Source organism: Lipotes vexillifer, unplaced genomic scaffold (assembly GCF_000442215.2).
Source record: "Lipotes vexillifer unplaced genomic scaffold, Lipotes_vexillifer_v1.1 scaffold182, whole genome shotgun sequence".
Taxonomy (NCBI): domain Eukaryota; kingdom Metazoa; phylum Chordata; class Mammalia; order Artiodactyla; family Lipotidae; genus Lipotes; species Lipotes vexillifer.
Window position 1 is genome coordinate 3,174,205 of NW_006798798.1, and position 61,339 is coordinate 3,235,543.

At 39.9% G+C, this 61,339-nt stretch overlaps 1 protein-coding gene across 2 annotated transcripts; it reads left to right on the plus strand.

The window, feature by feature from the left end:
- The first annotated feature begins 14,279 nt into the window (after positions 1 to 14,279).
- On the plus strand, positions 14,280 to 58,902 carry ZNF507 (zinc finger protein 507). 2 transcript variants are annotated; one of them, XM_007470934.1, is made up of 7 exons: positions 14,382 to 14,447; positions 15,896 to 15,989; positions 21,831 to 23,965; positions 25,594 to 25,711; positions 29,334 to 29,448; positions 58,040 to 58,174; positions 58,311 to 58,858. In XM_007470934.1, exons 3-7 carry the CDS (start codon positions 21,833 to 21,835, stop codon positions 58,675 to 58,677), a joined length of 2,868 nt encoding a protein of 955 aa, XP_007470996.1. In that variant the 5' UTR covers positions 14,382 to 14,447; positions 15,896 to 15,989; positions 21,831 to 21,832; the 3' UTR covers positions 58,678 to 58,858. The 2 variants fall into 2 exon arrangements, with proteins under 2 accessions (XP_007470995.1, XP_007470996.1); XM_007470933.1 differs by lacking the exon at positions 15,896 to 15,989 and having other exon boundaries at positions 14,280 to 14,447; positions 58,311 to 58,902.
- The last annotated feature ends 2,437 nt before the right edge of the window (positions 58,903 to 61,339 follow it).

The following is a 61,339-nucleotide window of genomic DNA, read 5'->3' on the forward strand; positions in this document are numbered from 1 at the left end:
TTACAGTAAGTGCATAAAATGGAATACTGTGCAGCCTTTGAAATCAACAAGGCAGCTTTCTCCGAACCAATATGGCACAATCTCCAAGATCATGTGGGGAAGTAGGGGAAAAAAAGCAATGTGCAAAACAGTGTATATAGTATGCTTCGTATGTATGTATTTGCATAGAATCTCTTTGCAAAAATTACAATAAACCATTAACAATGGTTCCTTTGTAGAAGAACTGGGGGACTAGCAACCTAGGTGGGGGAGAGTTTTCCCTGTATACCCACTTTTGTCTTGAATTTTATACTGTATGTATGTGTTAACTACTTGAAATGTGTAAATAAAAATAAAACATTAGACTGTAATTCAAGGGGAAAGCCAAAATTATGAAGAAGAGATAAAGAAGCTCCTGAGGGGGGAAGGGAGGAGGGACAGAGGAGGAAGGGTAGTCAAGGGAAGGTGCTAGAGGCACACCTCCCTCTGGATGCTTCCTCTGCTCTGATCCAGCCTGAGCTTGTATTTCTTTTCTGGTCTCCACATTCCTTTCATTCTCCTCTGACTCTTTCGCTCGCTGTCAATTCTCATTTCAATTCCTCTGCAACACCTTGTGTTCTGTCTCTCTAGGGATCCTCAGTCCCCACAGTCCCCAGTGTGAGGAGGACGAGAGCCAGCCCTCCTGTTCCTGGTGCCAGCACGTGGCCAGGCTAGCCAGGGACACGCCGAGTGCACTCTGGACATACACAGCATGGCGGTGGACGGCCCCATCGGCCATTGGCCATCTGCCCTCGACTGGAACTCAAAGTTCAGCAGAGATGGTGTGCATTTCGCTTCTTCCCTAAGCCTAGATACCACAAGGATGACCACTAGATCTGCCCGCTGAACAGCACTAGCCAGGATGCAGAAAAATGCATTTGGAACAGAATCTAGAAACCTGGAGCTATTCACAGTTTGGGAGAAGGTGATGGGTGAGCAGTCCTCCCACCATTTCTCAGAAATGGACCAGGGTCACCGGGCACTCATTGGCTGTCTGTGTGGAATACCTCAGTAGGGGTGGTGAGGGGCACCCAGCAGAGAGAAAAGGGAGGTGAAGAAAGGAAATGGATGCTTCCAGCTGCCCATCTTCATTGGTTTACTGGATTTCATTTGACTTTCCGTGTTCCCTTTTATTAAAACAAATCTCTTGCTATTTTTATAGCTCCTTTCAATGACACATCATTAACAGTGAAGCCAAAATTCTGTTTGACATTGCTTAATAGTTCAAATTCCATCAAACATCCACCAAAATACTAAGCCACGGATAGGCAGCATTTTAAAAGCACATGCATTTTGAAACTTTTGAAAACTGTAAAGCACTACAGAATTTAAAGAATCTTTCATTCAATAAAAAAAAATTAATAAAAAAAATTAAAAATGGGAAATAAAAGCACATGCATTTCCCACTGAACCCACACTTGGGCTGGTTAGTTTCCTCTTGGCTATTAATTTGAAATGTTACGGCTGAAAAGATTGACTGTTCCTACACTGACCCGGGGAATTTTACAAACTTTGTCCATTTGGAAAACAGACACCATCATTTTTATTATATTTGGAGGTCATGGAAAAAGTCAGAGGCAAAACAATAAACTGGGACTATTTAGTCTTAGAGGGATACCTTTGTAGATTTCGGACGTATGTAAACTCCTCTCCCCTTTTCTCATAGAAAGGCACCAAGGGAAGGTAATGTGCTAAGCCCTGCCTCACCATGTGAGGGGGACCCCCCAGAAAGGAGGGTGGTGCAGAAACTGGGCACACGGCAGGACTGCTGAGTCCCTGCCTCTGCTCTCCGGGCCCCTCGGTCGCACAACCTCACTGATCTTCCCGTTCCCTAAGATCCTTCCAGCCTTAAAATCCTATGACATTCATTCTGCGATAAACAGTGAAGGAAGAGAAAGAAGGTAAAAATGGGGAGCAACGAAAATGGAGTTTGGAAAACTTAAATCAAGCCTTGCACCTAGCCAGAGTCAGGAAATAAGCTTCCATTGTCTTTCCTCCCCCCACCCAGGGTTTTACACAGATATAAGTTAAGACAGACTATTTTACTGAGTACTTCAGGTCCCTTCTTCTACCTTCTGTGTAATTACCTGCAACCATCCCAAACATATAAATAGACACATTTAAAAATACCCCCACCTCGTTAGGTGTTCCCAACGTGGTTTTGATATGGCACCCTAGAAATCCAAGATCTCCTGAAACACTAGGCCTGCCATGAGTTGAGGAGGAAAAGGGCCAGATCGGGTCTCTGAAGCAGTGGCTGGAGCCTCAGAAATCCAAGCCCTTAACCAAACAAGCCAACATGGTGGCTGCAGAATAATGGCCCACAGGAGAAGGGAAAGGCCCCTAAAGACAGAACTTGGGGCTGGGGGAAGGAATTCTCTAGAAGAGAGGCACTGAAGACAAGGACTCCATGGTGAGGTTCTGACCTAGTCAGCAGGGATGCTGAGGTGAGGCTTGCCGTGAATAATACCCGTGATCACAGATCTGATGGGTGGTCTCCCGCTAACTACATCCCAGCATTGTACAAAAGTGGGTTGGGCAGGATTAATTACTACAACTGTTGACATTATAGAGTTTCAAACATTTTTATTTTGCATTTAAAAGATTTACAGGAAATCTCCAAGCAGTTAAGGCAAGGGGCTGAGCTTGTCTCTCAGCTGGCTTAAAGCCAATCATTCGGAGGGTAACTTTAATTCCTGGGATAGGAGTCATACAGTCAGGAAGCAGCCCTGACCCCTGTAAGGTCAGTGTCGTGGCCAACTACCCCGGGCTCAATTTAGAGACATAACTATGGCAACAACTGTGCCCAATCGGTTATTAGAGGAGATTTATTGACGGATATGCTTGAATAGCAGAGCCATTAATTGCAATTACCAGACAAGACACTTTGTTCATCTCGGGGAACTAGATGCCAAAATGCCCTAACAACTTTAAAATCCCATTTGCTCTTGAGCTCCCGGCTGGCCTCACTGCACCTGCCTCAGCTTCCCAGTACTGGGAGGGAGAGGAGAAGGGGTTTAGCTTGACCTGGCACCAGCCGCAGAAAATGGCAAGTGCTGGGCTATGGGGCACAAGCTATAGGAACCTCACAGAGTCCCAACACCCTTCACAACAGTGAGGGAGGAATAAGCAGCACTCCTGCTGGTGCCCCTTCTCTGGGTCCCACCAACAGAATAGAGAAATGCCTTCCTCCGTCACTCCCCTGGTCCATGCCCATCATTTTCTTCAAGACTCTCTGGGTCGCCTCTTGGCCTTCCTGTGCCTGGTGTAGCTCAGCCCAGGCTCTGTCCACCTTGTGGTCCCCCGAGCCTGAAACAATCAATTCCCAGATTTCATCCTTCTGGTCTACCTCCGGGCAGCCTCTCCTGAACACTCTATTTCTCTACAACAGTGACTGACTCTTACCTCCTCCTGTACTTTCTAACCTCTCATTTGCTCTTGTTTCTTCATAGATTACAGTCATGCTATTTATTGGTCTGCCTGTTTACCTGTTTATTTCTATCTTCCCTCACTAGATTCTAAGGTCTACGAAGGCAGAGATTTGGTCTGTTCTTTCCACCGCAGTATTCCTCGTGCCTAGAATAACACCTGGCATACAGTAGGTGCTCAAGAAATATTTGTTGACTGAATAAATGGATTCAGTACATTCTGCAATTGTGCTTAAAGGACTCTTCTCTCTCCAACTAGGTCATAACTTTCCTGAAAGCAGGGATGCTCCCTATAGCATCTTATTTAGCACCACACATACCTTAGGTGCTTTAAAACAAAGCAAGTGGATGAGAGAGGTTGCAAACCACAAATTCTATCCGTGCATTGAAATAGGCAAAAGCACATCTCCCTCCACTTCTCATGGAAGAATAATAGCTAAGGCTGAAATATGCTTTCTACAGGGGCATGCTCGAAGCACTCTCTAGAGTATTCAGTCATAAAACCCACATGATACGACTGACTGTTGAGATCTGGAATGTTATTCTCTGCATGTTAAAGGCAAGGAATTAGGATACAATGAAGCAAAGTGATGTGCCCAAGATTATACAGCTAGTGAGTGATGGAGCCAGGAAATAAACCCAGGCATGGCTCAGAATCTGTGCCCTTAACCTCTGTGCTTGCCATTTTTCTTGACTTAGAAATCTAGGATAAATACAAAAACAATTAGAAAATGCCCCAAGAAAAGCCTTTGGGCGCTAACACTACGTCCCCTTGAGTTTACTCCTATTTTTTTCAAAGTAGATTATAAGCAACAAATCTCTGCTCCAAATTAAGATGTTGCCTGATCATCTTTCCCTTATAAATAAAACATCAAGACTATATCTACCTGAGCTTAGTGACGCAAAGGATTTTTAGAAAATTCTTTCCAAGAGAGAGTGGAATGTATTATAGTTCTTCCCTAGAGCTGTGAGAATGCAACTCCCATTCTTGGACTCTGCCTGGGTTTGGATCACAAGAATTCTCAGCTAACATAGATGAACTTCATCAATGCAATGCACCATACCAGGTGCATCTTTATTCTACACCATCTCAGTGTTAATAAGCAGGAGGACCTTTGATCAATGAGGCTACTCAAGTAATTGGAATTTTCTATACTCAACACTGAGACCCCATGATGTGAAGTATTCATTTAAATCAAATTTTCCTCAGTGGGTCTTAGAACTCACACAAATTTAACCCATATTGTCTATCATCTAGTTCTCTATTTTGCACAACCAAATGGAGTGCTATAGACTGAATATAATGTTTGGTTGTGCAAAATATAATATAATGTTCCCCCAACATTCATATGCTGAAACCTATCCCCAGTGTGATGGTATTTGGAGGTGGGATTCTTGGGAGGTACTTAGATTATGTGGGTGGAACCCTCGTGAATGGAATTAGCACTCTTATAAAAGAGACCCCAGAGAGCTCCCTCGACCCTTCTGCAGTGTGAGGACACAGCAAGAAGATGGCTGTCTATGAACCAGGAAGCGGGTGCTCACTAGATACCGAATCTGCTGGCACCTTGATCTTTGACCTCCCAGCGTCTAGAACTGTGAGAAATCAATCTCTATTGTTTATAAGTCCCCAGTCTATGGTTTTCTGTGATAACAGCCCGGATGGACTAAATCAGAGCGATTTGATATTGGACTGATGAATCTGAAGCACTACAAGAATCTCAGTCACTCAAGACAAACTCCACCATATTTATCATTCATTCATTCATTCAATGTTTATTTCTTCATCAGCATCTACTAGTGCCACGCACTACACTAACACAACATGTTGGCTGACATCACAATATCCGCCGTTTATGAAGGGCGGTTGACATGGATGCAATAACCATACAGATAAACTACAGCGATGGCAAGAGCTGTGACTAAAGGGCACAAGGCTCTAAGAAAGGGTAAAGGGATTTAACCTGGTCGTGAAAGTCAGGGAAGGACTCCCTGAGAAGACAGTACTTTGCTGAGACCTAAGGAAGGGTAAGAGATAATCACGTGGAGAGGAGTGGGAGGAGGTAGGAGGACACCAGGCTCAGTGCAGCTGGGAAACAAAAAAAAAACACACCTAAGGGTGGGCGGTTGTGATGGGGCCGATGCTGGGGCAGTGGTCAGGGACATCAGGCCAGACATTGAAGGCTGGGTAAAGGTATGGATCTTTATCAGAAGCGTTGGAGATTTTTAAGCACCACCAGAAAGGGAAAGATTTGAGGATTATTTGGAAGGTGAAACTGACAGCCTGGTGATGCATCAGTTCTATACACTCAGCTTGCTATGGCAGAAAACTGGACAAAGAGAGAAAAGGAAAGGTCAAGAGCAAGGGTTGGAACAAAAGGATTTCCAGGACCATCTTAAGATAATCAAAAAGTTAAACGATCAGGGTGTGCATTTCCAGAGTGGTACACTTGGGCCAGGTCTCCCAACACTCAGCTCATTCTGTACAGTTCTGCAAACCAGAAATGAGCCTCACAGCTTGATAACGCTGAGGGTCAACTCATACTCACCAATGGAGATGAGTCCTATTTTGCATTGCTCTCACTAGAACATAAAAAAAAAAGAAAAATTCTATAATTCTTGTGCTGCTACCAACATCATTATGCATCAGTATAACAGAGTACTAATTTTAATCGGCACAAAAATCAGAGAATTTTCATGCTGCGAGGAACCTTAAACATTATCTGAATATTTGTGAATTTTTTCAGTATGTTCATAGATGTTTTCATGTATAATTTATTTCCTATTAACATGTATGTTTGGTGTCCTCTAAATAAACTATGTTTTTCATGGACTTAACCCAGGTGTATTGCCTTTGGGGCCCCTATCAATCCCACCTGAACCCCATGGGACACACACACACACACACACACACACACACACACACACACACACACACACAAAATGCGCACATGCACATAGATAAGACTGTACCCAGAAGATGCTCAGTCACCACTGTTAGTTGACTATCTGACAACAGACCAAAAGCTCCCTCTGAGTCTGACAGTCAAAGCCGCAAAGTCAAGAGAATGGTCCATTTAAAAGAATCTGGTAAAATCATGGGGTAGAGAAGAGGTGAACAGTCAGACTCCCTCCACTGGCTCATCAAAGAATGGAAAAACCTGGAAGGAGCTAGAACCTTGGTCCCAGCCCTTCTCCATGCAGGGAAGACAGTTCTGTCACCCACAGGAAGAGTGGTTGAGGCTCAAACAGGAGAGCTGAGAAGGATGCCATATCACTGGTTAAAAAGTCAGGGGGGAAATGAGTATATTCAGCAAACTGAGAAATGCTGCAATTTTAGAAGGAAAGTCGTTTTCTTAGATGACAGCAGAAGTTATTTCCAGCTTTTTCCTTACTTTGATCCATCAGTGTTGCCCTGGCTACCGACCAAGTTCACATGGTCCAGACATTTTAAGTGGAATCAATGTGTTAGCACCCCTATTTTTCGAAACGTAGAGGACATATATCTAAGATTAAACCTGTACAAACCAACCCCTAGATGTCATTGTTGCTGCTAAAATATCAAATCTTGAGTCTTTGAAATTCTAAATCTGAAGAGATAGCAGTGTTAATCTGAATAAACCACTTAAATAATGCAAATTCAATTCACTTTCAATTTTTCAAAGCCAAGTCCAAAGTCTTCTGGACTTCTTAACCAAAATGTAACTAAATCTTAGGGTGTTAGCACGCATTCTGATGCCAAAAAAATCCACCTTTAGGAAAAATAGGCTGGAAACGCACATAGTCATATGTAACGTGACTAACTGGGCTCACATCAAAATCCACGACTGATGAGCTGATTGTAGCGTAGCTGGGTGATCTCGGCCTCTTCTTTTCCGTGTGTCCTCTGACTTCTGTGCTTGCCTCTGCCATTGGTATTGGAGCCCAGAGCTGTCTGTCCTTCCCACCCAGGGCATACTGAAATAACAGAGGTGCTCATTGGCTCTCCACTGCACACCCTAGTTCCAATTAGCCTCAAATGCTACTTGTTGTCTGATCACAGTCTCACCTCCATCTCTTCCTTCCATTTCATATCATTCCAGTCTGAACCTTTGCAATAATAATACTTGTTGTTTATCGATCGGGCATATCAGTGCTTCCTATACGTTATGTCCTTTAAATTTTTCAGTAGCCCTGCAAGATAGGTATCACTATCCCCATTTTACAGATAAAGTAGCAGAGGCACAGAGAGGTTAAGTACCTTGCCCCAGATCACATAGCCAGTGAGTGCTAATAGGTTTTGAAGCTCAGGGTGAGACCCAGTCCACAGCCTGGATTCTTAGAGCCTCTCTGAAGTCAACTCCCAGGTCCCTAACCAGACACCATCTTTATTCTCTCCCAAGCCCCCAGCTCTCAATCAAATTGCTGCAATTCCCCAAAATGGCTTTCAAGTAGCTCCTCAAATAAAGCCCAGATCTGGGAGCATGTCTGCTGAATGAAATCACTTCTTCATTCAATCAACGAGTGTTTACTGAGTGTAACTGCATTCGGGGTCCTATTCTAGGCCAGGGGGAATATTGATGCACAAAACTGCCAAGCTCCCTGGGCTCTTGGAGCTCATTCTCTGCCAGGGTAGACAGTTGCTGAGGCAGGGATTACACACATAATTAATGACTGCAGAGCCGAGTCCACAAAGATGTGTGAAACAGGATAAGCAGAGCCCCTAACACAGGGCCCTACACCACGAGGGCCCCCAGTAGATGCTTGCTGCCTGTCTCTGCTCGGCCAGCCTCAGCCCCAGTGTGCCTTTCAGGGCAAAGCTCTCCCTACTCCCCACTCCAAGCCCTCCACGCCAGGCAGAAGCATCTTCACAATCCAGACAAATGCCTTGTGTTCACTCTCGCCGCACACTTCCATTCATGTTGGTCCATATTCTTCCACGTAGCAAGCTGATTTATTCAAGACCTTAGCTCAGGCTTCTCCCCTCCCATCAGCTGGGCACAGGGTTCTCCCTCCATGGGGCCCAGAGGTGTGAGCTGAGGGAGAGGTGCTAGTGCTAGAGGGGTAGATGACATGGGAGCCTGGCCACCTGCTCATGAAGCTCACATGTGCCCTGCAGCAGCCCCACGCATGCCTGATTCTGGATATACCACTTCCATCTCACAACAGACCTCAGCTGGATCCTCCCAATCTTACGTCTTGCTGGAGCCACTGAAGACTAGTTTCGGCCTCATGACCAGAAAAGGCATGACAATTACAGCACGAACCGTCTCTGGGTGTCATATGCACTTTCCCTTCCTCTCTCACTCATGTCTCTTTCTCAATGAAAGAAACACCCCAGAAGATCAAACAATGTTCCTCATGCCCGGTCTTCCATAGTATATGAAGAGCTCAGACTGGAGGACCTTAGAAGGTAGTCTACTTACTGTCTGTGGTTATCCATTTACTGATGTCTTAAGGAAGCAAGAGGTGGAACTCCCAGCCGGCTGATGATGATGCTAGCAGCTTCTCCTAGTCCATCACCTCAAGAGGAGCTGTCAAAATAACAAACGACACATTTGGGGGTCACGGGATTACCCTTTAGCCAGGCCCTGTTGGGTTGATTCGCAGTTACTTTTCCTCTTAGTGTTTTTCTTCATCTTCTTCTTGTTTTCATTTTCTTCCTCTGCCCCTCTCATCAATAAAGGTCACTGCGTTAAGGAAACCGTTTCTGTGAGAAGAATTTAACAGTGCCCTATTAGAATCACACTGTCTTGCTCAGAAGCAGGTGGTATTACCTGTCAGCAGGATTTTGGACATAGCAAATAGCTGACACCCAACTCAGCTGAGGCTCCTGGGCAGATAAAGTGGCCCAAGGAGACAGCCCTCTGGCGGCCTCAAAATCCCATTTGCATTGCCCTAGTAGAAAAGAGACTGACTTTATTGACAAAGACGACTGAAAATTGCTTGAGTGCTCCAATAACCAGTCTGCGTTGAAGCAGAGAGACAGTCTGGCGGAGACCAGCTCCCTGCTCCCCCGTGCAGCTCTGCCCAGCCCTGAGTCTGTGGCACATGCAGACCAGACTGAAGGGAGCCGGCTGACACCCTCACGGGCAGCCCCACTCCACCTCCACACCCAGCCTGCTGGTGCCTTTCCTGGACCCCAACCATAAATCAACATGAATTCAGGACAGCTCTGCCAGAAAGCGAACTCTTAGACGGATTCAGGGATCCGGGGTTCAGGCCTGAGTTAGCTGGAGAAGGCAAATGTCCTGCTTCCCACTGGAGTGTTCTGTGGCTTGACTGCACACCCCAGGTAGGCCACTAGATGTCACCACCATTGATTCTTGTCCTTACTCCCAGGTGCTGGTATAAGACAGAGTCCAGAGACCAAGGGAACTCTACAGAATTGCATCACCGCCAGGACTGCAGGGCTGCTTTAGGTCCTCTGACAGTCTGAGCTCCTCGTGGGCCTCTCCTAAACCAGTTAACAGCTCAGACCCAAAACAGCTGAGCTGAAAGTTAAGCAAACCCCAACTGTGAGAATAGACGCCCCCTGCTCTTTCTCCAATTCTTCCTGGTCACTATCAGTTATGTATCCTTCTAGTTTATTCTGGCCCTCAATAAGAAACAAATTAGTATGTGTGCCTCGTAGTACCAGAGATTTTAGATGTCAATGTGCTGCTGAAATGATGTAGGTCTGTGGCTTTTAGCAGAGAATGAATGACAGATGGATAATTTATAATGATTCTTGAGACCTGAACTATAATTATGAACTATTTCTAGGTGTACATTCAGATGCAAAGTGTAAGGAACCTAGTGCTAATATTAATTTATTACTGACAGCAGTATATATAATAATATATCATGTCTTTTAATCTTACATTCCTTCTAACTTACATCAAGCAATCTTTTCATTCATTAATAAAATCAAGCCTTGCCATTATTCTTAATGATGAAGTCCCCTTTTGAACCCAGAGGACTCCTATAATTAAACTCTATGCTTCCATGTACCAGACATTTGAAGCTAAAAAAAGAGGATAAATTGAACTTCTTGTCTAACAGGCAGGATGAAAACGTCAGAAAGATGCAGCCTACCTGCCCACAGTCCCACAGAAGCTAAATAGAAAGTCAGGAAAAATTTTTGTGTTTATCTTCTCCACTCATACCACCACATCCTTTTCTTTTCCTCTTTTAGTCCCCTGCCTTCTCTGACCCTTCCACAATCTTTCCTTTCTTGTGTTTTTTTTTTATTTGAAGTATAGTTGATTTACAACATCATGTTAGTCTCAGGTGTACAGCACAGTGATTCAGTTATACATATATACATACATATATTCTTTTTCAGATTCTTTTCCCTTATAAGTTATTACAAAATATTGAGCATAGTTTGCTGTGCTATACAGTAGGTCCTTGATGGTTATCTACTTTATATATAGTAGTGAGTATATGTTAATCCCATCCTCCTGATTTATCTCTCCCCTCCCCCCTTCTTCTTTGGGAACTATAAGTTTGTTTTCTATGTCTGTGGGTATATTAATCTTTCCTTTTTTGAGGCAGTATATCCAAAGAATATTTTTTAAAGGTCACAATAAAAATTACAACTAAAAGAAATGCAGGCTAACATGTCTCCTCCAATTCTCTGTGCTGTGCCAAAAACTTACATGATTAATCCCTTCAAAAGAAATCTAACCTAATCCTATTCCACCAAAGACGAGGTGTCCTTCATGAGTATCATGTCTGGGAACAAGTTGGTCTTCTCCGCAAGTTTCAACTGGTTAATGTCTCATTCAGTTTATAACCAGTCATTGCCTTGGCAACTTATTCACTGCACTGTACTGAATGTTCCCCAAATTTAAACAGTGCCATGGTTTAAGTTGTCAAGCACACAACATGTATGATCAGGCAACCTGGTCACTTTAGAAGATACAGACCTGTGACACTTGTAGAAGTGAAACCTTTAAGCTCATCAGCTAATTACTGATCCCAAAATAGAATAATGAGATGTGTGGAGATAAGCATTCAGTTATCTGGGTCATCTCTCATCTGGAGACAAAATCTGATTCCACTGAGTAGGTACTAGATAACTGAGTAAGCAAGTTTCCTATCTATAAAGCTAAATCTTAATATGATTGGTTAACTGAATCATGACAAATGACATTCTGTGGCAAGCGGAAGGTGCTTAAAAGAGATTCGGTGAGATATCCACAAGTTCAGTGGAACTATACCTGAATGTCTTTGTATTCCCCTGACCTAAAAACGTTTACTGCAATTTTCTGGAGATCTTCTGTGTAGGAAAGAGAAATACTGAAGTTTTGCTCCACTGGCTTTTTGAAGTTGCCTAGGTTTTTCTATTGGATTCTGTGTCTTATACCTTCTCTGTCTTCAGGTTTTTGTATTGGATTCTGTGTCTTATACCTTCTCTGTCTTCAGGAATGAAGGTCTTAATTCTTTTATTAACATTCCTATCTGCCTGTAATGGTTTCTTCTTATTGATTCTGTCTCTTCCAGTTACTTCAGTATAGGGAAGAGGAGTGTCAGTCAGCAGCGGTTATGTCGTGGTGCGGTAACAAACAGCTCCAAAATGTCAATGAGGTTTATATATTCATTGTGGGTCAGCTAGGGGCTCAGCTCATCACCACCACTCTAAAATGTGGGCTGACAGGGTGGCCACCATTTCAAACACTGCTGGTTATCAAGCCAGCAGGGAAAGGGCACTCTGGAGGGCACTGCCCTGGCAAATAACCATTCCAGGATGGAAGTGGCACCCCTCACTTCTTCACATAATTCATTAGCCAACACCAGTCAGAGGCCACACCTCTGATCCAGGAAGAGGGCCAGGAAGTTTTGTCTAACCTTGTGCTGGAAGAGGTACATTGCAAAATAGCTGGTGAATATTAGAAAAGACAACCACAGGAAGTTCAGACAGAGATATACTTAACCTCTCACTTGTTTTAGAATTCCCTTATTTTCCCTAGATTATAGTTTCTCCACTTTGTTTTTGCACTCTGCTCTGGTAAAATAATTCTCTGATTCCTGTTCTGTCAACTTTTATATACATGGACATTACAGTTAAGATAGTACTAAAGAAAAGCGTCTCTTCAGGTAGTTATAAACAAGGATTGTTTGTGTCAGTAGCTCAAGAAGAAAAAAGAAATTTGCACATTAATTGTTTGTTCTCACATTCTTGCTTTTATGTATTTCTGGTTTTCCTCAATTTTTTCCTTCCACCCTTCCATGCTAGTCTCCTGCTCAGTCTCTTTTATTGAAAAAAATTACTCAACCCTTTATTTTTCCTTCTTCTTAGCTATTTGGTCCAATTGGCAAAGAATTCTGTGGAATAGCAGAATTCTAAATTTGCTGGTTTCACAACCCCCCAAATTCAGGTGAATTTGTATCCTGAGATATTTACTGTATCTCAGGAATTACTGACCTCTCTGAACAATGACAAGGTTTTGTTGGATCTTTCTCCCACTTGATAATTGAGAGTCCAGCCTGCTGCAAAGGTCTCTAAGTACATCTGGAAGTCCCCAAGAGATACAGGCATAACTCATTTTATTGTGCTTCATTTTTTCTTTTTAATGAGCTTTGCAGATATTGCATTTTTTGCAAATTGAAGGTTTGTGACAACCCTTCATCAAGCCAGTCTAACAGGGCCATTTTTTTCAACAGCATTTGCTCATTTCATGTCTCTCCATCCCATTTTGGTAGTTCTCAAAATATTTCAAACCTTTCCGTTATTATTATGTTTGTTATAGTGACCTATGACCTTTGATGTTATTATTGCAAAAAGATTATGAATGTGAAGGCTCAGATGATGGTTAGTATGTTTTAGCAATGAAGTATTTTTTAATTAAGGCATGTATGCTGTTTTTTAGACATAATGCTATTACACACTTAAGAGATTACAGTAGGGTGTAAACAAAACTTTTATATGCACTGGGTAACCAATTGATGTCAAATTCATGTGACTCCCTTTATGGCAGTGGTTGAGAACCAAATCCACAATCTCTCCCAGGTATGCCCATATCTCAATGAACAAGTCCATTACTATGACTGGAATCTTCAGTTTTACTCCCTTCCTACTGTTCACGGCCCACATGCTCAGTCCGGATCCAAGCACCCTGCTGTGTAGTTCCCAATACACCAAACCTGTCCAGCATTCCTGAAGTTGGGTGGAACGCTTAACTAACATTGCATTTTACTCTGTCAGCAGGGGGATGGAAACAGGACTGCTTATAAAGCTGGCATGTATGTCATAAAACAGATCCAAATGACCAACACCATGGTGCCCTCAGAGGACTGAGGTTGTGCTACCAGGTGAAGCAAGCTACCAAGTCTGGTCCTACAACTCTCAGGATGAGTTCTTTCCCTCAAAATCCTCAATCTCTCCAGCAAATAGATTTCCCAGGGCCAGCTCTGCCCCTCACCAGGCACACTTGAAGTCCAGCCATCAACCTAGGTAGCACCTCTACATTTTAGCCAAGAACACCACAAAAAAGTATAGCCCAACCAAAAGCTGTAACAAATTCAGAAGCACAGGGCTGTAAAGAATGTCAATGCCCACTGCTGAGAGCCAATGAGGGAAAGGAAACCTAGCCCACAGCAGGTTTGGGCGACGTGGGGAGACTCCAAAGTGAGCACTCACTGACTTCTAGACCCAACGACCACGCAGAAGGCCACGCTTGGGCCGTGGGAGCCCGACAACCCGCGCCTTAACCTCACCCAGGAGCCGGGGATTGCAGTGAGCTGGCAGGGTATCCTCTTTGCGCCCGCTCAGCCGGCGTCCCGGGATGCCCATGGGCGGGGCCTGAGCATCGCCCCGCCCCCGCCGCCCGCCACTCGGGTCACCTGACCTGCCCGCGGCTCACGTGATCCGTCCCAAGCGCCGCCATTTTGGGGCTCCGGGTGAGGAGGGAAAAGCGGGGGGAGAGAGGGAAAAGAGCAGGGAGAGAGGTGGGCGAGGACGAGTGCGAGGGCACGGCCGGGCTCCTGGCCGGCCAAAGGAGGCTCGCGGAAGCAGCAGCCGCCGCCCGACCGCAGGTACCGCGCCCCGGGGCCGCCCCTCCGCCCGCTGTTAGCGCCGCCGCCGGCCATGTGCGTCCTCCCCCCAGGCCTCTGCCGGCGCCGGCTTCCTCTTCAGCCGGCAGACACCCGCCCGATGCTGGCCACATGCCCCAAGTTCCTTGTCCCTTTTCAGTCCTCTGTGCCGCCCACAGCAAGGCCTGTGGAGACCCTGGGCTTGCCCTGCACCTTGGGGGTGGGGGGGGAACCTGCCGCTGCCCGCGTACTCTCACCAGCCTGGCCCGCAGGCAGGCCCGTCGGGTGTCGCTTCCCTCCCCTTTGCACGTGTGCAACCGCTTAGGCCTGTTGGGATGGAGCGAACAACGGTGCCCTCACCGCGTCTGTTGATTACTTTTCTCAACTCGCATCTCCCAAGCCACTGCTTGGTGTAGGAAAAGCTAGTACATAGACGCCGTTCTGGTGTTCTGCACCTATTTCGGACCTCCTCCATGAAGTGGTCTCCCCAGAGATGATTGGGAAAAGCTCCCACCGTGTAAGGCCTGGGGGCATCCGTAGTGAATGGTTTGTGTGTGGAAGGCCTGGATGATTAATTAGGCAGAGGCCACCATCCCACCCCGTAGGCGATCTTTTTAGTACTGCAGTGGGCTGTAATTTGCTGTCAGTCTGCATCTCTCCTATCCGGCAATTACTGGATTTATCAGTAATTGAATTTGTTCTTTGAGTTTGTACTTTCTTCAGTACTCTGCTCTGATTCAGTGTATGGGTTGCATTACTGATTAAAAGAGAAAGCCTGGCCCTTCATTTCTTTAGTTCACTAACTCGTTTAAAATTAATTGCAGGGGAAAGCCAAATACGTGCTTTCTGCCCTGGCAGTAAACTATTTACTTAACCATAATCGATAAAGTTGCGTTCTAGGTGAAATGAATACCATTCTTTGATCTTTTAGATTCATTCTAGGTAGTATACGAAACAGTAGCAAAGAAATGTAGGACCAGGGCAGGAAAGTGCCTTAGAAGATACATAGGTCAGTCCACTGTGTTTTATCTTTCATGATGCCATTCAGTTGTAGAACTGCTGGAAGTTTGCAGTCACCCTTTAGATTGTAGTTTTGGTTAAGATTAAAATTTCAATATACAATTTATTGTTTCTTATTTATTAGAAAGTGTTATCAGTAAAACCAATAGTAGTTTGAGTTAATTAGATAAATTCTGAGCTAAAACATAAAATACACAATTATTGGAGAAGTTTCCAGAGCTATTTTTTCTAACTGGTGCAAAATCCTGAAATCTGCTTGTTAGGTAAATTATGTAAATTTGAGTCATGTAATGGGTTGCATGGACATTCCTCTGAATTTCTTTTTGACATGCAATATTGGGCAATTTTTCACTGCCAGAAAAAAAATCATTACTTTGTTTCACCAAGAAAGAGAAATGTTTGATACTATGTACTTTCGTTCTTGGCCACAGCTGGATTTTGAAGATCGATCCAGGGGACTGTATTAATTTCAGGAATTGATTTGAAAGACACAGGCTCTGCCACTTAACAGCCATGTAACCTTGGGTAAGTCACTTAAACTGCACTGAGTGTTTCCTTGTTTGTAGAATTGTGTAACACCCACCTAGCCTGTCCCAAAGACTTAATGAAGCTCAAACATACATGTATGATACTGCCTAGCTGTAAGGGGCTGTTGCTCTTTTCATTATTTATACTTTATACATTTTTTTGTTCACACTGAGAATTAAGAGGAAAATTGGTGTATTGAGAAAGGATGGATTTAGAATCAGATAGGCTTGGATTCCATTTCTTAAACTAGCTATTACTTTGCATCTGTGAACCTCAGATTCCTTATCTGCAAATAAAGAGGCCAGTATTACCAGGAATTTCATGAGTAATACACAGAATCTACACTGGCACTACTCTCTGGTCTGTGAGCACCTCAAGGGCAAGGGTTCCCTCTTACTTATTTTGGTAGTCTCCTGCACATTGCTTGGCATGTTACAGGTGCTCAGTAACTGTTAAATCTGAATATTGGTTAACATTAGTTAGACCTTATGTCTTAATTGCAGCTGCGAAATTCAAATATTCTCTCAGGCTAGATGCCAGCTAAGAAATTTTATACTATAAAATTCATATACTTTGATATTTGCACTTGGTTTTTTCTTGGTGGGCAATTAATAATTAAGCTAAGGAGATTTTAATTCAAGTAAATTATAGCTGATGTTAGTAAGGTAAATCTATAAATAACGTGTAAGCAGTTTCAAGGTAACTTTTTATACACAGTTTATAGGACAGGAACATGAAAGTTCATCCAGCACAACTCTTGTTTTACATCTGTAGAATGTAAAACGCTCAGAAACAGTGACTTGCCTAAGGTCACACAGCTGAGGTTCCTCTAGGAGAGGAACCCATGAGCTATGTCCCCTGCCTTCTTTTGGCTGGAGCAAAATGAATATGTTATATTTTACAATTACGATAATATGGAAGAACGAGGAATTGGCCGTTACTTCTATAACACAGTTTTTTTCTAATTGGAAAGAACAAATTCTTAGTCTGAAAGAAAAGGTTCTTTATATAACATACTGAACTGTCTTTGTACATTCACAGAAAATTACGGCCTTTCTCTAGTTCTACCCAAGCCCCCATGAATTGTTCAACTTGATTTTACGTATGATAACCATACTGCTATAACTGAAAGGAACTAATTAGATGTACAAGTAAACCAAATAGCAAATTGTAAGGAAATAAAGACAACTGAAATAATTTGGCTCTATTTTTGGGAAAGACATTAAGTATAAGCTTTTGCCTGTGGGATTCCATTGTTTAGGGAAGACTTGAGACTCAGTGGAGAAGGTTGTAGAACTTTTCTGGCTTGGGATACAACTTTTATTTATTTATTTGTTTGTTTGTTTGTTTGTTTATAACAATTTGATATATTTGGTTGAATGTTATATCTAAAGATTCCAAATGAGAAAACCCGTGTTTTGCTGATGCCTGTAGTCTTTCCTCATCCTAGTAAACCTTACTGTTCAGCCATACTGATCTTTTCACTAATCCCTAGATAGCATGCTTATTCTCGCTTCTGAAAATCTAATGTTATGGCTTCTTTCTTGTCAGCAAATTCCAAGAAAGCAAAATGGCACTCAGATTAGGATAATTCAGAGAGGATGTATTTACAAAGATACTTATAAAGGTGTAGGATTTGTATAGGCAAACCACAGGAATAATTCTGTCATCTGGAGCTAGCAGCATCAGAAGGGAGAGTCCTGTAGAATAGCCTGCCTGGAGAGAATGGCCTTTTGTTGAGGAACACAGCCACTTCAAGGTGACCTAGAGGGAGGAAACCAGGGAAATGAATGTCTTGATCTCCCTTTGCTGCCTTCTTATCTCCTGTCATGGCTCCCCATTGGCATAACTCAACCAGAGGGCATGGGAGCCTAATGATGTAATCCCTCCTGGGATAGAGAGCAGAGTGGAAAAGAGGAGACAGCCCAGAGGGGCCAATGGGTGATGTCCAGCATGCTCTTCTTTTGGAATACAGTGTGCATCTTACCTCTTCAAGAAGCCTTTTCTTCCCTCCCTAGACCAAAATGAGCTCTTCAGTCTCTGTTAGGATTTGGTCATTGGATGTTGCCTTCTGACTATTTCACCTTGTGTACAGCTGGGTTATTTTAAAGCTGTTAACTCTTTTTAACTTCTAAATATGTTAGTCTTATCCACTTAACTCAGTTTTAAACTCTGTGAGTACTATAAATTAAAAAATTTTTTCATTCTTCTTGGTACTTGGCTTGGTGCCTTGTACATAATGTTTTTTTTTTAATAAATTTATTTGGGCTTCCCTGGTGGCACAGTGGTTGAGAGTCTGCCTGCCAATGCAGGGGACACGGGTTCGTGCCCTGGTCCAGGAAGATCCCACATTGCCGCGGAGCGGCTGGGCCCGTGAGCCATGGCTGCTGAGCCTGCGCGTCCGGAGCCTGTGCTCCGCAATGGGAGAGGCCACAACAGTGAAAGGATCGTGTACCGCAAAAAAAAATAATAATAATAAATAAATAAATAAATAAATTTATTTGTTTGTTTATTTTTGGCTACGTTGGTTCTTCGTTGATGCACGGGGGCATTCTCTGGTTGCAGCGAGCGGGGGCTACTCTTCATTGTGGTGCACAGACTTCTCATCGCAGTGGCTTCTCTTGTTGTGGAGCATGGGCTCTAGGTGTGCGGGCTTCAGTAGTTGTGGCATGCAGACTCAGCAGTTGTGGCTCGCAGGCTCTAGAACGTGGGCTCAGTAGCTGTGGCGCATGGGCTTAGTTGCTCTGCAGCATGTGGGATCTTCCCGGACCAGGGATCAAACCCATGTCCCCTGCATTAGCAGGCAGATTCTTAACCACTGTGCCACAAGGGAATTCCTTTAACTTTTTATTTTTAAAAATTTTAAACATTTACACGAGTAGAAAGAATAATATAATGAACTCCTAGATGCCCATGATTCCAGCTAGAAAATTTGCTGTTCTTATTTTATATCCTCAACCTGTTCACTCGCCCCCACTCCCCCTTGGTAATTTTTTTTTTTTTTTTAGGTTTCATTCACCTTGATCTCTTCTTGGAGGTCATGGATAGTATGCAGATTATCATAACCCAGGTTGTCAGCAATCTTGAGCCACTAGGATTGAATCTGTACTCCTTATTTTTATCTCTTTTATTATTCAAATTTTACTTCACAGCATGTAATCCCATATGTATTCAACACACACACACATACATGCACATGCACATTGGTGGCCTAAGTGAAATTTTGGTGAAAAATTTGAGTTGGCCAATATTCAACTTAACTTCCTCTCTGTGTATACTTTATTATGAGCTGTTTATCTAACCTTTTTTAACAAAGCCTTTTGTTTTAGTGAGACTTGTGCATCGACTTTGCCATGTGGACCCCAAATGGTTTTTCAGGTGTTTCTTGATGTATTTTATGTTGTCGTATCTGTTTTATAGGTGCCATTTCTGTACTTATCCTCAAACGTATGCAGCCTCTAAAATGAGAAACTTACATAATGTTCAGGGAAAATTGGAGCATCTGCTGCAAATTTCCGTTAGCTCTTAATGCCTGTGCAGACACAGCTTTAAAATCTGAATGTTTTGTCAGATTCTTTTGTATTAGTCTTCTCCTTGAGATAAGATGAAGTCCTCCTCTTCTTCATTTTGCTTTCTTTTTAAGGTACACACTGAAATATCCACGGGAGCAAATCTGCACTGCTCTGTCTCCCTCCTATTATGTCATTAAATAGAAGAAGGATAATGAGTCACTTTTGTAACCCTGTGGGTGTGCAAAGTCTGTTGAGCAAATATTCACTGGTTAACCTCCAGATTACCAGTCAGCCTACGTGGATGTCACATTTCATGGGAAGGAGACCTTCCATCTATAGTAGTGCACCAAATCTTATGTAAGAAATTAAATGTTCAGGGATTCCTATTAGCTATTATTTAAGAAATTTGCATTTAACAATTGAAAGAAATAAAGCCTTAAGTGAATGACCCTAGAGGGAAATCAGTAATCACAAGAAGAGCCAAAGCTTCCCTTGGCCTAAAAATGTGGAATTCTCCGGTGGTAAGGTGACTTATGAAGTCACAAAGGGTTTTTCTAAAGAAACAAATTGTTTCCCCCACTGGTCCCTTCTTTAGTAACTTAAGGTTGAGTGTAGAGATTTAAAAACATTTCTGTTCTTCCTACTTGAGAAAGGTGTAAAGGAGCTAGTCTTTTGAGGTAATGCCCTCAGGTTGTTTAGGGCAGACAGTGGCTAAAGGGCCACTGGCCTTGGGGAGCTGGCATAGCTGTCATTGTAATGGCTGTGGAATGCATTCCCTGCTGCGAGTGCAGCTACAAGTGGAAGAGAAAAAAGCTGATCGCACAGAGCAGGGTCTCAGGACAGAGGGAAGAAGTAGTACTAAAGAAGCTGAGGGTAAAGTGTTTACCTTTTTGCATGACATGGATCTGGGTGTAGAAAAGTTAGTGTGCCACAAAGAGTAGAGAATAAGAGAGGAAGAGCCATAACTGCTGTCAGTTGATGTGGGAGAACTGGGCCTGCAGCTGGTCAGGGCACTGGTGAGGTCTTGCAGGAGTTTAGGTATGATCTTGGCAGTGGCTAAAGGGCCCCTATATGTTGATTCAGCCATGTGAGGGAAGAGGAGCCATGATTCGCCTCCTGAAGAGAATTCAGAGCCTGTGACTGAGGTTTAAGAATAGTATGATCTTTGGTCTGTAGCTAGTGCCACTAGAAATTTTGCTGGCATTTATTGAATGTTGTGAGTAAGATTCCAGAATGCACCTAAAAGGTGGAAAAACAAAACTTGTTGCTGGAAAAAAGCCTAAACTTAAAAACGTGATCCAGGTCAACAAATTAATCTCACTTTAAGCCAAAGGAAATGTTTGAAATGAAAGTACTGCCAGGAAATAGAGTGTTCAAGATTTAGGCTGAAAGATAAGCATTTTATGTTAATGACTTCCTCGGCCATAACACATTACTAGAACCTACAGATAACCTGTAGAAAATGACTTTTTTAAGGCCTCTGTGCTTTTTTAGACCTATAACACGACTGAGATATCAATTTTTTCCTTCTCCAATACCCCTTTCCCTTTCAGAAAAAAAAATGTATGTGTGTATGAGTAATAGTTGACCACTAATATGAGCTCTAGAAAAAACCACAGCATAGTTTGTGGTTTATCTTCAGGAAAATAAATCAAAGGAAGTAAAAGAAGGAACTGGATCATTGCTTTTATTTAGTTTCATTTGCATAATACTTCTCAAAATACACTGTGCCCTTTACAATAGGTTACATGCCCATATTTTTACAATTCCAAAGATCTAGGGAGAAAAAAAAAAAACACATGCTTTTAGTAATAAAACCGCAATTACATTTGGTGCAAGAAGTTGTCTCCCAAGAATTGTATCAGTCATGTGTTGGCTTTACAGAATAGTATTTCATAATAACTTCAGGTAGTTCCACATGCCCTGGGAATGACTGTATTCCTTTGATAATGGAATAGCAGTCTTTTTTTTTTTTTTCCTGGCATTGTGCAGAAGAGAAGGAGTACTGATTAGGTCCAGCTAGATGTCTAGGGGAAAGAAGGTGAAGAAAAAAGGAGATGTAAATTGTTAAAAGTCATTTCCAAAGAAAGAAATGAAGGATGGAAACATCTCAATCATCAGTCTTGATAGGGGACAGCATTCCAAAGAAAAATTGTAAGCAATTTAAGTCTCTGTTGAGGATAGCCAGGTATATTGATATGGAACTCCCAGGTTAGAAAATACTTAGACTAGCTTAAATCTAAGAGTAGTATAGATTTCCTGAATTATATGCCTGTAATGATCCTGTAACCTGGTGATTCTTTCTGTCATATATTCTCCTTTTTAGATATGGAAGAAAGCAGCAGTGTCGCCATGTTGGTGCCAGGTATCGGGAAACAGGAAGCTATGTTGACTGCCAAAACTGTCATCAGTTCATCACTGGAAGTTGATGAAAAAAGAAAAGCTAAAACAGATCCATTAATCCATGTTATTCAGAAGTTAAGCAAGATAGTGGAACATGAAAAGTCACAAAAATGTCTTTTAATTGGCAAAAAACGGTCACGTTCAAGTGCTGCAGCACACTCTCTTGAAAGTCAAGAATCTTGTGAGATTCCAGCTAAAGTAACCCAGTCACCTGCTGCTGATAATAGAACGGCTGAGATGTCACAAATACATTTTACCCCTGACTCTCTTACCCAGAACGATGGGAAGGCTATGTCTTACCAGTGTAGCCTTTGTAAGTTTCTGTCATCATCTTTTTCTGTGTTAAAAGATCATATCAAGCAGCACGGTCAGCAGAATGAAGTGATACTAATGTGCGCAGAGTGCCATATTACATCTAAAAGCCAAGAGGAACTTGAAGCTCATGTGGTAAATGACCACGAAAACGATGCCAACAGTCACACTCAATCCAAAGCCCAGCAATGCGTAAGCCCCACCAACTCTTTGTGTCAGAGAACCTCAGGAAGAAATAATGAAACCATTCCTGACATCCCAGTCAGTGTGGACAGCCCACAGACTCATACCATCCAGACGGCATCTGTGGCAGAAATGGGTAGGAGGAAGTGGTATGCCTATGAACAGTATGGCATGTATCGATGCTTGTTTTGTAGTTACACTTGTGGCCAGCAGAGAATGTTGAAAACACATGCTTGGAAACATGCTGGGGAGGTTGATTGTTCCTATCCAATATTTGAAAATGAAAATGAGCCCCTAGGCTTGCTGGATTCTTCAGTGGCCGCTGCACCTGGTGGGGTCCACGCAGTAGTCATTGCAATTGGAGACAATGAACTGAGTATCCACAATGGGCCGTCAGTACAAGTGCAGATTTGCAGCTCAGAGTCATTATCATCTTCGTCTCCTTTAGAACAGAGTGTGGAAGGGGGTGTTCATCTAAGTCAGTCAGTTACCCTTGACCCTAATGAGGAAGAAATGCTGGAGGTGATTTCGGACGCAGAGGAGAACCTGGTTGCTGATAGCCTACTTTCATCAGCACAGAAAATCATTAGCAGTAGCCCAAATAAAAAAGGTCATGTTAATGTGATAGTGGAGCGTCTGCCAAGTGCTGAAGAGACTCTTTCGCAGAAACATTTCCTCATGAATGCTGAAATTGAAGAGGGGAAAAACCTGAGCCAGACAGAAGCCAAGATTGGATGTGAAGGAAGAGATGAAGTCTATCATGCTGATAATTGCACTGTCGATATTGGGGGGCTGATCATAGGCTGGAGCAATACAGAGAAGAAAGACAGTGAGTTAATAAATAAAGGACTGGCTACTGATGAGAATGCCCCACCAGGCCGAAGAAGGACAAATTCTGAGTCTCTCAGACTACACTCGTTAGCTGCAGAAGCCCTGGTCACCATGCCTATAAGAGCTGCAGAGCTAACACGAGCCAACCTTGGGCACTACGGGAATATAAAGCTTTTAGATCCAGACACTGGACAAAGGCAAGTAGATAGTACATTGGCAGCGTATTCTAAAATGATGTCACCACTTAAAAGCTCTTCGGAGGGATTGACTAGTTTCAACCAAAGCAACTCTACCTTAGTAGCACTCCCAGAGGGTAGGCAGGAATTGTCAGATGGGCAAGTTAAGACAGGCATCAGCATGTCCTTACTCACCGTGATTGAAAAATTAAGGGAAAGGACAGACCAAAACGCTTCTGATGATGACATTTTGAAAGAATTGCAGGATAATGCCCAGTGCCAACCCAGCAGTGATACAAGTTTGTCAGGAAGCAACGTCGTGGAGTACATCCCAAACGCTGACCGGCCCTACCGCTGCCGCCTGTGTCACTACGCCAGCGGTAACAAGGGCTACATCAAGCAGCACTTGCGAGTCCATCGACAGAGACAGCCCTATCAGTGTCCTATCTGTGAGCACATAGCTGACAACAGCAAAGACCTGGAGAGCCACATGATCAACCACTGTAAAACAAGAATATACCAGTGCAAGCAGTGTGAAGAATCCTTCCATTATAAGGTAAGCATTGGTTCATTAAATCATTCGGAGAACCTTAGAATTTTAGAGCATGGAGGGAGCTTTGTAGATACAGTCCACCCACCTTATTTTATAGGTAAGGAAACAGCCCCAGAAAAGTTTGGTAATCTGCCCACGGGATCCCAACTAATTAGTATTGAAGTTGGGACTGAAGTCTGGGTCGTCTGGTGTAGGACATTTTCCCCCTGCCTGCCACCTCCTTAACAGGCCCTGTGTTTATTGGTTTAGTGTTTCCATGTGTATATCTTTTTGAAAGTGTGTTGATTTTAAAGTGCAATCGAATTACGAGGGATGTACAGTGGAGGAACATTATACACTCATTTGACTTACACAAATTTAACCCTATGTGATCGATGCAAAAAAATACCTATTTTTCATCTTACGTGGCCCCAAAATGCAAGTCATTCACTTCAGCTGCTACACAACCAACCAACAGTGATTTATATCCTTGCACAAGCAAAAATGGACTGTATGGGACTTAATGAAAGACAGCACAGTGGAAATAGAGCCATGTATGTTATATTTTATGGGAAGTTTACAGTACCTTCAAGTACCGTGATTTTCATTTTAAGTGCTACCTAAAACCAACAACCAGTATGAAAATACTGTTTTTGTAAAGGCAACTTGTGTTCATTGAATCATTGGTTTAGAACTTTTCTTCAATATGCCAGTTGACTGTTTGGTGGGGGGGAAGTGTATTGTAAAGGGCTAACTGGGATGTCGACTTTTTTCTCAGATTAGCCAGAGTTGGGGTCCAGCTGGTAGTAAACAGGTATGCAGGAATTAAAAAGCCTTTGAGTCTGAGATTCACTGCCTCTTGGATCGCTCTCATGAAATTCTGAAATGGCCTCTGGCCACTGGACAAGTAGCCATTCAAATGGGCTGCAAAGGCAAGTTCCAGGAGCTGCTTTTGCTGCTGCACTCTTTTTTTTTGCGGTACGTAGGCCTCTCACTGTTGTGGCCTCTCCCGTTGCGGAGTGCAGGCTCAGAGGCCATGGCTCACGGGCCCAGCCACCCCGCGGCATGTGGGATCTTCCCGGACCAGGGCACGAACCCATGTCCCCTGCATCGGCAGACGGACTCTCAACCGCTGCGCCACCAGGGAAGCCCGCTGCTGCACTCTTGATTCATGGGGGTGGGCGTAAGGGGGAAGATGTCCTTGGAGTTGCAGTTCCAACTAAGTCTCTTTTACAGATTTTGTTGATATTTAAAGGCAGAAATCAGCTGAAGTGCAGAAGTTAACTGATTGGATTTATTTTTGTGAAAGTACTGAGTTATTCTGAACACTCTGCTCTTTCCTCTGGGCTCACCAGTGTTTCAAGAAGCATACACATGCCATGCATAAGCACTCCCTAAGACAGTGGTGGCTTCCTTTCAGAGAATGTGAAAAGAGGAACTGCCTTTTTGATAAGATTGTGTTTTCCTTAGTGTATTTCTTTCCATAAGCTGTCAAATGTTTCAGGTAATCTTTTAACACGTTTGATTTTTAAATATTGGTAGTGTGTTCTAGGTACTAGGCAACGAAAGCAGTTCACTCCTTCTACAGCCTCCTAGTAACTGTGTAAATATGTTTATTGAAAATTACATATGAATTTCTCTCAATTTTTTAGAGTCAACTGAGGAACCATGAGAGAGAGCAACACAGTCTTCCAGATACCTTGTCAATAGCAACTTCTAATGAGTCAAGAATTTCCAGTGATAAAACTGATGGAAAATGTGTTCAGGAAGGTATCTGCATTTCTTTGTATAGACGATATTGACTAGCATATGAAGTAAAAAAATGCCCTTCGTTGTCATGTGGGTTATTTTCAGGACTAAAGCTCCATCTGTTTGCCTCTATTTTTAAACTGTGTGAGTGAATTTTGTCTCAGTACTAAATGAAGTACTGTATTAGTAAGTACTCAGCCTCGACTGTATAGGTAGATATATTCTGCAATGTATGCTGTCCTATAAGAGCCAAGCACAGCAGAGACCCTGAGATGACAGGCCAGCAAGCCAGGGAAGCTGCAGCACTGAAAGAAAGCCTCCTTTCCTCTCTCAGTACCAGCTGACCCACTGAGAATGTAGCTTTTGCAGATGGTAGGCCCCCACCTCAATCTTTAACTGAGGCCTCCTGCTGTGATCTTATTCTTATCCAAGTGTAACTGCCAGATTTCATCTGCATTATTTAAAAAAACAACACAGGCTGTTTTTATGTACTGGTTAGGTACCAGTCGGCCGAGTTTCTGCTAATAGGAATATTAGAATCAAAAGATTTAATTAGAGTTCCATGAAAAGGCGGATGCCACATCCCGGAGAATTAAAGTGTAATAAGCTGTGATTCCTTGCATCAGCTCACTTAAGTTGATATACTTTAAATGTCTCAAGTGTAGTACATAGTGTTTATGGGAAGTAAAATATACTGGAGTGACTTTCCTTTTTAGATTTCCTAAGAATTAAAGTTAGGAAAAACTGCAGAGTAAAGTGTTTTACCATAACGTTTCATTAAACTGACCCCAGAAAGCAAAACTGATTCTAGAATGTTTCTGAAAGAACTGATTTTGATACCACTGCAGCACCAAAATTCCCTTGTCAAACAGATGTCATCCCTGTAAAACTATCCAAAACAAAAGGAGTTTATGACGTAGCATCTGTTCCTGCCATAGATGGCTGAGCTAAAACTGTTTTGTTTCCTTTTTACAAAATAGCCCTAAATGCCTCCTTTAATTTTAATTCATTATGTTTCCATATCCCCTTTAAAGGAGACATTAAAACATTTGATATCTTTGGGCCATAAATCCCTAATGAAGGAATAAAGTAAGTACTACTCACTCAGTGGCACCAACTGTGGTTACTACCAGCAGTAGAATATGTCTTTTCTAGCACCATCTCTAAAAACAATAATTTTAAACTGGCCAAATGGGTTAACAAATTAAAACGCACAATTTGAATTTAAAATATTGAAATGTCAGCTCAAAATTAAAATAACCAATTTGAGCTTCGTGGCATTAGCGTCTATCCACCACATTCCATTTTGCAGCCTCTCTTCTTTGTGGCGCATGCTCCGTTTCTTAGGGCTGCACGTATGGATTTTAAATTGCTTGCTGTGCCTCTCCTCCCCACCCCCACACCTCCACTTGGCTCTATTTGCTGTCCCCTATCGTGGTAGTGTAACAATTCAGACGGCGGATAACCTCCGGCATACTTACATCTATACTGATACTTTATTGATTCGATATTAGATCTTTCAAAATCTAGTTTTCAGGCCAAAGAACAAGTTTTTAGCTCACAAAGAAGATAAAAATAATTCATGTTTATCAAAACTTTTTTAACCCTTTAATAAACTAATTAAACAAGAGGGGAGATGCATGCTTCTGTGGCTCCCGGAAGTCTTCATCCATCACAATAGCACAGATAACTTGTGGCACGTTTTTGACTCAGAGATCCAATGTAATAGTACCTCAGACATTTGTTCTGCCAGAAGGCGTGGAATGCCCATCTTGAGCTGGATACTGTGCTAGGTGCTTGGAGTGCGGTGGAGGTGTCACTGCCTTCGAGGTACCCAGCCCAGTGAGGAACCCAAAACTGTACTGACAGGTATGTCAGCAAACACCACAGGTGCTCTGAGAGCTCTGGGCAAAGCACTTTCATATGATGTTTCTTCATGAAATTTAATTAAATTGTTCTTTATTGTAAATCTATAATTTGCCAAGTCCTGGGGATTCTGTGTAAGCAAAACAGGCAGATCCCTACCCTCAGGGAGTCTCCAGCTAGTGATGGGTCAGACTTGACCCAGACATGCAGGTAACATACAGACTGCGGTGAAGGAGGAGTACAACATGCTCCTGGGCTTACCAAACCATGCTGGGATGTTCCAGTGTTTCCATTTTGTAGATGAATAAACTGAGTCCTTAAGAGGTGAAATAATTTGCCCATGACCACATTGGTACTAAGTGGCAGAGCAGAGACTAAGCCCAAGTTTTTGAAATTTAAATCCAATATTCTTTCCATTGGAAACAGTTGCTTGAAGTAGCACAGGCTCTCATTCTGTGCTATATTAAGTTTCTCCATCTGTCATTTTTATTAGTTGTCATTGATCTGTAATATTTCTCACACAAAACCATTATCCAATATTTCACACTTCATTTTTTCAGTTGTTTTTTTTTTAACTGTATCTGGAGCAGTGCCACTTTTCAAGTCCAAGTTTTTAACCTACCAATTAAGAGCAATACTTAGATTATAATTATGATTAGTGTGTGTATTAATGTTACAGATTTATACCAGGAAATCAGGACATTTTGTTCTGCCTGGCAAAAATAGTTATTTGCAAAAGAAATTTTAATTTTAGAAAGCTTAAATTTAACCTAAGGATTTTCTTTGTTTTGCTAAAATTTCCATGTGGGTTTTCTTTTGTATCACCAATTTTACTTTTATGCAGTGTGTGCTGTGTTCTACCTGAGCTTTCTTCCTGTCGTGTCTTGTTCTTCAGCTCCTATGCTTGCTTTGTTTCTGAATATAAAGCAGTCAGGCTATGAATAGGCTGTGGACTTTGTGCTGACAGAAGCGTAAATAAATCACTGAATATCTTCAGGAACAGTTTCCTATGATCACTCATTCTGCTTGTATTGCCTCAAGCTTACCCTGAGTTGAATTCCCCAGCCCTGTTGTTGCAGAGTGAGTTTAGTGACAAGGCCTGTTCCCATGGATCCATGTTTCCTGGATTTCGGAGAGCTGCATATTCATGTTAGTCCTTGTAAGCTGTCAGTTTACTAGGTATAATTATACTACATTAAATAGCACTTAATACTTTGCCATTGCTTTCCCTTCTGTTTTTGTTTGATAGCTGACAGTTATAAACAAAGGAAACCTACAGAGTGAAAAAGCTTTGGGCTTTTTATATTGAGTTTGTTAGATATGCTTTGTAGCCATACTTTATAATGTTGTATTATAGTATTAAATTACAGCTTGTTGGCAAACAGTGTTTCCTTAAGGCAATATATCCCATATTGATTAGACTAACACCTTTCAAATTAACAGTGTATCTCTGGTTAATTCACCTGCTACACAATCAGCAGGGCAGCTGGCATCAGGTTCATTATATTTTAGAATTTTGTACAAGGTTCTGTAGAAGCTAACCCAATGTATCTATGTTTACAGATCAGATGATATTCACTTTACATCCACTGATAGTGCAGATGTAGGAGAACCTGTAAAGCTACATTCAAACTTGTTAACTTTATTAAACAGTGAGAAAGCCTTCATTGAAATGTTAGTACTGTCTCGTATAAATACTCGTTTACAATGGAATGTAAATGCTGTCATTTTAATCTAATCAAAGCACGTCACTAAAACTGTGAAATACTTTGTCCAGGGAATAAGTCTTCGGTCCAGAAACAGTATAGATGTGATGTATGTGATTATACAAGTACAACGTACGTTGGTGTCAGAAACCACAGACGAATCCATAATTCTGATAAGCCTTATAGGTAAGTGTGATGATCCTAGAGTTTTAATACTTGTGTTACAATACTCTATAGTAAAGAAAAAAGTAGAAGTAATTAAAAATTCATAGCAGTTGTTTAAACATAGGTTAAGCACGAAGAAGCTTTCACTTCCTGGTTTCATGAGTATTGCTTACTTTGTTAAAGAATGTGAATTTTAAGCTTGAGTCTTAGGATGATAGGCTTTTTTTTTTTTTTTTTTGCCGTACGCGGGCCTCTCACTGTTGCGGCCTCTTCCGTTGCGGAGCACAGGCTCCAGATGCACAGGCTCAGCGGCCATGGCTCACGGGCCCAGCCACTCCGCGGCATGTGGGATCTTTCCGGACCAGGCCACAAACCCGTGTCCCCTGCATCGGCAGGCGGACTCTCAACCGCTGCACCACCAGGGAAGCCCTAGGCTTATTTTTGACTAGATTTTGTCTAGTTGCAATATAAGAAGATGTCTATATCCATCAGTTTCATGTGGGTATAAACTCATAGCAGTTTTCAGTGCTTAGAGTACATTTCAGTAATTTGGCAGTTAAGTACTCAGTATTCCAGCAAAAGATTCTTAAAACTTAAAAGTAATAAAATTCCCTATGAAAGATTCTGTTTTTGAAAATAAATCTATCATGTGTAGAGTAAGGTCATTTAATTTAATTTTGTCACTTGATTTTTAACAAAAGCCAATTCTAATACGTATTCAGAAAATATAGGCATTCTCAGTTGATAAAGATAGGCTGATAAATAGAAATAATTACTTCTTAAATAAACTTGGCCCCTTGAGAATAAACTGCTTGTTGTTTAAGTAAAGATGCAGATATTTCTGCATAGTTTGTCCAGCTGTCACAGAGCAATTTGTTCTACTTGCAGCTGTGAGGGAACATCAAGCTTCCACTCAGAGTTAAGCCAGTTACCATAACCAATAGTGAGTGCTAGGCAGTGGCATGAGCTCTTTTAACCCCTTAACAAAACTTGATTCGTGTTTTAACACTCTCCCCAGGTTTCATAGGTATGATACAGGTCACTGTGGGAAAGTTACTGTATTAATATCTAAATGAAAACCTGACAGACTATGCCTTAAAATGCCATTGTTTGATCCCATAGTGTGGCTCTCTCTATATATACATGTATATGGTTTTAAATATTTAATACACACTTAATTCGCTAACCAGCAGACTTATTTATAATCATTTTGCCGGCAGTGTATCTCTTTGCAAAAAGTTTTGTAGCTCCATGGAAGCTGTTTGATGTTGTGTCATTGTCTCTATTTTTATTTCAAATATTTTTAAAACTGGGATTGCTAAGAAAGATTTTTCCCCTGAGTAGTATTAAGGCCATTAACCATTATTAACAATAGCTCAGTGCCATACATTGTAGATGAAGCATGCTAAGTAGTATTTAACATGTATCATTTATCATTTACACTAGGAAATATTTAGGAGAGTGTGATGGAAATGGAGGACACTAGTTCATCTCATATGAGGAGAAAGCTTTATCTTTATATTTCAGGTGTCTGTTCTTAAATTTAATGAAATACCATGTAATCCAGGCAAGAATAAGATAACATTCTCTGGGTCTAGAACTAGACTGTTCATTGAAATTCACTGAGAAATATTTATTGAGCAAATATTATATTCCAGGGGCTGTGTTAGACTCTTAGACTGTAGTCACAATAAAACAGTATCATCCCATCCTGATGGTGGCCCAGATTTCACAGAGGACAAAAAGAAAAAAAAAAGGTATCATCCCTGCCATCTTGAAGCTTTAGACAATGAACAAGTAAACTCTCAAATATACAATTGTGATATTTATGAAAGAGGTTAATGATTGATTCTGGTTCTATAGAAGAGAGTTTCACATCCACCTGAATAGATTAGTCTTAAGCTAAAAGACTCATTTTGATAGCTTTTGCTATTTTAGGGATTATGTTTTCTCATGTTCTTAAAATATTCACACTTACAGGATTGGTTGCAAGTTGTCCTAGGGACTTCCTTCCAGTGGGCAACATCCTGTGAGAATCTTCTTCCTGTTACATCAGAGAAGTCTCAGTATGTTATTTTCCAGATTTGTTCACACTGTCTCACTGGGTTTGACCTGAGTGCCTTAGAAAACATGTTGTCATACCAACCCCTCCATGTAATTATTACCTTTCACGTAAGGCTTATTTTCCAACTTTCAAATCTTGTGACTCTTCTTTTAACCTTCTTTAAATACTTATCCTTCTTTGTCTTCGTGGGATTTGCTGTCTACAGAGCATTATGGATTAACATGTTCTATTCCAGTATGTTTCTGGGACTTTCTCTTCATTGTCACATACTGTTTGCCTTAAGCTTAGTTAGCTAGGGAGCACAGCCTTCTTGATATCTAATTTAATCACAGTAGTTTTTCTGGCTTATTTCATTTGTGCTTCACTCAGTTCTGCTGCCTAGTACACTTATGGTCAGAGTTGAGACTTGTTTTCTCAGGGTGCCTACCCTGTGCATTTCTCATTCCCTACTTTTTGTAAAGAAACGTGCTCACAAGTAGCAGTGATAAATTTCTTATAGAGTGAGAGTGCATTGCTACACCACATGTAGTCTTTGCATGAGGGCAGAACAGGTTGATTGTGTGTGTTTAATGTGCCTGTTATGTGCCTGTCTCTGCAGTATTGATAACTATTCTTTTCTCTTGCCTTTGCTTTTATGTTGCCATACTGGTCCTTCACTGAGCCCATTCGTGTGATCTGGGCAGTATAGCTTCATTTATCAGAGCTCTGGCTCTGGGAGCACATAGTCCTGGGACTGAATCTGAGCTCTCTGACTTATGGCATTTGTCCCCTTGGGCAAACTATCTCACTTCTCTATGCTTGGCCTTGTCATTTCTAAAATGAGGATAATTAAGACACCTGCTTTACAGGACTGTTGTAAGGACTAAATTAAATACCATATGTAAGATCCTGGCACATCATAAGCACCCCATAAATGGTAGCTGTCTAATAGTTATTGGGCCCAGTTTTTATCCTTATCCCTTCTCACTGATTCATTGTCTAACCATACACACAAAAAAATGTTGACCTCTCATCATTTGGGAAACAGAGTAATTCTGTTCGTGGACAGGAAGCTTATTAGTTTTTTTTGTTGTTTTTTTTTAACAAGAGAGATGCTGTACCCAGGCAGAAATACTGTCACAGCTGAGGTCCCCATGCTGTGTTGACTGCCTTGGAGGCGACTCAGCGTCTTGGGGAGCACTCATGCCCTAGTCTCAGGCCTGGACCATACACCACCTCTGCCCAACCGGGTGACCCTGGGGATGTTATTCTAAGCTAACCCTCCTTTCCCATATGAGCCTGGTGAGAATGCTCACCAGCTCATAAATTTTGGGGAGGATTGAATGAGATTATATGTATTAAGCACCGACCATGTTACTTGGAGCATTGAAGGCCCTGGTTCCGTTCTTCTGCTCATCAAGTCATGAGGTCATCTCAGAAACCCTGTCCTCATTGCAGAAGGAAGAGAGCTGTTTTTCATTCCCATGTTAGGACAGGGAAAGATGAAAAAAGCATCATCCCATCCCAGTCCTACCAAATGCAGCAGGCTTTGTTTTTCAGTGCTTTATTAAGGAACATTCTGAGTAAACCACATACCAGTTATTGTTATACTTGATATTTATAGCACTGACCCCAAAAGTTACTAAAAGGTCCGTTCAGAATTTTCAAGTATTGGATTGTCTTCAGTTTAGTTTAATATTGCAGTACTAGAGTTCCCCCTGCTTTCCTTCCCCCAATACCACCTTTGTGAATGACTGGCTAGAGATGGAAGATGGGGCAACAAAACGTCTTCCTCAGGTTCCCAAGTTTCCTCCTGACTATGTGGCATTGAACCCATTTTCCCTTAGAAACATAATTGTATTGGTACTTAGGTTCCAAAACTACATGGCAAGGCGGAGGGTAGGAGGGACAGCATGACAGAGGGAAGTACATGGTCTTTGGACTAAAGTACTCAGCACACTACCTGGCACATAGTAGGTACTCAGTAAATGACTGGTAATTATGTGTATACCTCAGTTTTTTTAATCTATAAAATGGCTCTGGTTGTATAAGTTTATTATATTTTGAAAATAAATATGTAGTAATATTCTTAAGTAGAAGAGCTACCCAGATATGTATGTTTATTTTTTAATACAAATCCTATTTTAATACCCAGCCCCAGAATACCCAATATTTCCTTAAATGTTTCAAAAGTATCCTTTTAGAGTTATTTTGTTTATATTAGGAGGTCTAAACATTGCATTTGATTGATAAGTCTCTGTCTCTTTTTAAAATTTTGAAATAGACTTTATAACTTACAGCAGTATATATCATGAAAATTACGTAAGTTAAAAACATACAGTTTGATGCATAAATTAAAAGCATACAGCTTGATGAATGGTCACAAAGTAAACCCATCCTTGTAACTCCTCAGACCAGGAAATAAACCATTGCCAATTCCTCAGCAGCACCCTCTTCTTGGCCCTTCCACTCGCTAACTTCCCCCTATTCCCCACCAGGTAATCACCATCTTGACTTCTAACATCATAAATTAGTTTTGCCTGTTTATGAACTTAATATAAATGAAACCATACAGTACATATTCTTTTATGTCTACCTTCTTTTTTTTTATGAATTTATTTTTGGCTACATTGGGTCTTCGTTGATGCGTGCAGGCTCTCTCTAGTTGGGGTGAGCAGGGGCTACTCATTGTGGTGGCTTCTCTTGTGGCAGAGCATGGGTTCTAGGCGAGTGGGCTTCAGTAGTTGTGGCACGTGTGCTCAGTAGTTGTGGCCTGCAGGCTTCAGTAGTTGTGGCTTGCGGGCTTCAGTAGTTGCCGCATGTGGGCTCAGTAGTTGTAGCGCATGGGCTTAGTTGCTCCATGACATGTGGGATCTTCCCGGACCAGGGATTGAACCCGTGTCCCCCGCATTGGCAGGCGGATTCTTAAACCATTGCTCTACCAGGCAAGTCTCTATTTCTAGCTTCTTTTACTCAACATCATTGTGTGTAATTCAGTGTAGAACTAATGCATTCCTTTTTATTACTGTATAGTATTCCATTGTAAGATTATACCACAATTTATTTTTTTATTGTACTACTGATGGATATTTGGATTATTGCTAGATGTTCCCCCATTGTGAATAACACCATTTTGAATACTCTTTTACATATGTTTTGGTGCATATATGAAATGGTTCCTTTTCCATTGGTTTACACCTAGGAGTGTAATATGTGGGTAATAAGGGTGTGCTATGTTCAGGTTTGGTGGATATTGTCAACAGTTATCCAAAATGGTTATACCAGTTTACAGTGGTTGTACCAGTTCATACCCTCATCAACACTTTGTATTATCAGTCTTCAATTTTGATCATTCTGGTAGGTGTGTATGTTGTTGTGGTTCTCATTTGCATTTCCTGATGATTTATGAGGTTGAGCATCTTTTCATTTGTTAATTGCACATTTCTTTATTGGGTGCTCTGCCTTTTACTGACTGATTTGCAGCAGTTCTTTATGTGTTCTGAATACAAGTGTTTTTGTTTATTATGTATATTGCACATATCTTCTAAACTGTGGCTTGCCTTTCTACTGTCAGTGGTGTCTTTTGCAGAACACAGATTTCTAGTTTTAATGTAATGAAATTTATTAATCTTTTTCTTTGTAGTTAGGGCTTCTGTGTCTTTATACTCTGAAGTTGATGCTGATTTTTCTGAATAGTCTTGTGAGTAAGGTAGAAAATGAAGGGAGGGGTAAAAATGTGTGCTTATAAAATAATGACCCTGATTTTCAGGGATTCACATCAACTAGGTCAAAAAACCTGTGTGCTTATGTGTTAATGACCCTGATTTTCTAATATGACACAAAAAGTAAAAGAAAAATCTTTAAAAAAAAAAAAAAAATCCAGGGACTTCCCTGGTGGTCCAGTGGTTAAGACTTTGCCTTCCAGTGCAGGGGTTGCGGGTTTGAGCCCCGGTCGGGGAACTAAGATCCCACATGCCTCACATTCAAAAAAACAAAACATAAAACAGAAGCAATATTGTAACAGATTCAATAAAGACTTTGAAAAATGGTCCACATCAAAAGAAAAAAAAAATCCAGAAAGGTTTTAAGCAATGGAAATGACATTTGGAATGACAGGGTTGCCTTCTGTGTGTGGTCAGTCATTGTAAAAAGTCTGGTCTTTATATAAATATAAACATATTACAAACAGTAATAATAGCTAACATTTTTTTAGAACATTTTTCATGGACCAGGCAATGTGCTAAGTACTCAATATGTCAGCTCACTTAATCCTCATGACAGCCCAGTACTTAGGAATATTACTACCCCAGTGTTGTAGATATGGAAACAGAGGCTGGAAGGACTGAACAATTTTCCATGGTCTCAGAAGTGGCAGAGCCAGGGCTTGAACCCTTGCTCCTATCAGCTATGCCATTCTGCCTGTACCTGCTTGGCCAGAGAGAACTCTTCGTGAGCCATACTGCTGCTGCATGCCAAACCACCTCCAACTTAGTGGTGTGAAACAACAGCTCATTTATTTTGCTCAGGGATTCTGTGGGTCAGGAATTCAGAAAGGGCACTATAGGGGTGGCTGGTGTCTGCTCCGTGAAGTCTAGGGCTCGGGAGGGAAGGCTTGAAGGCTGGAGGTGACTGAGATGGCTGGGGTTGCAGGCATCTGAAGGCTCCCTCACCAGTCTGGGGGTTGATGCTGGCTGTCGGCTGGGGCCTCAGCTGGAACACGTACATGATTTCTCCACGTGGACTTTCCAGATGTGCTAGTTCCAAAAGTGAATGCTTAGGTAAGAAGTAGGCAAAACCTGTATTACCTTTTATGCCCTACCCTTGGAAGTCACATACCATCACTTCCACCATACTTGCAGACTTCTTAAATCTCATTTAATCTGAAGGCATGTTGAATCGTTAGTCAATTGTGTTGGCTTGGGGAAAATTTCAAGTCTCTGAAAAACTTCAGTTTGTTTTAAGGAAAACAGTTTAGCTGATAGTTTAATTTGGAGGGAAAATATATGTTTTGTTTGGAAGGAATGAGCTAAAGGAGTTTGTTTTTCTCAGTGGCATAAAGAGTTCTTGGCTTCATCACAAAATTTGAAGGGGCTACTTCTCTGGGCCTTAGTTATTTACTCCTTTAAAAGCACAGAAAACTAATTGAATGTGGTAAGACAAACCCTATTGCAAAATTTCTCCTGCAGTCTTTTCATGTATGTTCAAGTCACACCTCGAATATTGCAGGACATCCACGTTCTGCTTTCCTCTGCCTAACCTCTCAAGACAGTTGTTCCTAACTGAATCAGACCTGGAGTAATGTCCAAGTAAGGCCCCAGGCCAAGGAAATAGGGTAGTTTAACCACATCCTTATCTCTGTGGGGTTCTGGGACTAAAAGTAACTGACCCTTTATCAATGGGAGAAAGCCTGTAGAAAAATTCAGTCCGTTTTTTAGCCAGATTGAGAAACCTTGGGTTTTCCAATGTCACATGTTTTCCACACCACCAAGCAACTCAATTCTCAGCAGATATTAGCTGAGTGTTCTGCAAATTTAATTCAATTCTGACACTTTTCTACCTGGAGATAGTATCAGATCCCACCAGTTAAGGGCCCAGTCCCACAAGACTGCCGTTACTTCAGATGCCAATCACAAGTCTAGGTTGTTACCTGTGCTTCTGACTGGCTGACTGTAAATCAGGTTTTAAGTCAACTGTAAATGAGGTTCTCATGACTCCCTCCTCAGGTTTGATTAATTTGCTGGAGAGGATATTATAAAGGATACAGATGTACAGCCGGATGAAGACGTACAGAGGGCAAACTCTGGAGAGGTGGAACTTCCATGCCCTCTCTGGACATGCCACTCTGCCAGCCCTTCCATGTGTTCACCAACCCGGAAGCTCTCTGAACCATCCTTTAGGTCTTTATGGAGACTTCATTACATAAGCACCATTGATTAAATCATTGGCCTTGATGGCTGAAGTCAATCTCCAGTCTCTCCTCTGGACTGAAAGTTCCTACCCTCTAATCACATGGTTGGTTCCTCTGGCAGTCAGCCCCAATCCTTAGTTTACCTAGGAGCTTTCCAAAAGTCACCTCATTAACATAACGAAAGACTTCACTGCTCTCATCACTTAGGCAAGTCCAAGGGTTCTAGGAGCCCTGTGCCAAGAACTGGGACTAAGACCAAATACATATTATTATAAATCACAATATCACAGGTTTCTACATTGACTTTCTGTTCTTTTTCTGACTCAGCAGAACACGTGGTCATGGAATTTACACCTTCATGAAAGAATATAGATAATAAGTAAACTATAATTTCAGAAAATCAGTACAGCAAAGTGCATAAAACAAGATAGTAGTAATAGTGGTTTGTTCTAATTTTTTTTTAACTAAGAGAATTTGGTTTGCTCCATGGAATTGTATAGGAAAAGTGGAGAAGGAATGAAAATGAGAAAATAATATTTTAGCTAACGGAAATATATTCTTAAAAAGGGAGTAAAAATATATTTTAAGCCACCTTTACATAACTTCGAAGTTGAGGTTCTCTTATAGTATCCCTTCTCTAATCAGTTAAAAATCATTTTAGTAAATGCTTACCCTTATCAGATTTTTTTTTCATACTTAGATCTTTTAATGCATATTCACCATTATAAGTGTCCCTTCAGAATAACCTGTGTACCAGGCTAAGGTAGGTACTCATAGAATTAGGACTTAGTTGTTCAGCACACTGCTCTTTATTTATCTCTCTTTTCCTCTTCTTAAAAAAAAATTTTAAGGACTTCATATTAAGGGATATTGATTAACAGCAAATTTTACAGAAATAAGTCTTTGTCCAACAAAATGAGAGAGAGAAACTTGGAAAGTAAAAAGCTTCATCTATATGCATTGTTTACTTAGGAAAGCTAATGAAAGTGGTAGATTCTAGGTTAGCTCATAGATTACATTGAATTGTTAGAAAAGAGCATTTCTGACCATGCCTAATATTTCACTGTAAATTTTAGCTTTTCTCAAACTCTAAGGTGTACTTGTCCTCCACACACTATTCTAAAAATAATTTGAGTGTTTACTTCTGGAATATGTGATTCACTACTTCTGTAAATATCCATTATTTATTTGTTTATTTTAATTTTTATTTTTGGCCATGCCACACAGCTTGCGGGATCTTAGTTCCCCAACCAGGATTGAACCTGTGCCCCCTGCAGTGGAAAGCGCAGAATCCTAACCACTGGACCACCAGGGAATTCCCTCCATTTTATTTAAATGTGCTTATTTCATCATACCTGGTGTCTCCCTAATGTAGTAAATGCTGACAGGTCAGAAGCCTTAAAAATGGCAATGTCCCACAGTTCAGTAACATTCTTACCTCTCAGAACGTAAGAGGGGCAATCAATATGGGGCACACAGGGAGTTTCTAAGGTATACTGGTAATATTCTATATCTTAACTATGAGTGTTCGTTTTTTTCTTTATTATTCTTAAAGATTATGGGGGTTGGGGGGATGGACTTTATCCTACAGAATAATTAGCAATACATATAGCTATAGAACATATTTGTCACAAGATTGTTTATAATGTTTAAAAGATCAAAAACATTCTCTGTACTAATAGTAGAATGATTAAGTGATGACACTTTCATAGGGTGGAACATTAAACCCCATTGAAAACGTATAACTTTTAACTTGAGAAAGTACTATGGAACATTGTCAAAAATAGGATTAAAAATCTGTAGTATGCTTCCACTTTTGCTTCAGATCTATGTATGTACCTTAAAAAGATTGGGAAATTATGCAAGTGATTCTTTAGAATCTGTACTTAACTTGCCTGTATATTTTTTGTATAAGGGATATAGATTATATAATCAGGGAAATGTTTAAATAAAGACCGCATTTGCTGACCAGCTGAGTTAGGACAGAAATTGGCTTAGCAATTTTAACTAAACATCCAAAAGCAGGGGCTCCCATTTTAGACAATATACCAAAGTAGATAAAGTGAACAACTCTCCCAATGACAATAACTAAAATGCTAGGTAAATATTTAAAACAGTGTTTATATGTATAGTTCATCTATCAGGGAAACTGAGAAACTGCAGAGGTAAAAATCAAAGTAAAGCAGGTAGCCTGTGAGGTAAATGAGCTATACCTATTAACATGAATGAATCTCAGAAACATTGAGTTAAGACAAAGAAACAAGTCACACAAGAATACATAAAGTGTGATTCTATTTATATGCTCAAAAATATGTGAATAAACAATATGTTAGGGATACATATAGGTAAAACTAAGAAAAAGTAAACAAATCATATAATACAAAATCCAGAGAAGTGATGCCTCTTTTGAGGAGGAACCGGGTATGAGATGTTGAAGGAACCCACAAAGAGCTCTTAAGATAGAGGTAATGTTCTTCCTTAAGCAAGTATTATGAACCCAGCGTTTATCATTTTTTTAAATTGCATATACACCTTATACCACTCTTACATGTTTCACCAAAAATCATTTTTTCAATCATAAATGTAAAGTATTACAAATTCTGTGGGACAAATACTGATAAGAAAATGAAGTTAAGTATGTGGATTTTATGGGTAGTTCAGTTTCTTGTTTGAGGTTTTGATTGGGTAATACATACGTGCACAGATGAACTTTAGAATCAGCTTGTCATAGTTTCCTCTTAAAATAATTCCATTGCTGTTTGTATTGGGATCATGTTAAGCTTCTAGATTAATTTAGAAAGAATTAACAACTTTATACAAACAAGGTATGGGCTTTTCCATTTCTTCAGGTCATCTATTCTGTCCCTTTAAAGTTTTTTCCATGTATATTATTGTGTACATTTCTTGTTTTGCCTGTGTATATATCCACACACACATATATGTATGTATTAAGTACACAGATAGTCCTCGGTTTGTGCAATAGCATGGGACTTTAAAAATGACCATGCAAGCTGGAACCATGCAAAGCCATCTTAATTAATGGTGAAAATTACAATTGTTCGATTACCTTTAAACATTTTTCTTAAAACATTAAAAACTCTTTTCTGTCAGTTATATAGGGAAATGAAAAATACTAAAAGTAATATTAACCTAGTATACTGTAACTTAAAACTTAGAAACATTGAGAATTAAAGTGTTTTATTTCTTGTAAGAAACTTCTCAAGAGTAGTTTGCGTGGTGCTTGCCTTCGCATTATAGGCCTTACAGCATGGGGTGAGCAGCTTTTCTGTGCATTGGCCAGGTGTCATACTCCTTTCTAAGTATGGATCAACTTTCAAAGACATTTTATCCTTTGCTCTTTAAATATCATGAAACATCTCCGAGAGTTTCTGTAATATGAAATTTTTCACTGGCATAACCTCCCTGGGGAATCTTATTTATGTCGTTAAGTTCATCTTCATGGAGATCCTCTGGCTGCATATCCCCAGTTTCTTCAGTGGTGGCAGTGTCAGCATTCTTGTGCAGCTATTTGTTCTCTAACTCCATTTACATTTGAGTCTAATTTTACTTCCAGTGTTACCACTTTTCTGTTTCTTGCTCTGTGTACTTCCATTTTGTTGGCCAGTTCTCTCTTTTGGATTATCCATTTTTGTAAAATGTTACATGGGTTTATCACTGGGATACAAGGAGGCAACGTAACTACATACTTTGCTGTCTGTGAGTGAATTAATAAAGTGAGTGACTAATCACTGACAGACTTTGAAAGAAACGACGTAATTAGTCACTGATCATAAAGTACCTTTGTTTTCATAGTGGACCAAAGAGTTCCTGGTGAAGTTTGTACTCTACAGTTACTCACAGTTAATGTACTAGGAAATTTGAACAGTGTTGTTAGGAGACTCATTTAACTAAGCCATAGTAACCAAAATCCATGCATATCAGAACCATACACAGCAAGGACTGCCTACATACACACAAGCACACACATACACACATACTTATTGCTAGGCTTATTCCTATGTATTTTTTTTTTCCATTGCTCTTATAACTTGGATCTTTTTCTTCCTTTCCTAGCTTTCAGTATTGTTACTTGGGAAAGCTGTTGATCTATTACAGGATGTTAGCTTTACATGCTTATTGAATTATCTTATTACTTGTAAAAGTTTTTAATTCCTTTTGGATTGCCAGGTATATAATTGTATTATCTGCAAATAATTTTCTCAACCTTGCCTTAATGATATTTGTACCTCTTCTTTTATTACCTAATTGTACTGACTAGTAGCTCCACAACACTTAAGTAATAGTGGGGATAGTGACCATCCTTATTTTGTTCTTGGGCTTAATGGGAATGATTCTGGTGTTTCCTCATCAAACTTTATACTAGGTTTGGGGTTGAAAGAGATATGTTTTTGAAGATAGATAGATAGATAGATATTTGTAGAATTATTCACCTACTGTATTTTGGTGAGAAATTTTATTGAGTGTTAACTGGGTTTAACTGTTGTCAGCCTGATCCAAGTACCTCCTAAAATGTGGTAGGGAACACAGCTGTACCCATGAAGTATATTTGAAAAAAAAAAAAAGAAGTGAAAAAAACTAACCCTGAATCTAATGAAACCTCTACATCAGTAGTTCTCACCAGGTGAGACATTTGGCAGTGTCTGGAGACATTATTGGTTGTCGAAACAGGGAGAGAAGGTGCTAGTAGCCAGTGATGGTGCTGAAAACATCCTACAATGCCCAGAGCAGCCCCCACAATAAAGAATTATCTAGCCCAGTGTCCAAGGTTTAGAACCCTTTTCTAGGTCTCACTACCAGTTTACAAAAAATGTGGGGAATACAGGAACATAACACTAACAGAAAGTAATCAGTGCAGTTCATAATATGAGAAATTCTAGAAGGCAGATGACCTGGATTCTTCAACATATGAATGGCATGAGGGGGATGGGGGAAAGGAAGAAGAATTATTACAGATTAAAAGAGAATTAAGATATATGCCAACCAAATGCAATATAGTACTACACCATTTTATATGAGGGACTTGAGCATCTCAGATTTCGGTATCTGTGGGAGGTCTTGGAACCAGTTCCCTGCAGATACCCAGGGGTAGCTGTATAGATCTTGTTTGGATCCTCATTCAAATAACACATTTCTGCCAACATCAGGGAAATTTTAAGTTGGGGGAATACATGAAACAAGACTGGCAGAATGTCGATAATTATTGGAGCAGGGTGGTGGAGATTCATTATTCTTTCCTACTTTAGTTTTTTGCTTAAAGATTTCCATAATAAAACGTTTTGTTTGGATACTGAATTTCTTTAGATTAACTTTCAGTGACAACAGTGAAAATATGACTTTCCTCTTCTGATCCTTTCAAATAGTGAATTATAATAATACTTTTCCTAATATTAAATTCTCTGTATTCCTAAAATAAGTGTCCCTTCTTCATGGTATTATTATTGTTTTAATGTACTGGAAGATTCTGTTTGCCAGCATTTTATATCTGCATTGGTAGTCATAAGTGAGATTGATGTGTAGTTTTCTTTTTTCTGTTGCCCTTGCCAAATTTTAGTATCAGTGTTATTCTAACTTCATAAAAAGACTTTGAAAGCCTTTTTTAACTCTCTGGAACTTTTAAAGGTTCAAGCTAATTTAAATACAAAGAAGCTGGCTACTCTATTGACTTCAGCCACTGGAATGGTAGGCCTTTAGAAAAAGAAATTGGTTATCTCATTTCTTTTTCTTCTTTCTCTGTTTCCTAAAAGAATGAACATATACTGGTGCAAACATCACAGCTTATGGGCTGTGTTCTCAATGACTTTTTTTTTTTTTTTTTTTTTTTTTTTGGCCACACCACGCAGCATGCAGGATCTTAGTTCCCTGACCAGGGATCAAACCCTGCAGTGGAAGCGTGGAGTCTTAACCACTGGACCGCCAGGGAAGTCCCAACTGTCGACTCTTTTTAATAGGCTATTTTTTAGAGGCAATTTAGGTTCATTGCAGTATTGAGAAGAAGTACAAAGATTTCCTATATACTCTCTGCCCCACACATCCATAACCTCCCCTGTTATCAGCATTCCCCACCAGAGTAGGCCATTTGTTAGAATTGATGAGCCAATATTGACACATCATTATCATCCTAAGTCTGTAGTTTATATTAGGGTTCACTCTTGGTGCTGTACACTATATGCATTTGAACAAATTTATAATGACCTGTATCCACGATTACAGTATTATAGTATCATACAGAGGAGTTTCACTGCCCTAAAAATCCCCTGAATCCCACCTATTCATTCCCCCTCAGTGGCCCAAACCCTGGGGACCACTGATCCTTTACTGATTCCATGGATGTGTAGAGTCACACCTTCAACTTTGTCCTTCTCCTTCAATATTGTGTTGGCTATTCTGAATATTTTGCCTATATCCATATAAACTTTAGAATCAGTTTTGTCAGTATCCACAAAATAACTTGCTGGGATTTTTATTGGAATCGTATTGAATCTATAGATCAAGTTGGGGAGAACTGACATCTTAACAATATTAAGTCTTCCTATCCATGAATATAGAATCTCTCCACATTTATAGTTCTTTATCAGGGTTTTGTAGTTTTCCTCATATAGATGTTGTACATATTTTGTTAGTTTTATACCCAAGTTCTTCGTTTTACTGCTAATGTAAGTGGTATTATGTTTTAATTTCAAATACCACTTGTTCATGGCTGGAATATAGGAAGGCAGTTGACTTCTGTATATTAACCTTGTGTCCTGCAACCTTGCTATAATCGCTTATTAGTTCCAGGAGTGTTTTGGTGTATTCTTTCAGATTTTCTGCGTAGACAGTCATATCATCTGTGAACAAAAAAGTATATATATATATTTAGCTAAGACTTCAGTTATGATGTTGAAAAGGAATGGTGAGGGAGGACATCTGTGCTTCATTCCTAAACTTACCAGGAAAGCTTCTAGTTTCTTATCAAGTATGATGTTACCTATAGATTTACTGTAGATATTCTTTGTCCATTTGAGGAAATTCCCCTGTTCCTAGTTTGCTGAGAGTTTCTATCATGAACGAGTGTTGGATTTTGTCAAATGCTTTTTCTGCTTCTGTTGATGTGTTTAGTATGTTTTTTCTTTACCTGTTAATGTGATGATTATGTTGATTGATTTTCAAATGTTGAACCAGCATACTTGGGATAAATTACACTTGGTTATGGTATATAATTCTTTTTATGAATTGTTGGGTTCAATTTACTGATACTTTGTTAAGGATTTTGCATCTATGCTCATGAAAGCTATTGGGCTATAGGTTTTTCTTTTTTTCTTGTACTGTCTTTGTGTAGTTTTGGTATTAGAGTAATGCTGGCCTCATAGAATGAGTTAGGAAGTATTCCCTCTGCTCCTATATTCTGAAAGAAATTGTAGAGAATTGGTATAATTTCTTCCTAAATGTGTGGTAGAATTCACCAGGGAACCCATCTGGACCTGGAACTTCCTGTTTTGGACCAGATTCAATTTCTTTAATAGATACAGCCCTCTTCAGATTGTCTGTTTTTTCTTGTGTGAGTTTTGGCAGATTGTGTCTTTCAAGGAATTGGTCCATTTCATGAAGGTTATCAAATTTGTGGGCGCAGACTTGTTCATATTATTCCTTCATTATCTTTTTAGTGTCTGTGGGGTTTATAGTGATGTCCCTGCTTTCATTTCTGGTACTAGTAATTTTTGTCCCTCTTTTTTCTTAAGTATCCTGTTTTACTTGCTGGCTTATTGATTTTATTGTTCTTTTCAAAGAACCAGATTTTGATTTTGTTGATATTCTCTATTGATTTCCTGATTTCAATTTCATTGATTTTTGCTCTAATTTTTATTATTTCTTTTCTTCTACTGACTTAGGATTTAATTTGCTCTTTTTTTCTAGTTTACTAAAGTGGAGACTTAGATGATTAATTTTAGATCTTCTTTTCTAATACATGCATTTAATGCTATAAATTTCTCTCCAAGCACTGCTTTTACTACATCCCACACATTTTGATAAGTTGTATTTTCATTAGTTTAAAATATTGTAAATATTTTTGTGTGATTTCTTCCTTGACCCATGTGTTATGTATAAGTGTGTTGTTTAATCTCCAAGTATTTTGAGATTCTCCAGTTATCCTTCCGTTATGGATTTCTAGTTTCATTTTGGTCTGAAAGCAGACACTACATGATTTCTATTCTTTTAAATCTGTTAAGGTGTGTTTTTTGGCCCAGAATGTGGTCTGTCTTGGTGAATATTTCATGTGTGTTTGAGAAGAATGTGTATTCTGCTGTTGTTGAATGAAGTAGTCTGTAGATGTCTATTATATCCAATTGATTGATGGGAGTGAGTTCAGCTATGTCCTTACTGATTTTTCTGCCTGCTGGATCTGTCCATTCCTGATAGAGGGGTGTTTAATACTCCAAATACAATAGTAGTTCATTTATTTCTCCTTGCAGTTTTGTCAGTTTTTTGCCTTACATATTTTTACACTCTGTTGTTAGACACATTCATGCTAAGGATCATTATGCCTTCTTGGAGAAATGACCCCTTTGTCATTATGTAATGCACCTTTTTTCCCCTGATAACTTTCCTTACTCTCAAGTCTGCTCTGTCTGAAATGAATATAGCTATTCCTGCTTTCTTTTGAAGAGTGTTAATTTGGTATATCTATGTCAGTCCATTAACTTTTCATTGATATGTGTCTTTATAAAGTGGGTTTCTTATAGACAACATATAGTTGTGTCTTGTTCTTTATTCACTCTGACAATCTCCATCTTTTAATTGGTGTATTAAGACCATTGACGTTTAAAATGATGATTGATATAGTTGAATTTATAGCTACCATATTTATTACTGTTTTCTATTTGTTTTCTATTGTTCTTTGTTCTATTTTTTTTTTACTCTTTTTCTGCCTTTTGTGGTTTTCACTGAGCATGTTATATGATTCCATTCTCTCCTTTCTTAGCATATCAGGTATACTTCATTTTTTACTTTTTATTAATGGTTTCCCCAGCATTTGGCATATACATTTAAAGCTAAGCAAAATCCACCTTCAAGTAACAATATACTGGCTTCGTGGGTAGTCCAGGTACATTATGATAAAATAACCTAATTCTTCTCTTCCATCCCTTGCATCACTTCTTTCATTCATTTCACTTATACATAAGCGTGTGTGTGTGCATGCGCACATACATAAGCATACATAATCGGATACATTGTTGCCATTATTATTTTGAACAAACTGTTATCTCTCAGATCAATTAAAAATAGGGACCTCCCTGATGGTCCGGTGGTTAAGACTTCACCTTCCAATGCAAGGGGTGTGGGTTCAATCCCTGGTCGGGGACCTAAGATCCCACATGCCTCCTGGCCAAAAAAACAAAACATAAAACAGAAGCAATATTGTAACAAGTTCAATAAAGACTTTAAAAATGGTCCACATTAAAAAAAAAAAAAAATCTGAAAGAAATGGGAGAGAGGAGCTTCAAGATGACAGAAGAGTAAGATGGGAGATCACCTTCCTCCCCACAAATACATCAGAAATATATCTACATGTGGAACAACCCTTACAGAACACCTACTGAATGCTGGCAGAAGACCTCAGACCTCCCAAAAGGCAAGAAACTCCCCACGTACCTGGGTAGAGTAAAAGAAAAAACAGAGACAAAAGAATAGGGATGGGACCTGCACCAGTGGGAGGGAGCTGTGAAGGAGAAAAAGGCTTCCACACACTAGGAAGCCCCTTCGCGGGCAGAGACTGTGGGTGGCGGACGCGGGAAGCTTCAGAGCCACGGAGGAGAGCGCAGCAACGGGCGCGGAGGGCAAAGCGGAGAGATTCCCGCACAGAGGATCGGTGCCAGCCAGCTCTCACCAGCCTGAGAGGCTTGTCTGCTCACCCGCCAGGACGGGTAGGTGCTGGGAGCTGAGGCTCCGGCTTAAGAGGTCGGATCCCAGGGAGAGGACTGGGGTTTGCTGCATGAACACAGCCTGAAGGGGGCTGGTGCGCCACAGCTAGCCAGAAGGGAGTCCGGGAAAAGGTCTGGAGCTGCCGAAGAGGCAAGAGACTTTTTCTTGCCTCTTTGTTTCCTGGTGCACGAAGAGAGGGGATTAGGAGCGCCACTTAAATGAGCTCCAGAGACGGGCGTGAGCCGTGGCTATCAGTGCGGACCCCAGAGACGGGCATGAGACAATAAAGCTGCCACTGCAACCACCAAGAAGCCTGTGAGCAAGCACAGGTCACTATCCACACCTCCCCTCCCAGGAGCCTGTGCAGCCTGCCGCTACCAGGGTCCCATGATCCAGGGACAACTTCCCCAGGAGAACACATGGTGCCTCAGGCTGTTGCAACATCAGGCTGGCCTCTGCTGCCACAAGCTTGCCCCATACTCCATACCCCTCCCTCCCCCCGGCCTGAGTGAGCCAGAGCCCCCAAATCAGCTGCTCCTTTAACCCCATCCTCTCTGAGCGGGAACAGATGCCCTCAGGCGACCTACACACAGAGACGGGGCCAAATCCAAAGCTGAACCCCAGGAGCTGTGCGAACAAAGAAGAGAAAGGGAAATCTCTCCCAGCAGCCCCAGGAGCAGCGGATTAAATCTCCACAATCAACTTGATATACCCGGCATCTGTGGAATACCTGAATAGACAACGAATCATCCCAAATTGAGGCAGTGGACTTTGGGAGCAATGATATTTTTTTTTTCCCTTTTTCTCTTTTTGTGAGTGTGTATGTGTATGCTTCTGCATGTGATTTTGTCTGTATAGCTTTGCTTTTACCATCTGTCCTACAGTTCTGTCTGTCCAGTTTTTTTGTTTGTTTGTTTTATAGCTTTTACTGCTTGTTATCATTGGTGAATTTGTTTTTTGGTTTGGTTGCTCTCCTCTTTCATTTTTTTTTATTTTTAAATTTTTAATAATTTTTTATTTTTTATTTTAATAACTTTACCTTATTTTATTTTTTTCTTTCTTTTTTTTCTCCCTTTTATTCTGAGCCGTGTGGATGGCAGGGTCTTGGTGCTCCGGCCGGGTGTCAGGGCTGTACCTCTGAGGCAGGAGAGCCAAGTTCAGGAAATTGGTCCACCAGAGACCTCCCAGCTCCACATGATATCAGCCGGCGAAAATCTCCCAGAGATCTCCATCTCAACGCCAAGACCCCAGATCCACTCAGCGACCAGCAAGCTACAGTGCTGGACACCTTATGCCAAACAACTAGCAAGACAGGAACACAGCCCCACCCATTAGCAGAGAGGCTGCCTAAAATCATAATGAGGTTACAGACACCCCAAAACACACCACCAGACGCAGACCTGCCCACCAGAAAGACAAGATCCAGCCTCATCCACCAGCACACAGGTACTAGTCCCTTCCACCAGGAAGCCTACACAACCCACTGAACCAACCTTAGCCACTGGGGGCAGACTCCAAAAACAACGGGAACTACGAACCTGCAGCCTGCGAAAAGGAGACCCCAAACACAGTAAGTTAAGCAAAATGAGAAGACGAAGAAACACACAGCAGATGAAGGAGCAAGGTAAAAACCCACCAGACCTAACAAATGAAATAGTCTACCTCAAAAAGAATTCCAAATAATGATAGTAAAGATGATCCAAACTCTTGGAAATAGAACAGAGAAAATACAAGAAACGTTTAACGAGGACCTAGAAGAACTAAAGGGCAAACAAACGATGAACAGCACAATAAATTAAACTAAAAATTCTCTAGAAGGCATCAGTACAATAACTGAGGCAGAAGAACGGATAAGTGACCTGGAAGATAAAATAGTGGAAATAACTACTGCAGAGCAAAATAAAGAAAAAAGAATAAAAAGAATTGAGGACAGTCTCAGAGACCTCTAGGACAACATTAAATGCACCAACATTTGAATTATACGGGTCCCAGAAAAAGAAGAGAAGAAAGGGACTGAGAAAATATTTGAAGAGATTATAGTTGAAAACTTCCTTAATATGGGAAAGGAAATAGTTAATCAAGTCCAGGAAGCACAGAGTCCCATACAGGATAAATCCAAGGAGAAACATGCCAAGACACATATTAGTCAAACTATCAAAAATTAAACACAAAAAAATATTAAAAGCAGCAAGAGAAAAACAACAAATGACATACAAGGGAATCCCCATAAGGTTAACAGCTGATCTTTCAGCAGAAACTCTGCAAGCCAGAAGGGAGTGGCAGGACATATTTAAAGTGATGAAATGGAAAAAAACTTAAAACCAAGATTATTCTACCCAGCAAGGATCTCATTCAGATTTGACGGAGAAATGAAAACCTTTACAGACAACCAAAGCTAAGAGAATTCAGCACCACCAAACCAACTTTACAGCAAATACTAAAGGAACTTCTCTAGGCAGGAAACACAGAGAAGGAAAAGACCTACAATAACAAACAAAACAATTAAGAAAATGGTAATAGGAACATACATGCTGATAATTACCTTAAATGTAAATGGATTAAATGCTCCAACCAAAAGACATAGACTGGCTGAATGGATACAAAAACAAGACCCATATATATGCTGTCTACAGGAGACCCACTTCAGACCTAGGGAAACATGCAGACTGAAAGGGGATGGAAAAAGATATTCCATGCAAATGGAAATCGAAAGCTGGAGGGGCTTCCCTGGTGACGCAGTGGTTGAGCGTCCACCTGCCGATGCAGGGGACACGGGTTCGTGCCCCGGTCTGGGAAGATCCCACAGGCCGCAGAGCGGCTAGGCCCGTGAGCCATGGCTGCTAAGCCTGCACGTCTGGAGCCTATGCTCCGCAACGGGAGAGGCCTCAACAGTGAGAGGCCCACGAACCGCAAAAGAAAAAGAAAAAAGAAAACTGGAGGAGCACTTCTCATGTCAGACAAAATAGACTTTAAAACAAAGACTATTACAGGAGACAAAGAAGGACACTACATAATGATCAAGGCATAAATCCTTGAAGAAGATATATCAATTGTAAACATTTATGCACCTAACATAGGAGCACCTCAATACATAAGGCAAATACTAACAGCCATAAAAGGGGAAATCAACAGTAACACATTCATAGGAGGGGACTTTAACAGCCCACTTTCACCAATGGACAGATCATCCAAAATGAAAATAAATAAGGAAACATAAGCTTTAAATGATACATTAAACAAGATGGACTTAACTGATATATATAGGACATTCCATCCAAAAACAACAGAATACACATTTTTCTCTAGTGCTCATGGAACATTCTCCAGGACAGATCATATCTTGGGTCACAAATCAAGCCTTGGTAAATTTAAGGAAATCGAAGTCGTATCAAGTATCTTTTCCGGCCACAATGCGATGGGACTGGATATCAATTACAGGGAAAAAATCTGTAAACAATACAAACAATACAAATACAAATACACGGAAGCTAAACAATACACTACGTAATAACCAAGAGATCACTGAAGAGATCAAAGAGGAAATCAAAAAATACCTATCAACAAATGTCAATGGAGACATGACAACCCAAAACCTATGGGATGCAGCAAAAGCAGTCCTAAGAGGGAAGTCTACAGCAATACAATCCTACTTTAAGAAACAAGAAACATCTCAAATAAACAACCTTTCCTTACACCTAAAGCAATTAGAGAAAGAAGAACAAGAAAACCCCAAAGTTAGCAGAAGGAAAGAAATCATAAACATCAGATCAGAAATAAACGAAAAAGAAATGAAGGAAACAATAGCAAAGATCAATAAAACTAAATGCTGGTTCTTTGAGAAGATAAACAAAATTGATAAACCATTAGCCAGACTCATCAAGAAAATAATGGAGAAGACTCAGAGCAATAGAATTAGAAATGAAAAGGAGAAGTAACAGCTGACACTGCAGAAATACAAAGGATCATGAGAGATTACTACAAGCAACTCTGTGCCAATAAAATGGACAACCTAGAAGAAATGGACAAATTCTTAGAAAAGCACAACCTTCCAAGACTGAACCAGGAAGAAATAGAAAATATAAACAGACCAATCACAAGCACTGAAATTGAAACTGTGATTAAGAATCTTCCAACAAACCAAAGCCTGGGACCAGATGGCTTCACAGGCGAATTCTATCAAACATTTAGAGAAAAGCTGACACCTGTCCTCAAACTCTTCCAAAATATAGCAGGGGGAGGAACACTCCCAAACTCATTCTATGAGGCCACCATCACCCTGATACCAAAACCAGACAAAGATGTCACAAAGAAAGAAAACTACAGGCCAATATCACTGATGAACATAAATGCAAAACTCCTCAACAGTACTAGCAAAGAGAATCCAACAGCACATTAAAAGGATCCTACACCATGATCAAGTGGGGTTTATCCCAAGAACACAAGAATTCTTCAGTATACGCAAATCAATCAATGTGATACACCATATTAACAAATTGAAGGATAAAAACCATATGATCATCTCAATAGATGCAGAAAAAGCTTTCCACAAAATTCAACACCCATTTATGATAACCCTCCAGAGAGTAGGCATAGAGGGAACTTACCTCAGCATAATAAATGCCATATATGACAAACCCATAGCCAACATCGTCCTCAGTGGTGAAAAACTGAAACCATTTCCACTAAGATAAGGAACAAGACAAGGTTGCCCACTCTCACCACTGTTATTCAGCATTGTTTTGGAAGTTTTAGCCACAGCTAAAAGCAATCCAAGTCAGAAAAGAAGTAAAGCAGTCACCGTTTGCAGATGACATGATACTATACATAGACAATCCTAAAGATGCTACCAGAAAACTACTAGAGCTAATCAGTACATTTGGTAAAGTAGCAGGATACAAAATTAATGCACAGAAATCTCTTGCATTCCTATACTCTAATGATGAAAAATCTGAAAGTGAAATTAAGGAAACACTCCCATTTACCACTGCAACAAAAAGAATGAAATACCTAGGAATAAACCTACCAAAGGAGACAAAAGACCTGTATGCAGAAAACTATAAGACACTGATGAAAGAAATTAAAGATGATACCAATAGGTGGAGAGGTATACCATGATCTTGGATTGGAAGAATCAACATTGTGAAAATGACTATACTACCCAAATTAATCTACAGATTCAATGCAGTCAGTCCCTATCAGACTACTACTGGCATTATTCACAGAACTAGAACAAAAAAATTCACAATTTGTATGGAAACACAAAAGATCGTGAATAGCCAAAGCAATCTTGAGAAAGAAAAATGGAGCTGGAGGAATCAGGCTCCCTGACTTCAGACTATACTACAGAGCTGCAGTAATCAAGACAGTATGGTACTGGCACCAAAACAGAAATATAGATCAATGGAAGAGGATAGAAACCCATGCACATATGGTCACCTTATCTTTGATAAAGGAGGCAAGAATATACAATGGAGAAAAGACAACCTCTTTAATAAGTGGTGCTGGCAAAAATGGACAGCTACATGTGAAAGAATGAAATTAGAACACTCTCTAACACTATACACAAAAATAAACTCATAGTGGATTAAAGACCTAAATGTAAGGTCAGACACTATCAAACTCTTAGAGGAAAATATAGGCAAGAACACCCTATGACAAAAATCACAGCAAGATCCTTCATGACCCACCTCTTAGAGAAATGGAAATAACAAAAATAAATGGGACGTAATGAAACTTCAAAGTTTTTGCACAGCAAAGAAAACTATAAGCAAGACAAAAAGACAACCCTTAGAATGGGAGAAAATATTTGCAAAAGAAGCAACTGACAAGGGATTAATCTCCAAAATTTACAAGCAGCTTGTGCAGCTCAACATCACTAAAACAAACAACCCAATCAAAAAATGGGCAAAAGACTGAAATAGACATTTCTCGAGAGAAGATATACACATTGCCAACAAACACATGAAAGAATGCTCAACATCACTAATCATCAGAGAAATGCAAATCAAAACTACATCGAGGTATCTATCACCTCACACTGGTCAGAATGGCCATCATCAAAAAAATCTACAAACAGTAAATGCTGGAGAGGGTGTGGAGAAAAAGGTACCCTCTTGCAGTGTTGGTGGGAATGTAAACTGATACAGCCACTATGGAGAACAGTATGGAGGTTCCTTAAAAAACTAAAATTAGAACTACCATATGACCCAGCAATTCCACTACTGGGCATATAGCCTGAGAAAACCATAATTCAAAAAGAGTCATGTACCACAATGTTCATTGCAGCTCTATTTACAATAGCCCAGAGATGGAAACAACCTAAGTGTCCATCAACAGATGAATGGATAAAGAAGGTGTGGCACATATATACAATGGAATATTAGTCATAAAAAGAAATGAAATTGCATCATTTGTAGTGAGGTGGATGGACCTAGAGTCTGCCATACAAAGTGAAGTAAGTCAGAAAGAAAAACAAATACCGTATGCTAACACATATATATGGAATCTTTAAGAAATAAATAAATAATGGTCATGAAGAACCTCGGGGCAGGGTGGTAGTAAAGATGCAGACCTACTAGAGAATGGACTTGAGGACACGGGGAGGGGGAAGGGTAAGCTGGGACAAAGTGAGAGTGGCATGGACATATATACACTACCAAATGTAAAATAGCTAGCTAGTGGGAAGCAGCCACATAGCACAGGGAGATCAGCTCGGTGCTTTGTGACCACCTAGAGGGGTGGGATAGGGAGGATGGGAGGGAGGGAGATGCAAGAGGGAAGAGATACGGGCATATATGTATATGTATAGCTGATTCACTTTGTTATAAAGCAGAAACTAACATACCATTGTAAAGCAATTATACACCAATAAAGATGTTTAAAAAAACTGTATAAATAAATATAAATAAAAGCTTTTATTTTATCCTTCTTACACCTTATGTTTCTCCTTTGTGTGGATCCAAGTTTCTTTTTTTTTAATTAATTTACTTATTTATTTTTGGCTGCATTGGGTCTTCATTGCTGCATGCGGACCTTCTCTAGTTGTGCGAGTGGGGGCCACTCTTCATTGCAGTATGTGGGCTTCTCGTTGCAGTGGCTTCTCTGTTGCCGAGCATGGGCTGGATGTGTGCGGACTTGATCTATATCATTTAGATCATTTAGATGGACTCAAGTTCTTCTCTCTAAAGAACTTCTTTAACATTTCTTACAAGACAGATCTATTAGCAACAAATTTCAATTTTTGTCTGAGAAGGTCTTTATTTCTGCTGTTTTTTTTTATTTTTATTTATGTTTTTATTTATTTGGTTGCGCCAGGTGTTAGTTGCAGCATGTGGGCTCCTTGTTGCAGCATGGGGACTCTTAATTGTGTCCTGCATGTGGAATCTAGTCATTATTGTTTAAAGTATTTCTTCTGTTCCTTTCTCTCTTCTTCTAGTATTCCCATTACACATAGATTACACCTTTTGTAATTGTTCCTTTTGTGGTTGTATATTCTGTTTTTTCCAGTCCTTTTTTTTTGTTTGCTTTCTAGTCTTGGAGGGTTCTATCTATTGAGATATCCTCAAGCTTAGAGATTCTTTCCTCAGATGTATCCAGTTCACTATTAGGCCCCATGATAGGCACTCTTCATTTCTGTTATGTATTTTTTATGTTTTTGGTTCTGATCTCTTTGATTTCTTTTTGGTTCTTTCTTAGAATTTCCATCTCTCTGCTTTCATTGCTCATCTGTTTTCCCAGGCTGTGTATTTTATTCATTGGAGTTCTTAGGATATTAATCGCAATTGTTTTAAATGACCAGTCTGATAATTCCATCATCCTGCTATATCTGACTCTTGTTTCTTTGCTTGTTGTGTCTCTTCAGCTTTGGGTTTTGCCTTTTAGTATGTCTTGTAATTTTTTCTTGATAGTCAGGCATGATGTACTGGGTAAAAGGCACTGCTGTAGATAGGCCTTTAGAAATGTGGTTGTTAAAAGTGGGGGGAGAGGAAATGTTCTGTAGTCCATAACTAGGTCTCAGTTTTTTATTTTTAGTAAGCCTGTGTCTCTGGGCTGTGAACTGTACTTTGCAATCCCCTCCCTCCCCAACCCTTCGTGGACAAGATAGCTGGAGTGGGCTGGAGTTGGGTATTTCCTTCCCTCCGGTCAGATATGCTCTGATAAAACTCTAGTAGGTTAGGCTCTGGTTAAATAATTTCTCCTGAGAATAGACCTTGCTAAGAACAGAATGTTCTGGGACTTTCGTGACGTCCAGCAGTTAAGACTCCATGCTTCCACTGCAGGGGGCACAGGTTCAATCCCTGGTGGGGGAACTAAGATCCCGTATGCTGCGTGGTGTGCCCCCTGCCCCCACCAAAACAAACAAAAGAACAGAATTCTCTGGAATATCCCAAAGTGGTTCTTTTACCCCTCTGCTGACTGTCTTGTTGTGAAGAAGAGTTCAGGTAAGTTACCTGATTTTTGTTAAGTTTGTAATTAAATATTTAATAAAAATGTCTTTTTTTTTCCTTCAAGTTTTAGAATTTATATACCAGTGCTATTCTCAACAGACACAAACTAAAAATCACTCATATTGTAATACACATTGGAATAAATTAATTAGTAGTTAAATGTTTACACTATGGAATCCTATGCAACAGTGTCAATACATGATCACAACAGCAGGCAACCATATAGGTATATTCACAAACAATATACAGAATAAAAGAGCCCCATCCAAAAGTGGTTATACTGTGTCATAACATTTATATAAAATACAAAATACAGGTAAAATGATCTTTTTGTTACATACCAGAACAATAGTAAACCTTAAGAAGAGTCACTGGAATGGGACCAGGGGGCCTCTGGGTGTCTGGCAATTTTCTGTGTCTTTATCTAGAAGCTAGATACAGAGTGTATTCAGATTCTGAATTTTGTAGCAATCTATCTTGAATGTAGATCTTCTGTTGTCTTTTTTTCTTCTAGTGACATATTGTTTATTGCCCTGTATTCTCCTATAATGTTTGTATTGATAATTTTGTGAAAAATTTAAGTATAAGATATATTTGAAAAAATGCACAGTTCAATGTGTTTTCATAAGGTGAACAGACGCATGGAAACTGTAACTAGACCCAGAAAAAGAACACGCCAGAACCCCAGAAGCTCTCTTGAGCCACTTATTGTCAACAGCTACCTTCCCCAAGGGTAACCTTGCTGTTGCCTTCTAATACCTCCCACACGGTTTCCCCGCTTTTGAACTTTTTATAAGTGGAATCATACAGTAGTTACTCTTTTTTGTATTGGCTTCTTTTCACTCCGATTTATGTTTGGGAGATTCACCCATGTGTAGCTTGCGGTTGTAGATCTTTTTTTTTTTTTAACATCTTTATTGGAGTGTAATTGCTTTACAATGGTCTGTTAGTTTCAGCTTCACAACATAATGAATCAGTTATATATATACTTTTTAAAAGTATGTTTTCAGTTTCCTAAAAAGATAAACATAATTCTGCTCTTAGGTATTTACCTAAATGATGAAAACTTATATTCACACGAAAACCACACATAAATGTTTAATAGAAGCTTTATTCATAATTGCCAAAACTTAGAAGCAACTAGATGTCCTTCAGTAGAGAAATGGATAAACAAACTGGTACATACATACAATGTAATATTATCTAGCGAAAGGAGGGAGAAAAAAGAGCTCTCAAGCCATGAAAAGACATGGAGGAACTTTAAATGCGAATGGAAAAGGGAAAGAAACCAGTCTGAAAAGGCTATATACTGTATGATTCCAACTATTATGTGACATTCTAGAAAAGGCAAAACTATGGAGACAGTAAAAGAATCAGTGATTCCCAGGGATTGGGGGAAGGGAGGGATGAATAGGTGGAGCACAGAGGATATTTAGGGTTGGGAAATTATTCAGCATGATATTATAATGATAGATCCATGGCATAATGCATTTATTAAAATACATAGAACTGTACAACACAGTGAGCCCTAATGTAAACTGTAGACTCTAGTTAATAATAATATATCAATATTGTTTCATCACATGTAACAAATATTCCACACTGATGCAGGATGTTAATAATAGGAGGAACTGTATGCAGGGGAGACAGTGGGAAAACCTTAAACATGCTCTAAAAAATAGTCCGTTAATTTTTTTAACTACTTCATTCAGTTCAGATTTTACAAAGTATACCCAATTATGTGAAACAATTTGAATAGAAACTTTAAGATTATTAATTATCTGTTTTACTTATGAAATCTAAATTGTTGAAGCATTTCAGGACTACTTACATTTTCTATGAATCTGTAAGTTAAGCACAGAGTTCATGTTGAAAATTACTTAATTTTTTTCTGCTTTCTTAAGAAATAAGAGTGGTATAGAGTACTGATTTTGTGTATTTGTGTACGTGGGTGTTATTAAATAATATAGAGCAAAGGTTTTTCATATTACTATATTAGAAATCTTTCCAAATACTGTAATAGCTAAAGTAATTTGGGATGTTTGTCCTGATTCTTATAAATTCTTTATAATGTAAAATATTTGATTTCTATGATTCTGAGATATCCACCCTAGGACATTTTAGTTTTAGCCTCTGAAATCAATGTCTCTTATAATCAGTGGCATCTTAGATTCAGTGAAATGTGATGTCTAATAAGTCTTCAGGATAATAAATTTAATAATTGTTACAGAATCATTGTAATTACTAAAAATGATATGGGATCATCTGATTTACTTCATATCTATCTTTCAGATGCTCTTTGTGTGGGTATGTATGCAGCCATCCTCCTTCTTTGAAGTCTCATATGTGGAAGCATGCCAGTGACCAAAATTATAACTATGAACAAGTAAACAAGGCTATTAATGATGCAATTTCACAAAGTGGCAGGTATTTGATCTTACTGTTATATATAAATAGGTTATTGTTTATAATTATATATACATTATATATAAAGTTAGGATTAAATCTACTAGTCTGCATTATAACCAACTCAAGGTTTAATGTGTTTTCTTTTGTTTTTAAGAGTTCAGGGGAAATCTTCCGGAAAGACTGTGTTAAACAGCAGTGAAGAAGGAGCCGATTCTCTCACTGGAAGTTCAGAAAATTTGGTGTCATCCTCAGAGCTGATTTCCCAGGCTCCCAGTGAAGTCGTAGGTACCAACGAGAATGAGAAACTAAACCCTACAAGTAATACCTCATATAGTTTAGAAAAAAACTCCAGTCTGGCCCCTCCTGGCGTGGAGTATTGCGTTTTACTCTTCTGTTGTTGTATTTGTGGTTTTGAGTCTACCAGCAAAGAAAATCTTTTGGATCATATGAAGGAGCATGAGGGTGAAATTGTAAACATCATCCTAAATAAAGACCACAACACAACTCTAAACACAAATTAGGTGGAATAGTTAATCTGAAGAGGAAAACAGCAGAAGAGGAATCCTTTAAACCACAGTTTGCCCTTTGTGCTGTCCAGTAACTTACTAGGCACAGAAGAAATAGTTGGTGTGATTTTTGAAGAAATGACAGATGTAACTTTGGAACGAAATTTGTAATGTAATAAAAGGAATTCCAAATGGATAAGGGGTAATAATATTTAAGCATTTTGAGTGAGGAGAAGTGGGTTGAGGCAGCAAAGATGTACTCTTATAATAATCCTCTGTTACCTGTTAGTTTAAGTATATTTATTATTAAAAGCTTGTTACAGTGTAGAAATGCAAGCAAGAGTTAAGAAAGGGCTTTTCAGGAACTATTCTAAAACTTACTGTTATGAAAGTGTCACAATCTTAAGCAGAGCTTACTTTTCTTCATTCTCAATTTTGACATGAATGACAACCCTCTTGTGAGAAATGGGAGGCATGTGTCTGAGGGTTTTTTGGTATCAACAAAGGAAAGAAGAGATCATTACAGGGCTTTGAGATGATCAACCTAAATCTTTAACCAGACTGATAGGAACAAATCATATACTCAATCTGAGATATATTACTTTACTCTTAAGAAAGAAAAAAGAAGAGAGACCTCAAAATCCAAATCTAGATTGTAAATAGGCGTTTTACAAAGTAAATTATTGTCTTAAATTTACAGTGAATGTCTTGTGGGCAAAGGAGGAAAGAGGTGAATTCCCACCAGCCTCAAACCAAATCTCAAGGTTCATAAAAATGGTGACTGGTTGAGCACAGTGCACTTCTCAGAGGTTCTTTTCAGAGTGCTGATGGAACACCACAGCTTCTCAATAGTTACATAGACCTTCTAATCCACTCTTCTAAACTAGACCAAGCTTGTTGTCTAAAAACAACAAAGTAGGAAAAGTTGCATTTGCTTATCAGACCTTGGAGGTAGTTTGAACTGTTAAATAAAAATCATTTGTGGGAAGAGGAATGAAATTCAAAAGCCCCTTAAAATGAGTACTACTATTGAGATTTTACTTCCTGGAGCTTTTTATTTAGTTATACTTAGCATAAGAGATACAACCAAATGTGGCTAAAATGTAGTAAAAATTCAGGTTGTTTATAAAACGTTTAATAACAAACAAAAACTATTTGGGTTTCTCCTTTCCAGGAAATTGTATTTTGTTGGTGTGCAATAGGACACATGGGAAGCCAACTAAAACTTGCCATCAAATAGATGTAATCTTCTCATTAATTACACATTTGTATTACAGTGTATTTCAAAGAGTGAAGAGAACAGGGTTTTTTGGTTTTGCTTTTGTATTATGTATGCATTGTTCTGTTAATGTCAGTTCTGCCTACAAGTCAAAAGGTGGCCGGTGCACCATGTGGTGCACAGTCTTCAGGGTGCTCTTTCTGAACTTGACTCTAACATCTTCTAGAGCTGAGGCTGTACCTCTCATAAAGCTTAGAAAACATCGAAAACAGAATTTCTTGATAGGATACTTAGTAGACACATTTTAGGAAAAGAATTCTCTTCCCAAAGTCCAGGTATGAATCGAATGAATTAACATTTTTCAGATAGCATTAGGAACTATTTCATCAGGGCCAGGTAACCTGAAATACTGTCTGATTTGTGTGTTTTTGTTTTGTTTTTTTTGATTTGCTTTTTAAAATCTAATTTGATGATGATATTTGAACAGAGTTGATTGTAACTTTGCAACTCTTTAATTTACATAGCTTTAGTTTGTGAAAGTTAATCCATTTCTGATATCTGATTTTTAAAAGAGAAAATGAATTCATATATACTAAACTATATTCCCCAAATCCACATGCAGTGGGTTTTCTCATTTTCTCCTGTTTTCAGAATTAACAGTTATATTTCATTTCAAATTCAAAAATAAACTAAAATATTTTAAATGGTTCCATTATTACTATATTGTTGCCACTTAGTTTTTTCATTACTGGTAGCTCTGACTCAATGTTTCTTTATAAAAATCTATTATTCTGAAAATTAACAAACTTAGAAGAGTTTTTGTTTTATAAATTTTCCTTGGCTTTAATTTTATATAATCATTTGCAAAATACTAATAACCAAAAAACACTCCCAAGGGGCTTCCCTGGGCGCAGTGGTTGAGAGTCCACCTGCCGATGCAGGGGACACCAGTTCGTGCCCCGGTCCGGGAAGATCCCACGTGCCGCAGAGCGGCTGGGCCCATGAGCCACGGCCACTGAGCCTGCGCGTCCGGAGCCTGTGCTCCGCAACGGGAGAGGCCACAACAGTGAGAGGCCCGCGTACCGCAAAAAAAAAACACTCCCAAAATTTCAAGTGTATTTTTAAATTAACTTTCTTCATTTCCTTAAACTACTTCCATTGATTGTTATTTAAATTTTCCATTTGGAATCATGAATTTAAAATTTCCCTAGCTCATGGGAAAAAATTAACCCAGAAGTTCAAAAGTCTTTAAATATTCATCTGCTCCCAGCCTAAAATATCTTCAAAAGCTTTCTCTTGGCCTATAGGAGGAACCATATACCAAGGATGTTGTGTACCTTCCCATTATGGTTTTGAGGCAAGCCTTAAATTAACCCTCCCCACTAAGAACAATTGAATATGATGAAGACTAAATATGCAATTTTAATTATAGAATAGATATTAAAATAATCAGCAGGA

What these genes read in the sequence shown, in the direction of transcription:
- ZNF507 (XM_007470933.1), top strand. Translation starts at nt 21,833, where the DNA reads ATGGAAGAAAGCAGCAGTGTCGCCATGTTGGTGCCAGGTATCGGGAAA. An exon ending in TGGAAAATGTGTTCAGGAAG is followed by an intron (nt 25,712 to 29,333) that starts GTATCTGCATTT and finishes TACTTTGTCCAG; the next exon opens with GGAATAAGTCTTCGGTCCAG. An exon ending in AATTCTGATAAGCCTTATAG is followed by an intron (nt 29,449 to 58,039) that starts GTAAGTGTGATG and finishes TCTATCTTTCAG; the next exon opens with ATGCTCTTTGTGTGGGTATG.